General features: G+C 34.3%; 1 protein-coding gene across 1 annotated transcript; it reads right to left on the bottom strand.

The window, feature by feature from the left end:
- Window positions 1-22,501: 22,501 nt before the first annotated feature.
- On the bottom strand, window positions 22,502-33,641 carry LOC129315176 (DNA mismatch repair protein MSH2-like). Its single transcript, XM_054958736.1, has 13 exons — window positions 33,447-33,641; window positions 33,278-33,327; window positions 31,003-31,035; window positions 28,251-29,324; window positions 27,271-27,825; window positions 27,064-27,201; window positions 26,895-26,984; window positions 26,734-26,805; window positions 26,410-26,520; window positions 25,984-26,110; window positions 24,668-24,867; window positions 23,983-24,135; window positions 22,502-22,906 (listed from the first exon to the last, which is right to left on the bottom strand). Exons 1-13 carry the CDS (start codon window positions 33,493-33,495, stop codon window positions 22,703-22,705), a joined length of 2,856 nt encoding a protein of 951 aa, XP_054814711.1. The 5' UTR covers window positions 33,496-33,641; the 3' UTR covers window positions 22,502-22,702.
- Window positions 33,642-60,948: the final 27,307 nt, after the last annotated feature.

Here is a 60,948-nt window from a genome sequence, read left to right as displayed (position 1 = left end):
CAGCACTAGTGTTGTGGTTAACTTCTCTTTCAGCTTTCAAAATGCCACTTCACATCGATGATCCCATATGTAAGGCTGATCTTTATGTGCTAGCTTAGTCAAAGAAGAAGCTATATGGGAAAATCCCCAGATAAATCGTCAATAATACCTAACTAATCCCAAAAAACTATGTATCTCTGTGACTGAACTAGGACGTTTCTACTTCAACACTGCATCAACCTTATGCGAATCTATAGAAATTCCATCCACTGACACCACGTGTCCTAAAAATCACACTTCTCTCAACCAGAACTCACACTTACTGAGCTTGGCATACAACTTCTTATCTCTCAAAATTTAAAGCACCATTCTCAAAATGCTTCGCATACTACTCCTGATTCTTGGAATAAATCAGGATGTCATCTATAAAGACCACTACAAACTGATCTAACTACTGCCTAAATATGTGGTTCATATAGTCTATGAACAATGCTAGCGCATTGGTCAAACCAAATAGCATAACGAAGAACTCATAATGCCCATATCGAGTTCTAAATGTTATCTTGGGTACATCCACTGCACTAACTCTCAACTAATGATACCCTAACCTCAAGTCAATCTTAGAAAAGATTGAGGCACTAGCCAATTGATCTAAAAGATCATCTATCCTTAGCAAATGATACTTGTTCTTCATAGTTACTTTGTTCAATTGTCGATAGTCTATATAAAGTTATAGACTACCATCCTTCTTTCCCACAAACAACACTGGCGATCCCCAAGGTGATATGCTTAGTATGACAAACCCTTTGTCTGGTAAGTTTTCAATATGTTTCTTTAACTCAGCTAATTCCATTAACAACATTCTACATAGGGCCTTTGATATTAGTTCAATTCTAGGAACCAAATCAATTGAGAACTCAAGTTTCCTTTCAAGAGGTAATCCAATCATTTCATCAAAAAATACCTCTGAGAATTTACTTACAACCCTAATTTTCTTGATTCTACCATTATACACCATACTAGTTGTAAAGAATACCACATAGGCATCACAACCTTGTTGGATCAACCTCTCAGCACTTACTACCGATAGGAACTTAGGTTGTTCTGAAGATTCTACTTCTACATATAACACCGATAGTAAACCACCTTTTTGGCACAATTAAGTGTAGCATTATTCACTGCTAGCCAATCTATGCCAATGATTACATCTATTCCTTTCATAGGAATACAAATTAGATTGATCTTGAAAATTCTATCCTCAAATCAAATCTCCACGTCTTGACGAGCTTTACTTATAATACTAGACGATCTAAAAGGCATTGTCACTTTAATAAGCACAATCAACTCTTGCAACGACAATTTTAATCTATCCACACACTCCTCAGACGCAAAATAATGTGTGGCACCTAAATCAAATAGTGCTTCTACTTGGTGACTACAAACAAAAATCATACCTCTAATCAGGTTCGGAGACGCTTTAGCCTCTTCTTGTGAGACTATAAACACTCAGCTAGCAATTGTCGATCTCTGCTCAGTCCCCTCAACTCTGCCTTCTAGGCATTGCCTTACTATATGCCTTGAATTGCCATACTTGTAACAAGCCTAACATCTTTTCGGATGAGATCTACTGCATATGCTACACTGAGGTGTCCTTCCAATACTTAAAATCAAAGCTGGACCATTTGATGCTTGCCTTAAAGATTGTGAAGGCCTAATTCTCACACCCCCACCTCTCTACATTGACCCTTTACGTATAGGTCAGAAGTGTAACCCTTTACTAAAACATTTCCTTCTAGAAGAACTAGAACTGCTTGCATTAAACTCAAGCCTCCTAGAAATTCCACCAGTTAGACCCAAAGGAGATGAAAACCTCCCCACTGATTATGGAATTAATTAGTGATTTAATGTGGGATTAAAGTTCTAGATAGTGAGATGTTAATTTGACTAATTGAGGTGTTATTTGAATAGATATGAGTAGAAGAGTGGAATCCCATAGCAGAGCATGTGAGCATAGTGAGGATTTCCCTCACTATGCTGAATTTTAATAAGTAAGGTCATAGCAGCTTGTGAAAATCAAAAAGGAAATAATAAGGAAGAGGGTCTAGTGTGGTGAAGAGAAGGGGCTATGCTAAGGCATTGGTTTTTGAGAGTAAGAGCGACATTTTTGACCTATTACTTATCAAATAAGTCTTGTACTACCTTAACCTCTGCTTCTACCCTATTTTCTCTTAGTTTTAACTAGTGAGAAATTGAATGTGGAAGTTTTAAGGAGTCAATTTCTTACCCTATAGTAATAGAAAGGTTCTTTAGAACTAAACTAGTACCTTATAATTGGTTTGAGTCGAAACGATAAAGCTTTAAAGCTATAGGCATGATTTGTGTAACCTTTGCTTATATTCACTCAATATAGGAGAAGATTATGAAGTTACCACTTAAACACACAATCACAAATCAAAGGATTTATTTAAAAAGCTTTGGCCAAAGACTTATTTTTTAGAATCATCCAAAATCATACTATATCAGAGAATACACAACGGAAGCAAACCACACATTTGTCTAATGCATAGTGGATGTAACTTATGAGCGTTCTTATCTCAATTGCATGCACTTTCATCATAAAATCAAGTTGGGAATTAGTCCATGTACCGTGACGTGCAGTATGTACACATGGCATGTGGATAGAGCCACACTCTTAACCTGTTCTTTATCATACACAGTGACATGTGTCACCATGCACTGTGATGTGCCTATCTAAATTTTTGTTGTCATTTTGACAGCAAAAATGATTAACTTCCAACGTACGCCATTTTCACATACGACGTTCGATCGGAGTGATTCAAGTGCCCACATGTAGCTTATCTCATAAGTTAACTAATGAGATAGGTTTAGACATAATCTAATAGTCTGATCAAAATTTGAACACTAGGTACAAAAAGTCACTTTTTCTGAAAAATTTGCGCACCCAAGTGCTCAAATCGATCCCTTTCTCTTATTAGACCATAAAAGGCCTTAAATTAAGTTAAAAAGGACATAATACATTTGATTGACTATAATTTATCTCAATCACACACATATATTAAAATTTAACCCTTCTATAGGCAATTTTTCACTTTCATAAATTTACACAATTTACCTACACTTGGCACAATATAAGCCATTTGGGTAATTTATGAAATGATTGAACTGCTTTATGTGTTAAGAGATTTGATTTAGCTGAATTAATGTTTATGTGAATTGTTGGGAATTGAATGATCAGTAATATATTATGTAGATTGAGCACCTATGTCATTTCTTATGGGAATCTATGCCCTTAGGAACTTAGTGTAGTTGGTAACTCTTAGTAGTAAGGTTAAAGGTAACTGGAGTAATCCTTTTACTTCTTTATTTGTGAAATTGTTTACAAGTATTTTTATATAATTATGTACATTGGGTTAAGAACTGATAGAGTAATAGCATTATGAAAGAGTATACAAGTGGGTCTGAGTATTGATTGAAATGAATTTAAGGTCGCATGTGCATTGACATGCATTGCATCCACAAGTATACCCTAGATTATGGTAGGGGGATGTGGCTCTACCGTAAGGAGGTCCAAGAAGTCTTGATGATTCAAAGTGTAGAGCTTGACTCCACCACGATAGACCTAGGAGAAGAATCTTAATGATCTAAAGCATAAAGCTTGACTTTGCCATAACGAACCTAAAATATGGAATGATCTATGAGGTTACCTTAAACTAGGGTAGGTAGTCGTGATCCTACTCTGTATAAGGCTAGAAAGTCCTAATAATCCAGAACATAGAGTTTAACTTTACCATGACAGACCTAAGAGACTACTCATGTGTAAAGAGGATTACCTGGTTTAAGCAATCGTATGGTGGGCCCTATTCCATATGACTAGAAGTCTTGGTCCAATTGTAGAGATGACTATGCTAGGTAGAACCAGGAAGGCATTGTATGAGCATAACAAGATTGATGAGAATGAATTCCTATATATGTATATGATATTGCTTTTACTGATACACATGCTACTTTATCACTTGTTTATGATTTTGCTTACTAATTAATAATTAGGATTACCTCTAAGTTACTCAAACATATGTCTCACTCTGTTACTTTTGAATACAATTGAAGAAAGTGCGAGAAGCCTAGGAAAGGAATCTAGGAAGGAGTAGCCTCACTTGGTAGTGGTATGACTACCATTTGCTTAAACGAATGTATAGTGAGTTGTGATAGTGGAATTCCTAACTAGGATGCATAAATGACTATGTGTTAAATTGTGATGAGAAACTTGCTCGTACATATGTATATGATGTGCATCTCACTAATGGTGCCCAAGTAAAGGGTATGTGGGTAGGCCTAGATGCTATTCAAGAAAGTCTGTATTGTTATGTAACTTGTTCTGCTTGTATATATTTGAAATGATGTGATGGTTATGTATTGATTATGAATTGTATTGTTATATGAGAACTTGACACAAATGGTGAGGCAAAGCCCCATTTGGAAGAGTCAAGTATGTTATAATTTCCAGCCATATGGTGAGGTGAAGCCCCATATGTAAGAGTCGGAGTGTTGAAAGTGGAACAAGTCTAGTTATATATGTGTGTGTGTGAATATGTGTTGTATGTGTATTCCTCATATAAGTCCATAATTGTGTAATGTGGCATTAAAAGGCTAAAATGGGGAATTGATGTGATATTTGTAGTATGAGGTGTCAATCAGGTGTATGTGGTCTTCTTAGACTTAGTTTAAGGCCCTAAGTGATATAACGGGATAAGGAATGAGAATTGAGCACTTAGGGTGCAAGTTTTTGAAAGAAAAGTGGCTTTTTGAACCCTGGGTGTCTAATTTTAGATCAAACTGTTAGATTAAGTCCAAACTTATTCCATTAACTAGTATATATTGTAAGCTTTGTGTGAGTACTTGAATCACTCTAATAAAACATCAGATGTGGAAATAGCGTGTGCCAGAAGTTCATCTTTCAAGCTATGCGACATGGTGCATGATGTTCTCGCCACAACATATGTCACTGGCAGAAACAGAGTTTCAATTAAATAGCATGTGATATAATTAATCCCTAGTAACGGTGCTAAAATTTTGATAGGAATTAGTCACTTTCCTTCAAAATTAAACTAAAACTAACCTTAATGCAATATAGGGCCAACCCAAGGTCATCTCCCAAGGAATGATTTTAGTCTAATTAAAAGTTATCCAGTGAAATAAATCACCCAAAGTTTGAAGTTGATTAACTAATTGCTAACCTAATTATCTAGTAAATTAAACTAGCAAACAAAACCTAACTATGAATGAAATGGCTTCCCAATTCAAGTAGGAACCCTAGGGTGTTGTTAATAGAAGATTCCTATCCTTTAATTAATTATGGAAACTCACTTAACTCTTCTTTCTTTGCTAAAAAAATATTTACTTAAGTCAACTATCTCAAGTATCCTAGCTTTACTAATTCAATTCCCTAAGTGCTATTACAAGCCCCTTAGGTAACCTCACTAGCTTAGCTCTAGAATTAACCAAGTGTTTAGTTAAAATTTATTTCTAATTTCTACTACTTAAAGCTATACCTAAGCTCAAAACTATAAAAACTCAAGCAACTCATCAAGTATTCACCACACAATTACATGATAGGCTAATACAAGACATTTACCCATTGAAATCACATATTACCATGCTAATTTGTAGAGTGGATGAAATTCTAGCAGCCCTTAGGTTATGAAATTCAACTCAACAATTTTGTTTCAACATTATAAATTATAAACAACCATAAAACTAAAGTCAAATTGAACTACAATCAATAATAGCCATAGTATTCTAATAAAATTGAAACAAGATGAAGAAATAGTTGAGCTTAACCAAGTAAAGACTTTAAAAATCCTCTTCCATTAACTCTCCCCTAGGATTTCATGGAGAACCTAGCTAGAAAATATCAAAAACTCCTTACTCCTCCAAGAACACCAAGAGGCTAAGACATGCTCCATGATCTTGATGAATTAAGCTTCAAATCTCCTTCTAGTTGTAAGGGGTAGGGTTGGCCATAAGAGGAGAAGAGAATGGTGAAAGAATTGAGTAGATTTGATGGTGAAAAGTGGAAGAAAAGGTGGGTGGACATGGCTGTATGTGTAGAGAGAACGAAGAGAAAAATGAAGAACAAGATGGACAAGAGAAAGAAAATATGGAAGATGAGTAAATGGGTGAATGAATCTCCTTTTGGACTCAAAATGGAATGCTCCTAGTGGTTCCCTTCAGCTGAATACTCAATTAAAAATGGGAAAAAAATAAAAAGAAAATGGGAGCCTTGCACCCTCCTATTAGTTTGTAAATGATTCCAATATGTACCTAATTTTTAATATATCGTCCACATCATTTAAGCTGATTTAATCCCTCAAAATAATCATAATTCACGTGCATTTGATCAGCAATTGACCTCAAGGAGTGTTGACCTCAATTGCCCAATTGATGCATAAGTCATATGCCACCATATCACATAAATCACATAATTCAATTAAATGGCATGTGATATAATAAAATCTAATTAATGTCCACAATTAAATTCATAATTTAAAATGGAGAATTTATTAAATTAACTAAGTTCTAGGTTACATAAAATTATATAAGAATTTTCACACAAAAGCAAACCAAAAACTAGATCAAACTAACACACTTTAGAAAGTGTTGACTTTTTATTTAATTACTGTCAAATTAAAATAAATTTTAAAAATATAATTTCACCACTCATCAACTGAACCTAAAATTCACTCTATCAATTTTTCTTGTACATTTTCTCAAAATTTTATTTTTTGGACCAAAATGCCCCTAGTGCAATAAACCTATAAACTTAGGCAAAATTCTAAATGTAATGTAATGTGTGCACTTTGAGGTGATAAATCATTAATAAAAAGGTCATAATTGACATAAAAGTGGGTAACAAATGTGTTCTATCATATACCACATGCCGCAGGGCATGTGGCACATATCACAATGCATGGCCCTTTTTCTGGGTTAAAAAGCTGTGTCTTATGGAGTTGTTTGACTGCATTTACACTTTCACTAGCCTTCTTATTTGAATATATGTCTTAAAAATTTAGGATTCTATGATTTGAAAACAAATAGAAGGGCTATTACTCTGATATTACTATGTTGGTAATTGTTGATTTTGTGATTAAGGATGGTAAAGCCCGGTTTGAGCTAGGACATTATAGTTTAGTATCAGTCTTCTTTGGTTTTGATTTTTTTGTGCGTTGCATCGCATTAGTTAGTAACTTTTATACATTTATTACTCTTTTCTAGCCTTTAACACTTGTTTACTAACTTTTCTACCTTTACTCTAAAGGTGGGGAGAAAGGTACGTGGATCTATAATTATTTAATAGTATCCATGAGAGGATGTGGTAGAATTCCATGATGCACAAGGCTTAGAATGCCCAAGATGTGCAAGATCTAGAGGTGCCATCAGAATAACCTCAGGTAATGACCCTATTATGGCACGTATGTTAGAAGTAATGCTGGACATTCAGAGGAGTCTAGCTAACCATGATGCCCTAAACCATAATAGGGACCATAAGGATCTGAGTCTAGAGCAAGAGGTAAGGCTTGAGGCTGAAGAGAGAATAGAACCCGAGATATAACTGAGTAGGCCAGCGACCTTCCATGCTTCAAGGAGTAAGCAAGTGACCAATAGGGAAGATCAAGAGATTCCTATGGACCGAGTATGGAGGACTTTTTCATGGTTGAATTTGCTAACCTTTAATGGTAGTATGAGAGAGGGAGATGTGAAGAACTGGATTAAGAGGATGGGGATCATTTTTGAGGTTACTCGGTGGTCCTCTGAGCAAACAATAGTGTTGGCCATAGTGTAGCTAATTGATGATGCCAAACATTAGTAGCGTTTAATAAGACCCTCTAGTGGTAGTCAACTCAGTTAGGAGTAATTTAGAGAGAGATTCTTAGATTACTGCTTCTTGCGGTGTTTAGAGATGAAACAGAAGCAGAGTTTTATGCTTTTCAGCAAGGAGATGTGGACAAGGATTCATTTATGAGGAAGTTCAACCAGCTTTCCAAGTTTGTAACTTACCTACATGAGAAAGATGACAGAAAATGAAGAGCTAAGAGGTTGATTAAGAAAATGCATCATGAGTATAGAAGGCAGATTACCTTACTAGGGGAGATATAAGGAAACTTGTAACTGGCTTTGTATAGTTACAAGACAGGGTCGAGAGGCAAATGTTGAGAAGAGAAGATACAATTATAGAAGGTTTTCTACTCCATTAGGCCCAACTAAATGAATACTTAAATGAGGTAGTTCTAGTACCAGTGGTTCTGGATCTTCAAGCAGAAGAAGTTTCGGTATAGGATCAGAGTCTCAAGGGATAATAGGCTAAGGTAGGAGGTTTAGTGGGGCTAAAGATTTTAGAGCTTCACAATAGTCAATTCAGACTATTACTACCCCTACATCTCGTGTAAGCATTACACACTTACCTATGTGTGCGATTTGTAGGCAAAACCATCTTGGAAGGTCTTGGGCATGCTACATTTATGGTGGCATGGGCCATTTTGTGAAGGATTGCACTAAGAATCGAGGTGCAATTTTTGAGTAGCAACCGACTATGCCAGGTCGAGTGTACACTGTTTCCTAAGAGGAGGCTCAGACAACACTAAATATGATCATAAGTACAATCTTTATTAGCTAGCAAAGAGTTTAGGCTCTATTTAACTCGAGAGCTACTCATTCATTTATGTCGCATGATTGTGTAGAGAAGTTAATTTTTTCTATGCATGAGTTACCTTATGTTGTTAAGGTGTCTACAAGTTATAGACTTTTAGATAAGACTAATAAAGTGTGTAGAAGGATTAAGTGGTGCTTTGAGGGAAAAACTTCAGTAATAGATCTGATCCTGATTCCTATGCAAGGATTAGATGTGACCATTAGAATGGACTAGTTGGTAGGGAATAATGCTACATTGGATTGTGCCAAAAAGATGATGTTGCTACCAGTTCATATGACACCTACTGTGATTTCTATAGTAACTACCAATCAACCAAGACTATTGTTAGTTATGCAAGCTAAAATGTTAGTTTATAAAGGCTGTCAGGCCTATGCAGTTTTCTTTATAGTGAAAGGTGATAGAAATGGTAATGTTGGTGAGATTCAAGTTATGAATGAGTTTCCAGAAGTGTTTGAAGATGAAGTATCGAGTTTTACACCAAAACGAGAAGTAGAATTCTCTATCTATTTAGCACTTGGTACCAAACCAATATTGAAAGCTCCATTTAGAATGGCTCCTTTAAAATTAGTAGAGCTTAAGAAACAACTCAAAGAGTTGCTAGAGAAGGGCTTTATAACTAGTGTGTCACCATGAGGTTCGTCAGTCCTATTTGTGAAGAAGGATGGTAGCCTATGATTGTGTATCAATTATAGGCAACTAAACAAGATGACAGTAAAGAACAAATACCTACTCCCAAGAATAAATGACTTACTGGATCAACTAGTGGGAGCTTCAGTATTTTTTAAGATCGATTTATGATCTTGGTATCATCAATTGAGGATGAATACTGAAGATGTACCTAATGGTCACTTTGAGTTCTTGGTGATGTTGTTCGGGTTAATGAATGCGCTTGCGATTTTCATGGACTACATGAATCGTATATTCCATCCCTTCCTAAATCAGTTTATTGTCATTTTCCTAGATGACATATTGATATACTCTAAGGATGAGAAAGAGCATATGAGACATCTGAGGACCATGCTAAGGATTCTAAGAGATAACCATTTGTATGCTAAGATGAGCAAATGTGAATTTTGGCTATGGGAGCTAAGATTTCTTGGACACGTGGTGTCAGCTGAGGGGACTTCAATAGATCCTTACAAAGTAGCTGTAGTATTGCAATAGGAACGGCTGAGTTCAGTAACTGAAGTGTGAAGTTTTCTAGGCTTGGTAGGCTATTACTAAAGATTCATCAGGGATTTTTGCATATTGCTATTCCTTTGACTCATTTAACAAGGAAGGATCAGCCTTTCATTTAGGATGATCGATATGAATCTGCTTTTGTAAAGCTTAAGGAAAAATTAACTTTAGCATTGGTGTTGATTATTTCCTATCCACAGTTGCCCTATGAGGTTTACACAGATGCTTCTTTAAAAGGTCTGAGGTGTGTGTTGATGCAACAAGAATGAGTTGTGGCTTACATGTTTTGGCAGTTATGACCTCATGAGGAGAGTTATCCAACACATGACTTAGGATTAGTAGCCGTGGGTTTTGTTTTCAAGATTTGGTAACATTATCTCTATGGAGTAGAGTTTAATATGTCCAGTGATCATAAGAGTTTAAAATATATTTTGGATTAGAAGAGCTTAATATAAGGTAAAGGCGATGGATGGAATTCTTGAAAGATTACAATTTTAAGTTTAAGTACCATTTAGGGAAAGCCAATGTCATGGCTGATGCTGTAAGTCGAAAGTCATTACATGTGGCTAGATTGATGGTTCAAGAACACCAATTGTTATTGTCTTTGCTAGAAGTACAACTTAAGGCATCAGAATATACTTTGAATGCAATTCATTCAACCATAATTTCTAGTAAGTTTTGGAAAAAAATATGAGAAGCTCAGTTAAAGGACAAGTTCTTGTTAAGGGTACAAGAGGATACAAAAAAGGGTCATACTACCTTGTTTTAGTTTGTGATGACGGGTTCATCCTATATAAAGATCAAATCTATATACCTGCGGATGAGGAGATTAGAAGAAGACTATTGGAAAAAGCTCACTAGAGCAAATATACAATGCATCCTAGTGTAACCAAGATGTACCATGACATAAAGAAGCATTAGTGGTGGCAACATATGAATCAAGATGTTACCAAGTTTGTGAGCCAATGTCTTACATTTTAGAAAGTAAAGATTGAGCATCAGAGATCGGCTAGGACACTACAACCTCTAGAAATTCCCTAATGGAAATGGGACTGCATTTCAATGGACTTCATGTCTAATCTACCAAGAACTCGGGTAGGATATGACTCTGTGTGGGTTATTATAGATTGATTGATAAAGCCAATGCACTTTTTGCCAATTAAGATCACTTACGATATAGAAAAGTATGCAGAAGTATATGTGAGAGAAGTGGTAAGATTGCATGGTATACCCAAGGATATAGTGTCAGATAGAGATCCCTAGTTTACTTCAAGGTTCTTGAGAGCACTGCAGAGAGCAATAGGTATTGAGTTGAAGTTTAATACCTCTTATCATCCACAAACTGATAGATTGACTAAGTACACAATACACACTATGGAGGATTTGTTATGATCATGTGCCCTTAAGTGGAAAGGCAGCTAAGACAACCACTTGCCTTTGGCTGAGCTCGCTTATACAATAGCTTTTACTTAAGTATTCAAATGGCACTATACGAGGCATTGTACAAGAAAAAGTGCATATCATCCTTATATTGGGTTGAATTGAGTGAAAGAAGTATGATTGGTCCTGATATTGTGGATCAAACTACTAAGAAGATCAAGGTTATCTAGTAAAAACTTCTTACTACCCAAAGCCATCAGAAGAGTTATGCTGATAAGCAGCATTAACCATTAGAGTTTGAAGTGGGCGATCATGTGTTTCTCTGAGTTTCTCCTTTAACTGGTATTGGTAGGTCTATAAGGGCCAAGAAACTAACACCTCGTTATATAGGACCATACCAAATTCTAAGTAGAGTAGGACCTATAGCGTATAAGATTGCTTTACCTTCACCTTTATCTAGAATACATGATGTGTTTCATATGTCACAATTGAAAAAGTATTACTGGATCCATCACATATGATTGAGTCAGAAGAAATAAAGCTTCAAAAGAATCTCACCTATCAGAAAAAACTAGATCAGATAATGGATGTCAAAGAAAAGTAGTTGCATAAGAAGACTGTCTGATTGGTTAAGGTGTTTTAGCAAGAAATGGCTCCTGGCAATGAGATATGGTAGACAAAGGAGAATATGAGGAAGTAGTACTCTTGCTTGTTCCCATGAGGTGAGTTTGTGCTTGTGTTTAAATTTTGGAGACAAAATTCCTTTAAAGGAAGGATACTTGTAACATCTTAAATTTCAATCCCAGGAACTAGTTGCTATTAAGGGTAAATTAGTAATTATTAGATTGATTGTGGTTTGGGTGTTGAGTTGATGTTTTTTATTGTTTAAATGTTATATTGATAAGATTGAAGGGTCTAAGACAATTCAGGGTATAATGTGCGAGAACAAGTGAGATTGAACTCACTATGCCATATGCCACGATGGAAGATGCATACGCCGCAACACATTGTCCTAGGATCACTTAAAGCTGACATGGTTAGCACGTGAAATTAGAAAAGGAAGAGTAGAAAAATGCATCTGGAGGGGTGGAGAAGTTCAACTCTATTAGGGCAAGTGATATCTAAAGCTTAGGAGTCTGCTTCGATTAGTAATGTGCTGGGTAAGTATCGCACAATCCTAGGCTTCATTTCTACCCCATTTTTATTGAATTTCATTAGTTGAGAAATTGAAAGAAGTTTTGAGTTGTTATAATCTAAAAGAAAGGTCTAAAATGGGCTATCAAATACATAACTAAGGTTTTGTGACTAGTATGAAGTTGAATAGTTAAAATTTGAGGATTTAGGCTCATTTAGCCTAAGAAAGTTAGGTTAAATGGTGAAATTAGACAAATAAGTGAGTTATGAGGTTGTTATAGTCATTTGAATAGCCTATAGTGCTAATAACTATAAATAGTAGACTTGTGAATTCAAAAGGGTTAGATTGAACTGTTTTATGTGTTAAGGAATTTGGTTTAGCTAAATCACTGCTTATGTAAATTGTTAGGAATTGAATGAAGGGCATTGTGTTATGTAAATTGAGTACTTGTGGCATTGCTTATGAGAATCTACGCCCCTAAGAGCTTAGTGTGATTGGTAACCCTTAGTAGTAATGATTAAAGATAGCTAGAGTAACCCTTTTACTTTTGTATTTGTGAAATTATTTACAAGTATTTTTATATAATTACATGCATTGTGTTATAAACTGATAAAGTAGCAGTATTATGAAAGAATATACATACCGGTGTATGAGTATTGATTGAAATGAATTTGAGGTGGTATATGCATTGAAATGTATCGCATCTGTGAGTATATCTTGGATTAAGGTAGGGAGACGGGCTCTACCGTGAGGAGATTCAAGAAGTACTAATGATATAGAGCATAGAGCATGACTCTGCCATAATGGACCTAGGAGAAGAATCTTGATGATCCAAAGCGTCGAGCTTGACTCCACCACGATGGACCTAGGATATGGAATGATCCACGAGGTCACCCTAGGCTAGGGTAAGGGGTCATAGTCCTACTCTGTATAAGATTAGAAAGTCCTGATAATCCAGAGTATAGAGTTTAACTCCACTATGACAGACCTAAGAGACCACCTATATGCAAACAGGATTACCTAATTTGAGTAGTAGTATGGTGGGCCTTATTCCATGTGACTTGAAATCCTGGTCCAAGCGTAAAGATTACTCCACTAGGTGGAACCAAAAATGCATTGCATGAGCATAATGAGATTGATGAGAATAAATTCATGTATATGCATATGATATTGCTTTTACTGATACACATGCTACTTTATTGTTTATTTATAATTTTGCTTACTAACCAATAATTGAGATTACCTCTGAATTACTCAAACATATGTCTCACTTTGTTACTTTTAAACACAATTGAAGAAAGTGTGAGAAGGCTTGGAAAGGAATCTAGGAAGGAGTAGCCTTACTTGGTAGTGGTATGACTACCATTTGCTTAAACGAATGTATAGTGAGTTGTGATAGTGGAATTCCTAACTAGGATGCATAAATGACTATGTGTTAAATTGTGATGAGAAACTTGCTTGTACATATGTATATGATGTGCATCTCACTAATGGTGCCCAAGTAAAGGGTACGTCAGTAGGCCTAGATGCTATTCAAGAAAGTCTGTATTGTTATGTAACTTGTTCCGCTTGTATATATTTGAAATGATGTGATGGTTATGTATTGATTATGAATTGTATTGTTATATAAGAACTTGACACAAATGGTGAGGTGAAGCCCCATTTGACAGAGTTGAGTATGTTGTGATTTCCAGCCATATGGTAAGGCGAAGCCCCATATGTAAGAGTCGAAGGGTTGAAAGTGAAACTAGTCATATATATGTGAATATGTGTTGTATGTGTTTTTCTCATATAAGTCCACAATTGTGTAATGTGGCATTAAGAGGCCAAAATGGATAATTGATGTGATATTTATAGTATGAGGTGTCAATCAAATGTATATGATTTTTAAGGCTTGGTTCAAGGCCTGAAGTGGTCTAATGGGATAAGGAATGAAAATTAAGCGCTTAAGGTACAAGTTTTTAAAGGAAAAGTGGCTTTTTGCTCCCTTAGTGTCCAATTTTAGATCAGATCATCAGATCAAGTCCAAACTTATTCTATTAGCTAGTATATATTGTAAGTTTCATGTGAGTACTTGAATCACTCTAATCAAACATCGGATGTGGAAATGGCACACAATGAAAGTTCATTTTTCAAGCTGTCATAGCAAAAATTTCTGTCATATACACGCCGGCGCATGATGTGCTTGCCGCGGCACATGTCATAGATATAAACAAAGTTTGTTGCTCTGTACCACATGCCGCAATGCATGTGATACATGCCATAGTGCATGGCCCTTTTTCAAGGTTGAGAAGTATTGTCTTATTGAGTCATTTGACTGCATTTATACTTCCACTAGCCCTCTTATTTGAATATATGTCTTAAGAAGTTGAGATCCCATGATTTGAAAACAAATAAAAGGGCTATTGCTCTGATATTGCTATGTTGGTAATTGTTGATTGTGTGATTGGGGATGGTAAAGCCCGGTTTAAGCTAGGACTTTACAAGCTGCCAACTTGACAATTAAAAGTTAATTAAATTAATAGTCAACACTAATGACAAGGCAACACTACACTCTTTTTAAAAGTTTTGGGGCAACATTGTTCCAAAAAAAGTTCAAAATATTAGGCGCCTCTTGTAAAAAAGTTCTGATACATTATGGCCTTTAACCCTTCTTTATTCTATCAAATTTTTCATGTGAAATGTCTTTGTGAGAAATCAGGTTTCCAATGAGCTCAAAAATACACTACATCTTGAATTTGGAGGGATATTTTAAAATCAGGCAATATGGATAATTCGTATTGGAATTTAGGGAATGAAAAATAATTTTTTTTATTTAGCTGACATTGGTGGCCTTTGTAGTAATCAGGTATTGTCCCTTCCTTTTAGAAGATTTCAAACCTTATATTGCGGGCCACCTAATAGATTGAATTTCCATCTTTTTTTTTTACCTTATTTTCTCCTTCTACTACCCAATCTATCCTCTCCATCCCTACTCCATTTCATAATTATCCTAACAATTTGATTTGGAAAAGTAAATCTATGGGAAACTATTCTGTTAGAGATTGGCAACTTATTTGGAATAGCATTTTGCATCCTAGAATCAAAATTTTTAATTTCTTTGGAAAATTGTTTGGAACATGTTTCTCACTTCATAATTACTCAAGAGACATAATCTTAATATAATTGAGATTTTCCCTTTTTGTCATGTTGATTCTTAATCTCTCTCCCGTCATTTTCCTGTCCTTTTACTAGAGCATGTTGGTTTGGTAGTACTCTAAGTCTCAAAGTTGATTCTCACTCGGACTAGGATTTAAATTGCTAGTTGTATTCATGATTGGAATGTCTTTCTAATTCCTCTATTAACCATAGCATATCTCTGGTTTCATCTTATTATCTCTTAGATACACTTTGGTTTTCTTCGAAATCAAATCTATTTTGTAGGCAAGTCTTTTCAACCTACAGAAGCCATCTTGCTTGTAACAAGAAGAACCAATGGTTTTTTGATGGCCTCTAGCATTATCTTACACTATTCATATTGTAGAGTATGTATCACCAAAGTTTTGAACCAGTAGTGTTACTATTAACATTGTTTTCTAAATAAAACCATGTCTGGTCGGTGGAGTTCAGGCGAGTACAGAGACAAGTCATCATGAATTTCATATTAGAGAGCCTCACAAGTTGAGTGAAATTTAAAAGTGTGAGGGGCTTTTCCACCCAATAGACTAATTTTTTAGAATGAGCTCTCCCTTTGAGATTGTCTTCATGACAATGATATTTTTATTGAAAGTTTGGTGTCACGAAAAGGGTCATCCATGGAAGGTTTTGACTAGCAAAAGGTGAAGGAAAGTGCCATAAAGTAGAGATGCCAAAGATGTTAGCTCTCGACATGGTAATATTATCATGAGTCCCACATTAAAGTGTCTTATAAGTTGAGTGAAATTTATAAGTGTAAAAAGTTCTCCTATCTAAATAAGCTAATCATTTGGAATGAGCTTTCTATTTAAACTTGTACTCACCACACAAGGTAGCTTTTGATCAGTTCAAATTTGCATAAGCTGAAATGCTTCGTTGGTTCATGAATGGGATTATCGATCAAAAGCACAAATTAGGAAGCTACAACTTCAGCTACAGGCCTTCCTCTAGGTCCTGGTCTGATCAAGCTATATAGTTATGTATATAGTGAGTTCAAGATCGCATTTGCAGACTCTGCAATATGAAATTGGTTTTTTTCTTTTTCGTTTTAGTACTGTTGTGTTTGTGACTTAATATTAATTATCTTTTTAACGGAAGTAAAAAAAGAAACATCACATGCTGTGTAGCTGTCACGGGCCCACTATTCATTCTATAATGCCCCCTCCATTTGATTTTCCCTTCGGTGTCTTTCTTCTCCTCCAACAGCGTTGAACAGTGGCGTCCGAACAGAGTGTGCGTGCTAGGGTGGGTGGTTTCAAGGTATAAGCTCTGCTGTAAGATATTTTGGATGTAGTTTGAAAATTTCTAAGGTTAAATAAGTCTCTTAAATATTTTTCTCTGCATATTTTTAATCTTTCTTTTTCAGAATTTTTAACAGTGGAAAAATTGGTGTTTTTATAATTTCGAATTTAGAGAAGTCCTAATTGATTAATTTGAGTTTAAATGTGTTAATGGAATTAGATTAACTGTTTAATTGGTTTATATTTAATTAAATGTTTGATATGGAGGATTTGAGGTTAAGGTTTATAATAAATTGAAGGTTCGGGGTGATTTATGACATTCTAACTAGTTAAATTTGAATTTAATGCTTGGGTTATATATATATATATATATATATATTTATAGGTTCAAATTGAGATTTAATACATTTAAAATTTATTGTTTGGACATGAATTGAAATTTGGGAATTCTATAGGAACTTTAAGTAGTAGAAATTGGTAGTTTTCATTTTGGAGTTAATTATTACTTGAAACTTTAATAATTAGTTATGGGTAACTTAGAGATACCTTTTAGAAGTGGATTGTGTGGTTGAATAACAAATTTAGATGGTTTTCCTAATTATTGATGAATTATTGTGAATTTGACGTATTTTCAATATTGATAATTTGGTCATTGTTTGGCTAAGAAATTATTTCAGTTAAAAACTTTAAGTAATAAAATCTTATATTTAAATCTTCATGCAATTGGATTTAAATTGATTTACCATTTAGTACTCGAGATTCTTTAATTTTTCTTAAAAAAAAGGACTTTTTGGCAAAATTGTGATATTAAAATTTGCAAGCCTTTTAATAGTTTTTGGGAGTAATATGAGAATGAATAAAAGCTTGCTTGGAATTATAAGATTCATTTGGTATGTTTGAATTAAAATTCTGAAAAAATGATTGAAAAATTTGATAAGGACTCTCAAAGGTACCATGTTAAGTGTTGGACATTGATTAAAGAAATTAAGAATTTTGTATATTTCAAAGTTTTTATTGTTAATAGAAGATTTAATTGAATTGTTTGAATTAGAGAATAATCTGAAAGGGGGAGTTTTTGAAGCCAATAAATATTATTAATTTAAGTAACTAAGTATTACATATATAATATATTATATATAATTTTTTTGGCCATATAAATCATATAGAATTAGATGCCATTGAATCTTATGATTGACCAGAATATATATATATATATATATATAGAAAAGTTTTGTTGGCATACACCTGACAATTTTTAAAATGATGTGTAATTTTAAATGATTTAATTTAAAAAGCTAATGAAAAAATAGGCTAATATATACTTCCCCCGTTTAAAAATGTAAAGCATTTTTAACTGAATTTCACTCTCCAATAAAATAGTTACTTACTTTCAAACTACCCCTATCTTTTCATATTTATCCCTATTAAACATCCTATAATAAATATAAAACCACTATCAATAGAGGCACTTTTGAAAAAAAAAAAACAATGATTACATCTCAACAGACTAAAAATGCCTTACATTTTTAACATCCAACTCTTTAAAAAATACCTTACATTTTTGAACGGAGGAAGTATGTATAAATATTATGCATCATTCGTTTTTTTTATCAATAAAAAATTAATACTACCTCCATTCATAATTATAAAACATTTTGGGAAGAATCGATATCTCAAAATATTTGGTACTTTGACAAAAAGACTACATTAATGATATTTTTCTTAATATTATGGTTTCTATTATATTTTGTCTCCTTAATATTCTTTCATAGAAAGAGTATTAAATGAAAGATACCTTAAGAAGTTTATATATTTGTTTTGAAAAAAAATAAAATTGTAAAATATATTTAATGAATTTTATTAGTATATGTAATTTTGTTTAAAATTTTTTTATGAATTAAGATAGAGGAAGTATTAATCAATAAAAATATTTTAACAAAATAAATTATATGTAATAGGTATATATTTTATAAGAGGCATATATATATATATATATATATACACAAGTGTAAGGAGGGGGTTATTGTTTTAACTGTCTTTTACACCCATCCTCACCACTAATGTGGTCTTGGCTCTGAATTAGAATTGAGTTTAGAATGTAAAATTAGGAATTCAGCTAGAGATCATGAAATCTAGATGGAATTAAGAATTTTATATAGTAAATTCCATTTAATTGAATTATTATTAATACGAATGTTACTTGCAATCAAGGTGTTGATAGTTCATGACTTGCTCTAGCTTACATAAGCTATTGTGTCAGGTGACCTGGGTTAATTTGTTATGAAGGCTTATTTGGACTGCTTGCATGTTTTAATTATGTTATATATATTATTGGAAGAAATTTATGATGTTTTGGGAAATGATAATTTGTTATATATGAAATTCCAGAATGAAGTGGATATATGATATATCAAACCATCTTGTATGTAGATAAACTTTTGTAGGTTGAAATGATCCCAATATCAGGAAATTTCGTAAGTTAAAATGATGTCAATTGTTGTATGTTGAAATGATGTCAGTACCATGAAAATTTGTATGCTAAAATTTTGCATGCCTCATTTCCTGCATTTGATTTGCATATTGTCATCGCTCACTCACTTTGAATATATATTCTTTTCAATTACTTCATTTGGAATTTTATTAGCTAAGTTCATTCATACACTTTTCTGCACAATGGGATGAGTGCTAATAGATATAGCTGAAGGCTTAGGATTTTGTTCATAATATTGTGGATCCACAACTTTGTTTGGATATGAATGAACTATGTTATTATAAAATTTGAATTTATAGATTATGGTTTTGGAATAGTGGATGAGCTCGTGTTTTGATGACATTCTTGGTCTCGATTGTAAATACCCTAAGAGGTGGGTAAATTGGACTAATTAAAAATTTAAATAAATTACAATAATAACAAATGAGATGAAGGAATGAAATCATCAATCACGAGAGTTAAATGAACAAAGCTTAACACAAGTAATTTATCTTAGTTTGACTCCTATCACTTGACTCTATGTCCAATTCTCGGGAACCTCTTAAAATTTTTAGCTATATTATCAAGATTAATTTGGACTCTTGGTTGCCTCAGTATATAAACAGACTTCTTAATAAATCTGAAACTCTCTCCCTTACAAAGGTAATAATGAATTCCTTTAAGCTCCCTGAGCTTAAGTTCCTTTGTTTTGAAGATGTAAAACAGGGATAAACAGAATAGGTTTAAGAATGAGCTACTACTTCTTTTAAACTCTCTTTTAGAGTAGATATATAATCAATGAAACTCTTTATTAATAAATGATATACAGAAGATAGGTGAACTTTGATGCTTAAATAAATGCATAATGTTCTTGTTGTTCCTTTCCTTCTTTAGGTTTCATAAATGAGTCTATTTATAGTTAAAAATTATAAATGATCTGTTAGACTCATAATTTTTTTTTTTGAGGTTGCTTGTGATTTGTTTCCTTCTTGCTTTGTGTTTCCTTAGATATTCGAGCTTCTCTAAGGTTCTCTAATGGGTTAAGCAATGAAACAATTTACGGTAGAGACTTTCTCTTTTGTACAATAACAGCTGAAAACATTAAATGCTTATGACAAAAGTAGTTGAAGCTTATACGTTTTGGTATAACAGAAAATAAGCTCGGTGACTAAAACAAATATGAGCAACCAGAATAATTTCAAGAAAATAATTGTGTTTAAATATCATTTGGTAAAGATATAAAGTGAATACAATTGATTTTGGATGAAAAGAAGGATTAAAAGATGAGTTCAGATGAGCTTTGGAAGTGATATGAAAAATAAAGCAAAAAGATTCATAGTAGTGCCGGTGTTACAGTAATGAGCAGATACAAATAGAAGGTCATAGCACAGGTGTTGTTCTTATAGTATCAGTGTAATCCAATGCGTAAAAGATGAAGATTCTTTGATATTTGTAGAAGAATTAGAATATTTCTGAAAAAATTATCTAGCACCATTGTTAAAAGGAAATAACACTGATGTAATACATCAATCAAATCTCTTCATAGGATAGAAGAAAAGATAGTAACGGTTTTAAGGTGTTAGAATAGGTCTTGCACAAACTTAAACAAAACTTAGTACAGGTGCTAATCAAGTAACACAGGTATTGTCTTAATTCAACCAAAGATAAATGAAGAATAAAACTGATGTTGAATAGATAGTACTAGTGCAAGGAAAAATATTCAAATAAGAGAGACTTAATTGCACAAGTTTAAAGAAGTAACACTAGTGTTAAAATAAGTAGGACCGGTGTTATATGAAACACGAATCAATAGAACAATGAGAATAACAAGGGTAGCATAGGTGTTACAACTTCCAGTACTAGTGTCATCAACACTTGAAAACACTTTTGAACAAGACAACTTCAAGGACAAAAATTATAGTTAAGTCAAATACTTAACTAACAAAATGACATACCTTCTATTACATATAAACTCTCACTTAGTCAAATTAATGTAAAGCCAATTAACTTGGTTTTAGTTAAGAAAACCTGAAACGCATATAACTTCTCTTTATTTTATAATCATCAAAACCAGAGTTCAACATTGATTATGCCCGAGCTCATTTGCGTGTTTTAAAAAATGTGCTTGTAAGTAGACCTTCACATAAGTTTGCTACCATAGTTAGCTTGTATAATATTTAATATCAATCAAACTCTTTCTGCTACGGTAATTCTATTAATTAGTTTATTTTTTTCCTACCATAATAGGGTATTTATTGTTTCTAAAATTACTTCACAAAAGTTTTATTCTAGTTATCATAGTAGGATTTTTTTTAGAATTCAAGAGGTTATGGGCTTGTTTGGTTTCTTTTTTCATTTTTTTTTGTTCTTTAAAGTTATTTTGTAATACAATTTTTAAAACAAAAAAAAAAGAAAATTAATTTGATTATGTTAATTAAAATTAGTTTTAGAATTAAAAAATAAAATGATAATGATAATTGCAAGCAGTTAATAGCAATGATTTATAATAAAAATTGATTAAGCTAACTAAATTTTTCGATAATCAAATGTCATGTGTTTTGAAAATAAGAAAAATAAAATGAAAATAATTTTAAGATATTTCCATTTTTTGCTTTTGAAAACAATTTTAAAAATAATTAAATCCAAAACACTTATCTAAACTGATCTTTTAAAATTAGGGCTATTTGATTTTTATTCTCACTTTATATTTTTAAAAACTATTTTATAATACAACTTTTAAAATAAAATAAAATGAAAATCCATTTATTTATATCTATAAAAAACAGTTTTAGAATTAAAAACTTGGATTGATAACAACAATTATAGGCAATTAATAGTGGCAATTAATAATAACAATTGATTAAGATAACTAATTTTTAATAATTAAATATAGTATATTTTTAAAAACAAGAAAACAAAATGAAAACATTTTTAAGATATTTCCATTTTTTAAAAATAATTAAATCCAAAACACTTATCTAAATAGATCTTTTAATATCTTTTTGTTTATGAAAACATAAAACAGTATTTGAAAACAGAAATTGAAGTCTTTTTAATTTGCTTCTTTTCTACCCTGATTAGTGTTTTATAAATAAGTTTAATTCTTTTATCATGGTAATTCTTAATTATATGTTTTAAGGCTTCTGTTACCGTGATAATGTGTCATGTATCCAGATTAATTAGGGAGTGTTACACAGCCACTAAACACGGGATGAGACATGCAAAGTTCGTTTGCAAATACCAAAGTGCCAATGATTTCATCGAGGAACATGGTGACAATTACCAAAAAACAGTAACTACTTTTAAAAATCATCCTTACTGGAATGCATCAGGCTCACCAACAAATCATGTTCTGCAACAAGCTCTACAAAATTCACATCATTAATTGGCCTGCCAGAAATTTCCATTGTTCAAACCTACTGCAAGACTTGCTGCAGCCAGCAACAGTTTTTTGCATCCTTCACTAAAGCATCCTTTAACTTCCTTATTTCTCGAAAAGCTTGCATTTTATCCATAGTTCCCAATGGCAAAGCAGCGAAAGCTTCAAGAAATTGCCTAGCCCTTGCTGCTCCTTTAGCGACTTCATCAAGTTCAAACTCTATCTTCCGCTTAGAACCCACCTGCAAATTATATCTACAAAATTAAAACCATGCAATCTATTTTTTTTTCTTTTGGGCAACAAATAATGCATCCTTCAAATAACAAATTGTAGACGATACACTTTTGCAGAGAAAATTGCATAATTTGGTAAATGTTGAATATATCAAATAATAGAGAAATGACAGATTGAAATGCCCCTGAACATACTAGTCGGACAATTTCCAAAATCTAAACCAGATGATATTGAACATTGAAATGGTCAAAAGAACTTGAAAAGAAAAACAATTCAGCAAGAAGCAAGGCACACGAGACAGTTGCATCCTTCAAAATTTGAATACAAGGAGCTGTGTCGAGTCTGTGAAAAGTATAGTGAAATAACCAGAGACATCTCCCATTCAATATATAAAGTATGGATTCAATCATCCATGGAATTCCTCCAGTGACGAATAAATTAGGAATGCTTTAAACATTTTCATAATTAGCAAGCTAGTATACTGAATAAGTTTACCCAAATCCTGTCACCACTATCACCAGAATCCAAAGAAACAATTAAAACTCCTTATATACTAAGAAGCTAAGAAGCATGTGATGGAGACTTAGGTAGCATGGAATGCTAAACCCCATATTAAGTTATATAGGATGTTTAATAAGGGTATTGAAATAGGTTTGTTCTCTCCCTCAATAACAAGCATGTGAAGGAATGTTCCCTATCCTATTTGAGCACCCATCATTTGGTATTAAAGCTCTTCATACAGAATATTCTGAATGTCCAAGAGTACAATTGCCTGGACATGCTCTCGCCGAGAAGGACCAATTGATGGAAATTTAGGTAGTATGAGATGCTTATGTCCCAAAATGAGAAATATATGATGCTCAATTTAAGAGGGTTGGTTCTCCCATCTTAACAGTTAGCTTTTGGGAGAGGGTTCTTTATCCCTCTTGAGTACTTATCAGCATGTTACTTGATTTAAAAAAGGAAAAACTTTGCAAAACATGGATGGGATTAGAATGGAACTAGGCCACTAACACGTCACTTGCGGGTCTGCAATGTTGATACCTTACCATATGAACCACATAAAAACATTATAAACTATACCTCCTGGTTAGCATCAACTAAGTTTATTGCAGACGGAGAAAAATATTCCAATTCTGCTGCTTTTTCTCGAGCCATAGCAATGACACTTTCTGGGAAATTTGCAAACTCGGCAACATGAATACCAAAACTTCGATCACAAGCTCCTGGTTCAACCTGGAAAAGGGAAACACATGATATAGCATGAACTGGCTTCATGCAAGTGCAAATTGCTTTTAACAAGGGCACTAAATTATAGACAGTGGGAGTTCAAACTTCCAAAGATGATATAAAATCTTGTCAAATGATGACCAGCTAACGTGTCAAGTGCTTTGAATGGATGCAATACATAATCAATGAACGTCTTTTAAGTGTAATTCAACTTGTGAAACTCTTTTAGGTTCATATGATTGGGTTGTCAAATTGGAATAGACTTCTAATATTGCAAAAATAGAGAAAAATAATAGTAATGTTGCTCTACACAAATTATAAAGGAAAGGATGGAGAATCACTTAGTCTGCTAATGATTTTGATGGAACCTGTTGGAGACCAACAGGCCCCCATTTGGGCCCATATTTAGGTCCATAAGTCCAATTATGCTTATCTACATGTCAACTTTGGGATGATAATCCAGTTCAAGAAAGAACACTACACAAACAATACAATAAAGGTACATGGGACACGTATAGAATTTTAGGAAAGAATTTACCTTGTGTAGCATAGTCAGTTTGCGGGTTGATGAGTCAACAATGGCAGAAACATGGTAGTTTGCCACACCAACAATTTTCCTCTTTGGATCATCATTGACTTTTTCATAGGCTAAAGCAGTCAGTTCATGAAAGTGGGTTGCAAACAAAGTAGGTGCCTTGATCAGATCAACAATGTGCTCACAAATGGACCAGGCCAAACCTACATGCCACCAAAAGTTTGATGTAATGCACTAACCAATGGTATGCATATCTCGGTGTAAGCAGCAACATAGGAGTCATTCTTAAAAAAAAAAAAAAAATTGTAAGAATTGATGTTTCAAAGGAGTCCTCCTATTATTCATATTTTTACTAGAAAACACAAGCATACCATACACGTAAATAGAAATGAGAAGGCTGAAGGATAAGTTTTGGGTTGCTTTTAGACGCTATTTGGCAGTTTACAAGTGTTATGCAGTTAAATATTTATATTTACTCATTTTCAGTTATAGGCATCAGCAGTAGTGTTGTATAGGGTTAAAAGTGCAGCTTTTCCCCTCAACTATTCGTTCAAGAACGTCTGGAATCTTAATCTTACATGTGATGTAATTTTCCCCTCCAACATTTAAAAATGGTGCCCTAACATTTAAAAAGTTAACTTTGACCATTCCATGAGCAAAAAAATTTAAAAAAAAGGACATAAAATTGCAAATAAATACCCTATAAGAAAATTGATATCAATTAAATTCCTAAAACAATGGTTGGCCAAAATACGATTTTGGCCTTTTACGCGAGTAAAAAATAACACTTGTATCTTACTATTTATATGTAATTTAGGGGACTTAATTAATATTAATTTTCTTATAGGGTACTTATGTGTAATTTTATGGGTCCTTTTTCATAATTTTTAAGATCCTTTTCTGCAATTTTTAAATCAATTAATAGTCAAAGTTAACCTTATTAATGGCAAGGTGCTCAATGCACCATTTTCAAATGTTCAAAGGGAAAATTGCACCACATGGTAGTTTAGGATATCATAAGCTCAAGTGAATAGTTGAGAGACAAAAGTGCCCTTTAACCTTTTCATAAATTTTAGTTCCTAATCTAGAAGGAAGATATCAGATTTGAACCTTGTTATATTTAGAGATCCTCCTACTGTTTATTCGATGAGAATGCACATAGATTCTAGTACTTGCTCTCTGATAAACTCTTCCTACCCATGAACTCTTCTGAACACAGATCTTAACAAATCTGTTCTTTCCATCATATTCTGGCAATAACAACTCAGATTTAAGAAACGGTAACAATACATTAAGAGAGTTCCAAGAAAGAAACAAACCAAATCCATCACAAGTTGATGTTCCACGTCCCAACTCATCAATGATTATGAAGGACTTGTGTGTGGAGGCTCTTAATATTAATGAAGTTTCAAGCATTTCTTGCATAAATGTAGAGACTCCTCGAAGCTGGCCAGAAAGCGACAAGCACTCAGAATATGACAGTAAGGGTATGATTCTATTCTCATAGAAAAAGTGTACTTTCACGATGTAGACAATAAACTTAAGATTGCAATTTCGCATCGCTAAACCTCTAAAAGGATATAGAATGATACTAGAAGCAAAAACAACAATATGGCAGTCAGCATTACCACAGTAATCACTAAAATTTGACCAGTTTCAGGAATGATACTTTTTTCTGTCAATTGACAAATTAAATTTGAAGTTTTATTATCCAGAAGTTTAGGATTATATGGCATATGACTCACTTGGCAGTCACCAGCACCAACACGAGCAAAGATGCAATCACGGACAGATATGCTGGCCTTGTCACAAGGAACAAAAGAACCAACTTGTGCCATCAAAATATTCACACCCACCTACATATGATTAAATTTAATGTTAACTAATGCTTTTGACCTCAGGTAGCATAGGTGTAAGCATCTGAACTCTGAACTGTATCCATGGACTGAGGAACCAAATATACAGAGACATGCTAGACACCACAGTTGATAGTCAAATCAACACAAGTGCAGGTTGTCAATAAGATAGCCATTAACTTCCCAGCTAAAGTGGTAAGAAGAGATAAGCACCTGTCGGATAAATGTTGATTTCCCACCCATGTTAGGCCCTGTTATTATTTGAAACCAACTTTTTCCTCTGATCTGATTTGTGACCAAAATAAAAATCAATGAAGTGGTTCAATATAAAATGAAGAACTTGGTCTTGTTCCAAAGATTTCATGAACACTTACAAGCTTGCAATCATTTGGTATAAAATTCACACAGTCTTGAGCCTCAACACAAGGGTGTCTACTGCCCTCTAAGATAATATCTCCTTTGTCCTATTCCAGACATGACAATGGTAGAGAAAACAAAAGATAAAAGGGGAAAGAAGTTAAAGAATAGTGCAAAAATTGTGACAGTCGCAGATAACCATAAATAAGTACCGATGAATGTGATCTCAGGCCTTGTGTAAGGAGTATGACAACTAGAAGCCAAATCAGCAAAGCTTAGTAAGACATCCAATTCAGAAAGCAATCCAGCCAAGGATGCAAACAACTGCAGAATGAAAATTCTTCAATCAAGTGCAGAACAAAGCAGAAATGAATGAAACATAAATAAAGATACCTCGGAGAAAGTTGCTACAGTTCGAACTACAGTATTGACAAGCTCTTTTTGACAGTTCTTGTACTTCTCAAGTATCTTCTGATACCGATCCCCTAGGCTTTTAAGCTTTGAGTTAACAAACTTCACTCCATCTTTCCTGGACTCCAATACAATAAACTTAGTGCTGAGCTTATTCCTTACTTTTGGCTCTTCCTTCTTTGTGATTCTGAATACGTGTCCAAATTGTGTGGTTTTATCTAACTTTAATGCCTTATCTATGGGTAGATCAAGATCTTTTGCAGTTTCTTGGTGCAAGTTGTGTATTGAACTCTCTAGGGATTCTTGTTTTTTCTTCAGCTTAGTTAATGTGGAATTATAACGTGAAGCAATCATGTATTCCCCATTCTCCAGTTGATCAAGGTCAACAGCAGCTTCTACGAGACCAATGAATTTGTTTAGCATATCATCATCAGTCCACAACTCAAGAGGTTTGAAAAACCGCTCCTTCATTATTGAGGAAAACTGTCCATCATATATTTCCAGTGCACTTTTGATGTGAGGTAGCATTATACAAGACTGCACAGTAGGAATTACAATGTTACCATATAATTAAGCTAATATGGACAAAGAACAATCATCCACAATATCAATTATTGAGAAGGAATTTTGCAAGCTGAGCTCCTAGGCTCTAGAGAGCATACCACTGCAAATACATATATGAAGTAAACAAACTTCTTAATGATTAAGCTGTATTGGAATAATGGTAATACCAAATGACTTCTCAATTCTCACCTTTAAAAAATGAAGACCCCAAAATGGTAGGTTGATGGTTTTAGATCGCAACATTTGCAATCAGCCAAAACCTCAATAGTTAAATATAGAGACTGGGCTCATGAATTTTAGAAATTTTTGAAGTAGACCACAAAAATCAAAATTCAGAATCATGATAGCATTAGGTAAATTTTTTTTTTAATAGGAACCACAAAAGGAAAAAATTTTACCTGATAAAGTTTTACAACATGTTGCAGACCAGCACTTTGCTTTTGCAGATTTCGCACCAGTCGCTCAACATCTGATATTCTTTTCAGATGTTGCCTCAGATCTTGACGAAGAACAGCATCCTCTACAAATGCTTGCACTACATCCAGCCTAGAATTAATTTCTTTTACATCTAATAGGGGTTGTTTAAGCCACATGTGCAACAACCGTTTCCCCATTCCAGCAGTGCAGGTTCTATTCATGAGACCAAACAAACTGAAATTTTTGTTTGCATCGGTTTTACTTTCCAGGACATTAAGAGCCTTCATGGCAGCAGAATCTAACCTCATGTAGCTGTCAAGATTGTAACTTTGAAGAGTATAATTTCCATAATTGCTTTCATCTACAAGTAACTCTGTATAAGAGAGTAATGCACCCAAAGCACCAGGTGCAAATTCAAATGCAGAAACTAAATCACGAATTGGTTCAATTGAACCTTTAACAAGCCTGCCAAGGTCATGCACCAGATCCCTGGTTTTATACTTGGATTTCTTTCTCTCTGTTAACATCACACCACACTTGGTCAGTGCATCATACAACATCCTATTTTCATTAGATTTGCCACTCTCCATCAGCAGAAGACATTCCTTGCAGCCAAGAGCAATCAATGCTGACTCCACATTTGTAAAGTGATGATCATCAAGAAATTCAGCCATCCCAAATACTCTCTTAGTTAGATCAACAAATCCCAACCCAACAGTGCATTCATTTTCTTGAAAGTTGGGCGATAGTGCAACAACAACAGGGGAATCTTGCATTTCACTGTTAGCAAACAGAATTTCTTCAAAACTGCTTATATTACCAGGTGTTCCGCTTTTGATGAGTCTCCAGTTAGAGCCACTTCCTTCATAGAGCTCAAGAGTATGGTCTGTTCTCTCCAGAAGGAGATCTCGGGCAATTGTTTCAAACATGTTCCTACTGACACTGACACTGGATAGTGCATCAGATCTGCTACCCAGTTGCCTTAATGCAGTAGTAGTATGGTAATAGGTCTTAGCAATAAAAGTTGCATTCTCACCATGAGCAGTATAGTAGTCCTGAAAATTTTGAAACAGATATCTAATGCACTGATGATCATCATAAAAGATGCAGATGACCAAGGAAAACAAAAATGAAGTATCCCATAAATATAGCATAAACATGACTATAGTCACAATGAATCTTGATAAATTGCATATTTCATGTATTTTTCTACGCATCTTATGGATTTTGATTAATTTTTGGTCCATTTGGATTTGGAACTGAAACTGGATTTTAGAATTTTATTGCATAAGCTGGGCAATTGAATATTTTCGTCCATGGTGACAATTTAATTTCATGGGCCATAGATTTTATTTCACTTTGATTTAGGAAATTTTAAAAAAGGAAGCAAGAGGTGTGGCATAACATGCAAAGGAGACCAATTGATAAATCAAGAGTGAAGATTAAAAGCTAAGATTAAGTGAAGATCTAAGGGAGAAAAATAATTATTAAAATATGAAGAGGTGGTGCCATTTTAAGTGAACCAACGGCCAAGATTAAACCATTTTCCACACAGGATTCAATGGTGGAGGTTAGGAAATTGATAGTTCCAAAGTGCATGGTGATGTCTTCAGAGTCAAGACAAGTGACAATTCTTTTTGAGCCTGCTTCAACTTTTAATCTTAGAATTTTTAACAACAACAAATGTAACATATAGAAATTATATTTGAAGACTTAGATTTAGGAATTGATTTGGATTGCTATTAGGTACTTACATAGGAGTTTGGGATCCACATATATGGCATAAGGAATTGTGTCCACCTGTGGATGAAGCTTGAGGTGTAAGATAATTGAAGTCAAAGGTGTGTCCAAGGTTTAGTGACTTCACATTGTTAGTTGGTTGTCATCAATTCAGTTGTAGTTTTATTTTCTAGCTGTTCTCTTTTAGTTCATAAAATTCCAGCACTTAAAATCCTGTTTCTAACCTCATTTAGCTGCATTTAGGTCTAATTCAACCCCACACATCAATCATTGCATTTGCACTAACTCATCGGTCATCACCCAAGCCAGTTTGTGTATTTCTTATATTTCTAGTGGTTTAGATTTCCCAGTGTTTGCATTTAGTTAGGCACTCATTCCTATAGATTACACCCCTATTTTAGGTCACATTTAGTGTTAATTAGAGTCACCTAATTCATAGTTCACTTGTCAAATCACTAGCTCTGTGAGACACGACCTAGGTTGTAGTACAATGCAAATTTATAAACCTAATTTATTTTGATAACTACTCGACACTAGGGTCAAAGCCTTATTGGTAATTTACAAGAATAGAATTTCAGGAACTATTTAAAACTTAAAAGACTGATGCAGCAGTTAAAAGCTTGTTCATCAGATCAATCCAATAATTCTTTTTTAATGAATGGGCTTTTTTCAGATGAATAACCATCATACATTGAATCTAAAAATGCCAACTCAGATTCTCAAAAGCTTCACATTTTGAATAATAGTGAATAAAACTTAAAATGATATTGGGTCTATCATTCTCAAAGAAATTAAGAGGGGAAGGGGATGGAAGATATCTCATTAAATACTATTAGTCAAAAACAAGGTAGCCCACAAAAGAAAGACACTGAAGCTTCTGCAACCACAAGCTACCCCACAACAATGTCAGACATGCATGACATTTACCAAAAAAATCACTATTAAGCATTTACAACCTCATATGGCAAATATGAATGAATTACATGAACTCACCTGGCGATCAAATAATCGAACCGCCCTGGGGTCCTGTAACAAATATATAAATAAACATAACAAATGGAAAAAGTGTATTACCATTGCAATATGTGCCAAAATCAACTGATTAATGTAAGAAGAGAATTAAAAAACAAAAATTGTTTGCCAACGTGTAGGCTCACACCACTAACATTTTGGTTGATATTTATTGAAGAAGGTCAACTTTGGCCTTACCCTCTTGGGCCCATGATTGCTGTCAATTAGTGTCATTACCATTTCTTCCTACTTTAATTCTCTATTTTAATTAGTTTTTATATTACTCTTTGTTAGACTTTTATTACTCAGTATTATCTAGAGTGTTTATAGAGATTTACCCTAGATCTCCTTGAGGTGGATAGAGCTTTGGAGACTTCTATATATACTACATCCTTCTTTGAATAAAACAAGACAGCTGAGAGCAAAATACCTCAGCCATTTCTGCATGATATTAGAGCAGATGAGATCCAGTGAGAGTGAGCGAGTGTTTGTGAGTGAGAGACTGCAGCAAAATTACTATCTTAGAATAGAGTTCCATGTGTCAATCACAGTTATAGAGAGGGGCCTAATCTTGTCGTTCACAGCCCCACATTGACTGGTAGGATGAGGTATTTTTGCCGATCACAACAATTATAATACTAATTTCAAGTCAACTTGCTGTATTTCCCAGGATTTGAGGTTGGGGCAGATGATTGGCACATGTGACAGAGAGCGAGACTTATATTGCTTTCAAAGATAAGATTCAGCAGTGAAGAAAGCATGTATTACCAGATCTGTTCCTAGACATAAGTCTATAGGTTTTGTGCCTGATTAGGTTAATTAAATAAGGTTGTTACATTTACATTTTGGTCATCCTAGTCCTGAGTACTTCAAAAAATTGTATCCTCGTTTCATGAACAAAGATCTTTCCTTCTTTAATTGTTGTGTTTGCTCTTTACCCAAACACATTTGTTATTCCTATCGTTTTAATCCACAGTGATGTTTGGGGTCCTTCAAAGACAAAAAAATAAATGAAGCACAATGGTTTGTTGCCTTTATAGATGACCATCCACAGAGAATTTTATATATGCTAAAGGAAAAATATGAAGTGCCTATCATTTTCTAGATATAAGATGATTTGATTGAAACTCAATTCCGAACAAAATTCCAGATTCTTAGAACTGACGATGCAAAAGAATACTTCAGCGTTAGCTTTGAAAATTTATCTATGTTCCTATGGGATACACCACCAAAGTTCTTGTTCTTATACTCCACAACATGGAGTTCTTGGAAAAACTGCCGTATCAGACATGAAAAAATCTTTTACTTGCCTCAAATGTTCTGAATTATTTTTGGGGGGAAGTTGTACTTAAAAACTTATCTTATTAACTGGTCACCCTCCAAAATTCTCAATTTCAAAACACCTCTCTAAGTTCTGCTTGAAACCTATTCTACCTCTTAGACTTTGGGCACACTAATTAGCAAGCTAGGGATGATGGATATTTATACCACGGTTTGAGGGGGTGTTGAAGAACATCTGTTTTGGGCCTCAACTTCATGGGCCCATGATTGATGTCAATTAGGGTTATTATTGTTTCTACCTACTTTAATTCTCTATTTTATTTAGTTTTTATATTACTCTTTGTTAGACTCTTTGTGATTCAGTATTATCTAGAGTAATTATAGAGTTTTACCTTAGATCTCCTTGAGGCAGCATAGAGTTATTATAGAGTTTTACCCAAGATCTCCTCGAGGCAGCATAAAGGACTCCTATATGTTATCTATCCTTCTTCGAATAAAACAAAATAACTGAGAACAAAATACCTCAGCCGTTTCAGTGGTATTGTTTGAGGAAATGAAGAAATAATTAAACTCAACAATGCTCATACACCCCGCAACATATGGAAGAAGTTCGCAAAAGTACATTAGGTCCTCATTATGTTTAATCATCGTTATTTTTTTCCTTGTAAATAGCTTCATCCCTATCCCTATAACAAAACACAAACAGTCTACTCATAGTAATGTTCCTCCTTAAGAGAAAAGGCACAATAGTACAATACTGAGGATATAGAAAATATGCCGAAGTTGTCAAAGAAACGACTTGAAAAGAGAGCTACAAAAATTCTGTCAAACGTAAGCTTTTTGGGTCCGTATTCAGATCTCAAAGTGAATATAGAATTTCCCATCAATGCTGAAGCCACCTTCAGCAGCCATCTGGTGGAGCCATACCCATTTTGAGAGAGATGACTAGAACAAAGAAGGAAATGAAAGTACTTACATGAGGTAGCGTTTTGAAAAAATGTAGAAAGCCCTGGGCTTGCTTAGCATCTAGAAACAATTATAAACCAGGAAAAAAAATCAATAAAAAAGTTTCATTCAACAGCTGCACGCAAAGAAAACAAAGAAGACAACTGAGCAGAATTTTCTCTCCGCTGCTTTCATATTACCTAATTTGAGCTTAGGGAGCTTGTTCTGTTCCTCAAGATTTTCATCCATAGCAGAGATTAGGGTTTCAGCCGGGAAGCACGACACGGGTTAACCTTCGTGTTAATAACTATGCATGAGCAATGCATACGATGATTTGATGGGCATGCCCATGTAAGGCCTGTGGCGGGAAAAACTGGCGGGATTTTGAGGGTTCGCGTGTTTCACACGCGCCGACGTCTTAATTAACTTGAGGAACGACAGGGCAGAAAATAAAAATGGTGATGATTTTCTTTTATTATTTTTTATCACAAGTCAAAAATTTTATTCATTACTTGCATAAAATCCAACAAGCATGTAGTTTAATTGATAAAGAATTGTACTAACTTAACCAATAATTTTTAAGTTCGAGTTTTAAATATATATGTATTAAATACTTGCTTGAATTCCATCAGAAAAAAGAAAGTAAAATAAAAGGCTATATATAAATGTCACCTATCTATGTTTAGGTGTGCTACAATCCTATCTTTAGGATGTCTTTCTTAAGATTATATGCTTTAAATTCAAATTTAGAATTAGATTTGAAATCATTTATTATTTTTATATGTATATATTTGTTCGTCACAAATTGTTAGTTGCGTTTGAACAATATAAGTGCCAAGCGTACTAGAAATGTAAAGTTGCAAATATGACAAAATTAAAAGGTCCCTAGGCTCCCTTAATTCAATTCACTTAGATGTCAATATGTAAAGATAATGATACAAAAATAAATTGGAGTTGAGACTACCCATGCGTGTAAATTGTTTATTCTTGATTTCATTAGTTGGTCCCCTTCTATATTTGAATGCATAATATTGTGGTACCTAAAAAATCAAGAACCTATTTGTGAAATATTTGTTATTGCTTGACATGATTGAGTGAGATTTGGGCATGTTAGATAACGATCTCAGATCCTTTTAATGGCTTCGCATGTTCAATCACTCCAAGTCATAAGAGTCAATCCCCTAGCCTCAATACATGCTTAGCATAAAAACCTTATTTAAAAACAGATCGAGCTTTGTTTTTAGTTGAATATTGGCTTGTCATTTCTTATTTTTGTCTCTTTGCTATCTTGGGCTTTCATTTTAGGCCCAAACAATATATAAATAGATTATTTAAATTTGGATTAGGTTCAAAATAATTTATCATATATATATATATATTATTCTAACTAGATTTATCTAATTGAAATTCAAATCAAATAATTTAAAATGGAGTAATTAGATTATTTTATATTTACCTTGAAATAATAAAATTAAATTTTGTTTATACTTTGATAGGTTGATGAGACAAATTATTTATACATATTTATTAGCTTATTAAAACCATTTTATTCACATTAAAAGTCTCCATACACATTCATATCACATTCTTAGTGCAAATTTACTTGAGTGTTAAATTACATGCATTTGGGGTATTTTGTTCATAAAATGCACTTTTTTCACCAAATTAGGGTTAAGGTAAAGATTTATGTCTTTTAATGGGCTAAGACAATTGGTCAAATTAGTTTTTATTAATTCATCCTATGTTGAGAATTGTTAAGAAATGACAACATTTGAAGGTTGCCTCCTTTTAATAGGGTTTTCAATTAATATTTGATTTTAGTTTAAGTATGTGCTTATCTACACTTGTATCTTGTAGGGCTTTTATATTCATTTTCCTTTAGTCAATTTAATACTTGGATGAATTAAATATTTTCTATCTTAGTCTAACTAAATAAATGTCACACTATAATTATTTGATTATTTCATTTAATTGTGACTTAAGTGAATTAATGTGACAAATGAAGATATAATTCAAGGCAATCAAAGAGAGCTTTTAAATGGCAAAAGAGGTGTGACTTGTGCAGACTTGAGGAGGTCCAAATTAAGTTTGGAATCGTGCATTGTATGGGATCAAGTCTACATTAAAATTATCACTAATTTTCCCTCCAAAACACTAAGTAATTTAGCCACTTGAGGAAGTTGACCACAACCATTTTGCAAGTTTTCATCACTTTTCTCTCATTTTCTCTTTGCTAATTTCATGTTCAAGCCTCTCCATTCAGATCTCTTACTCATTTTCCCACATCCAAACATTTTCTCACTTTCTCATCCAATCAATCACCCATGTCTCTATCATTTCTCATCCAAATCATACAAAATCACATTCATTCTACTGCTCTCTCTAATCTCATCCAAACCCTTGCATCAAATTAAGGATTGAAGGCTCCTATCATCATTGCAAAGAGATGAAGTGGTACAGCCACATGGGTTCTTCCTTGGAAGCTTTGAAGATGATGATGATTGGCTAGATTTCTCAAGGGATCCTGGAGGGAAGATGGATGGAGGATGAATCATTGGGCTTCACATGGCTAAAGTTGTAACGAACTGATTTTTATCATAAATTTCACAATATAAAAAAAATAACTACCATAGGGCTTATGGTTGATGAAGCTAAACAATCAATTTGCAACAAGCCCAGGGTTCAACAACAGTTTATAAATATTATCAATCCTACCAAACACATTTTTTATGTATAATATCATTTTTGTGTACAATCCAAAATAAATGAGCTCAACCTAAAAGAAAACCATAGTTTAGATCAACATATTCAAAAGTCATTCAACTTAGACAAAAGGACTAAGCATTTTAGTCAAATAACTTACAATAATTATCCAAAATAAAATTATATAGAGTTCTTAAGTCATAGCAACTATAATTTACAAAATAAATAGAAAACCATATGCCAAGCTTCTCTGATGCCTTCCTTGTAGCTCTACTTGATGCTTTAGTCTAGGGTTATTCCACCATTGGTTTGTAATTCTAGTTAGAATTCATCTTAATGTAATGACAGATACTTGTTTTATTGACTATATTCTTTTGAAATACTTGGTTCAATTCATCCATCATTAGACTAATGCACAATCTTGTGTTTTTTTATTGATGATTCTCTTGCTTTGCTCTTACATAGTCTTGTGGGTACGGTTAAGACATTAGAGAGAGAGAGCTTTTCATAATCTTGGGGTTCACTCCAACCTTGATATGCTAGAGTTTCACAAGGGTTTGTTAACCTAAACACTAGGTCAATCTAAAATCAAACTAGGGAAATAACTTAAGGACATTAGTTGATGACTTAGGGAATTAAGCTAGGTAGATCAAGTTTCTTAAGATAGTCTTCATAAGGAACTACCACATGGTTAAGAGGAGATTTCACACACAAAAGCCATAAACAATGAGAAAGATAATGATTCTTCCTCTATCTAAACTCTAGGGTTTCAAAAGGTAAACATTTCACCCACTCTAGTCATTTTAGTTCATTAGTTAGTAGTTAACTTCTACAAGCTTTTAGGTAATTTGTCCACTTAAATAGCTTCATAATTGACCTCACTAGGGCAATAACCTGGGGTTGACCCTATATTACATTAGGGTTAGAACTATTATCATTTTAATAAATGTGCAATTGGCCTTGTCAAAATTTGGCATCGTTGCTAGGGAATGTGCTGTAACATCTTGGAAGGATTAATCAAGAGTAAGTTAAATTCAATGAGTTTATGTAACATCTTGAATTTCTTAATCTTGTGATTAGTTGCTAGCTGAGGATAAAGTGGTAATTAGTGTGGGATTAGATATTTGGATGATTACTTGGTGAATTAACTTGATGTTGTGTTGTATGAACAGATACGGGTGAAAGGAATGTGTAACCTCCTCTCATATTTCCACACTTGATAAGAGAAGATTATGGTGTTACCTTAATCTCACATCATTCATAATAATCAAACTTCATTTTCAAAAGCTTTGGCCGAAAACTTACTTTATAAAATCAATTAACTCATAATACAATCAAAGAAAACACAGCGGAAGTAAATTATATACACCTCAAATACATAGTGGACATAACCTACCAGCATTCGTATCTTAATTGCATGCAATTCAGCACACAAATAAACTGAATTTTTGGTTTATGCGCCGCGACGAACGGTCCATGCGTCCGCCACAACATGTGGCACAAAGCCACACGCTAGCCCTGTCTGTGCTGTGCGTCGCGACATGTGTCTCCATGCACCGTGGTGTGCCTATCCAAATTTTTGCTGTCATTTTGATAGCATTTCTCAATTTTTGAGACTTGAGTTTGATTGATGCATTCGTTTAAAAATATGGCAAATTATCTTGTTCATTACACAACTCTTTCCTTAATGCCCTTTATGTTTTGTATTTTCATCCTTAGAAGGGGAGAAAATTGTACAAAATATGAGAGGCACTCGTGCGAGAACCACAGTATCTAGACGAGTTGTAAAGGAGGAATGAGAGCTGGAAGTTCAACCGGTTCAATTGTAAAAGGATAGACATTATGAGCTACTATAAGAGCTTAAGGATATGGTGGTTGACATACGATAAACTGTCAGGGATCATGACACAATCCTAAGGGCTAGAGAGAAAAAAGAGAGAGTTGAAGCTCAGAATATCCTAGTGCAGGAAGCACATAGTAGACCTCGATCGTCTCGGTTTGGGCAGTGGACCAGAGATTCTTGGCACTAATCCATCTATTGATCGTGCTTGGAAGATGTTTGTTTGGTTCAATCTGCCGACATTTGACAGAAGTATGAGGGAAGGTGAAGCAAAATTATGGATAGAATGAATGGAAAGCATCTTTGAGGTGGTGATCTGTACCTCGGAGCAGAAAGTTATCTTAGCCACGGTGCAGTTGGTTAGTGTTGCTAAGAGGTGGTAGGAATCTATGAGACCAACTAGTGGTATTCGTTTGAGCTGGGATGAATTCAAGAGAATATTCTTTGATCAACATTTTCCAATCTCATTCAGAACTGAGAAGGAAGAGGAATTTCATGCTTTCAGGCAAGAAGACCTAGATGAGGAAGACTTTATAAGAAGATTCAATAACTTATCAGCTTATTCCACATATCTTCAACATAGTAATGACTCGAGGTGGAAAGTTAAGATATTACTTGAAAAGATGAGTCTTGAGTATCGATAACAGATAGCATTGCTTGATGTGATGACATATGAGGAGAAGTGCCATAAGCTGAGGGTAGCAGTGAGGCATGGTAGAAAAGCAGATGCTGAAAGGAGACGAGATAGTATGGGAAGATTTCATCTCATATGGGTCCGACTGGTAGAATCTCAAAGAGGACTGGGTTCAGTACGAGCAGTTCCAATTCTTCTAGAAGAAGAATGTAACACTTGTCCCGAGTGTTATCCAAAAATCACACAATTTAAATAAACTAAGTTTGGTTAAGGAATTAATCCTAAAACCAACTTAGGAAATAAACCATTTAAATCACTAAGCAAATATACAATTGCAAATTAAACATTTAAAGCCTTTAAAAATTTTTTATAGGTTCTACCTATAGCACGCGGAAGCAAGCTAGACGAAAGTGAAATAAAAAGATGCTATCATGACAGCATTAAATTGCTGTCATGACAGCCCTCCTGGGCCAACTTCCAGAAATCACCGTTTCGTCATTCGACCTCCGATCAAGAAATTTTAAAGTTCACACGTCACATTCAAAGGGTACTATAAGCATACCAAATTTCAAAAAGATCCAACGGTCAGATTTAAAATTAGACATGTTAAAAATTTGATTATTTTTGCTGTCATGACAGCTAAAAAGCTGTCATGACAGCACTTCCGGACCAACTTCCGGAGTGCACCATTTCATCATCTGACCTCCGATCGGAGTGATTTCAAAGCCCACATGTCACTTTTAAAGAATACTATTAGCATACTAAATTTTGAAAAGATCCAACAGACGGATTGAATTTTGTGCAGGTTAGAAAATCAATACTGTAGCTGTCATGACAGCAATTTAATGCTGTCATGACAGCACCTCCAGACCAAATTTCGGAGTGCATCGTTTCTCCGTCTGATATCTGATCGACATGATTCCAAAGCCCACACGAAGCTTATAAAAGGTTTTACTTATGACCCAAATTTTAAAGAAATTCAACGGTCGGATTAAGATTTGGACACCCGGATGCAAAAGTGCAGCTTTTTGGTAAAAAAAACCATTTTCAAAATTGTCCAAATCTCATCCTAATGGTCACAAACCTGTGGGAACACTTTGGACACGTCAAATAAGACTAAAAACACCTGAAAGAACATTCAAATGATGGAAAACCCTCATACATTAAAATTTGACCACCCGGGTGCCATTTCTCAAAATGGACCCTAAACCCCCAAAATGCACAAATCATACAAGAGTGGTCACAAATCAATCTAAATACCATGTATTTATATAAATACATGTGCTAAACATTTTCACTTGGCTCAGAGCTCCTTGTGGGGCCCACGCACCCACTCTCTCTATCCAAGCTGTATGTTTGCCCATAGCACACCATTTGCAATGCAACCACTTTGCATTTGCTTATAAAATCACATATATATCAAAATAAAGATCTGCTTGTAATAGAAACTTGGTCTACTAAGTAAATCCATCAAAACTACACACCATAACGAAGTTTCCTAGCCACAAGTCTGCAAACAGACAAAAATTCATACACAAGCACACAATCCACACATATTCACACATACATACATAATCATATCCTACTGGCACCCTAATCCTAAATACATTACAATATATTTGCTCAAAAGAAAAGGGTTGCAGTTCTTTACAAATCACAAGCAAACCCCTAGCTCTGCTTTTTTCCCCGTCCACCACTGGATCCTTCACCTGGACCTGGAAATATTGAAAAGAAAGGGATGAGACAACCACAGTCTCAGTAACAGAGAAATCTACATTGATTATTACAAAGTAAGCCATAATCAAATAAATGAATAATAAATTCAATATAGTATATAATTTAGCCATTTAAAATGTATGAATGCATGACCTATGCCGGTATGGCCTTTTATGACCAACAGAATACCCCCTGGCACTCTTTAACTCATAGGTAAACCTTATACCTACTTGTACCTCCACAGGCACAAAACATAATTTAAGGCATGATCTAATCCACCGAACCGCCTATGCCCCTTCGACGTGAATCCTGAGCAGTCAAAGCTAACTCCCTCCCAGAGCCAGCCCGACTTACTCTCCATGTGAGGGCTACCTTGGCCTAGGCACTCAACCTCACACTTCATATGTCGGATTCCCTCCCTCACTGAGAGGTGTTGAACACTCAATACACTAACCACTTTAGTGCACTGAGCCCACAATATGTAAGACAACACTGAGTACTGATAGTGTGCCATAGAATATAAAAAATCCACACCTTCTCATTGGTGAACTCCCACCGAGATCATGCCTTTTACTCTTGTCTACCTTTCCTGAGTATTGACCATTCAACACTCTAAAGTAGTATAATATTTATAAATCTCATTTCCATAAAAACATTGTTATTAAACAATTAGAAAACATATTTACACTATAATCAAAGTAGTACCCTATAACCCCTTATAAAGCACATTTAATCTTTTAAAACATGTAATGCATGATAACTAGTAATATTTATTCAAAAATAGCTAAAACAAAGTAATAAGAAATATAAATTCCCCTGTTACCTCAACCCTTTGGTACCAAAAGGGTTCCCCTTGTACAAAATAGGGCTCGGCTTGTTCCTTACTTCTCAATAAGTTCCACCAACAATTTTCTACAACATATAAGTGATCCATATCACTTATCATGACAAATAGCATTAATGAAGACTATAACTCATACCACACAACTTAGGTCAATGAGTCATAATCCACCCTAATGGTCTATATATTAAACCAACCATTCACATAGTATCACTTAACCACCAAAACCATTTATTAGCCATCACTAGGCAAATTTTCAATTTATATAATTTTTTAATCAATTAAAAACCTTTACTTAGTGCCACCAACTTTCACCATTAGCCCTTATAATGAAAACCAAACCTTAATTTAAATCTTATTGGGCTCAAATAGCAAAATTATAACTAAATTAATAGGCTTAAACCATTGAGGAGCAAAAACCAATTTCTCAAGGTTTATTTTGTGCCCAAAACACCTCTTTTCATCCAATTATTCACTCAAAACATTAGATCACTATATAGAAACTCAAAACATGCTCCCTAGGATCTAAAGAAACAAAAGCTTACAAGAATAAAGCCTTTGGGATCAAAATCCAAAAATCTCCTCTTCCAAAAATTGAAGAAAATCAAGAGAAAGAGAAGAGGATTGAAGTAGGGAGTTTGCCTATCGTGTAGCCGAGCTCGCAACGGTCGTAAAGACTCCTAGATCCAAGCCTAACTCCCTCTCTTTCTCCTTTCTTCTTCCTCTCTCTCTCTCTCACTCTCCCGTTTGTGCGTTTCCTTCCCTTGTTCATTTTCTGCATTTTCTGCATCTGTTTGCTCTTTAAAATGCTAGTCAAAAAGTTTGGGGAAAATTACAAGAAAGGGCCCAACATTTTTTATTATTGCACAAAAGCCCGGGTCAACTTTGGTAATTTTTTCCATAGTTAAAAAATCAAATAAAACCAAACTTTTGCTTAGTAAAATTCAAACTCTGGGCCTCTATTAAATTATTTTAAATTTTAATTTAATTATAGATATTTTATTTGCACAAAATTCAATCCGTCCGTTGGATCTTTTCAAAATTTAGTATGCTAATAGTATTCTTTAAAAGTGACATGTGGGCTTTGGAATCACTCTGATCGGAGGTCAGATGATGAAATGGTACACTCCGGAAGTTGGTCCGGAAGTGCTGTCATGATAGCTTTTAGCTGTCATGACAGCAAAAATAATCAAATTTTTAACATGTCTAATTTTAAATCCGACCATTGGATCTTTTTGAAATTTAGTATGCTTATAGTACCCTTTGAATGTGACGTGTGAGCTTTAAAATTTCTTCGATCGGAGGTCGAATGACGAAACGGTGATTTCTGGAAGTTGGCCCAGGAGGGCTGTCATGACAGCAATTTAATGCTGTCATGATAGCATCTTTTTATTTCACTTTCGTCTAGCTTGCTTCCGCGTGCTATAGGTAGAACCTATAAAAAATTTTTAAAGGCTTTAAATGTTTAATTTGCAATTGTGTATTTGCTTAGTGATTTAAATGGTTTGTTTCTTAAGTTAGTTTTAGGATTAATTCCTTAACCAAACTTAGTTTATTTGAATTGTGTGATTTTTGGATAACACTCGGGGTAAGTGTTACAAAGAAGTTTCAGTCAAGTATTGCAGTCTTGACCTGTGCATAGGGGGTCAATGCAGAAAGGTGGAGTTGTAAGAATTGGGCCTCCACAGTCTTCAAGGCAAGCGTCAAATGTTCCAAGTCTGACTTTGAGTACTAGAAGGATACCCTAATGCAACATATGCGGCAAATCTCATCCGGGAAGATGTTAGGCTTACTACAAGTGTGGTAAGTCGGGTCATATAGCGAGGTAATGCCTAAAGGGTAGAGTTGAGGGGACTAAGCAGAGATCGATGGTTCCTGGCTAATTATTCGCGGTTACACAAGAAGAGGCCAAAGCATCTCCGAATCTGATCAGAGGTATGATTTCTGTTAATAGTTACAAAGTAGAAGCATTGTTTGATTCTGGTGCCACCCATTCGTTTGTGTCTAAGGCATGTGTGGATAGGTTGAAATTGTCTTTACATGAATTGCCTGTGCTCATTAAAGTGACAACACCTTCTGGATCGTCTAGTATTACAAGTCAACCTTGTCAAAATGTGGAGATTCAATTTGAGGATAGAGTTTCCAAGATCGATCTTATTTGTATTCCCATAAAAGGAATAAATGTGATAATTGGCATGAATTGGCTACCAGTAAATAATGCTATGTTTGATTGTGCCAAAAAAGTAGTTTCATTACCAGTGTTATGTGTAGCTGTGGAATCTTTAGAGAAACCTAAGTTTCTATTGGTAGTGATCACTGAGAAGTTGATCTGGCAAGGTTATGATGCCTATATAGTATTTTTTTGCAGCCAACACAGTATATGATGTTGGAATTGAGAAGATTGGGATAATAAGTGAGTTTTCAGAGGTATTTTCAAAAGAGATGACTGGATTACCTCCTAAAAGGGAAGTTGAGTACTCAATTGATTTGGTTCCTGGAACCGAACCAATATTAAAGGCTCCTTATAGAATGTTGCTATCTGAATTGGCTGAGCTAAAGAAGCAGATTGAAGATTTGTTAAAGAAGGGATTTATCAGACTAAGTGTATCACCTTGGGGATCACTGGTATTATTTGTGAGAAAGAAGGATGGCAGTTTGCGATTGTGCATTAATTATCGGCAACTGAACAAAGTGATTGTAAAGAACAAGTATCCTCTGTCAAGGATAGATGATCTTTTAGATCAATTGGCTAGTGCCTCAGTCTTTTCTAAGATTGATTTGAGATTGAGGTATCATCAGTTGAGAGTTAGTGCAATAGATATACCCAAGACAGCTTTCAGAACTAGGTATGGCCATTATGAATTCTTAGTTTTGTCTTTTAGTTTGACCAATGCGCCAGCAGTGTTCATGGACTATATAAACTGAATCTTTAAGCTGTACTTGGATCAGTTTGTAGTGGTCTTTATAGACGACATCCTGATCTATTCTGAGAATTAAGAGCAACATACAAGGCATTTGAGAATAGTGCTACAAATTTTAAAAGGCAAAAAGTTGTTTGCCAAGCTTAGTAAGTGTGAGTTTTGGTTGAGAAAAGTAAGATTTTTGGGACACGTGGTGTCAGCAGATGGAATTTCAGTAGATCCGCATAAGGTTGATACAGTGTTGAAATGGGAACGTCTTAGTTCAATTACAGAGATACGTCATTTTTTGGGATTAGTTGGGTATTATTAATGATTTATCTAAGAATTTTCCCAGATAGCTTCTTCTTTGACTAAACTAACTCGAAAAGATTAGCCTTATATATGGGATGACCTGTGTGAAGTGGCATTTTGGAAGTTGAAAGAGAAATTAACCACATCACCCGTGTTGATTAACCCTAATCTAAGGTTTCCTTGCGAGGTATATACTGATGCATCATTAAAAGGTCTTAGTTGTGTCTTGATGCAGGACAGTCAAGTAGTAACCTATGCTTCACGACAATTGAGACCACATGAGGAGAATTATCCTGCTCATGATTTAGAGCTTACAACAATGGTGTTTGCTCTAAAGATTTGGCATCATTACTTGTATGGTGCAGTGTTCACAGTCTTTAACGACCATAAGAGTTTGAAATACTTGGTGGATGAAAAGGAACTGAATATGAGGCAAAGAAGATGGATGGAGCTTCTTAAGGATTATAATTTTAAATTGAAATACCATCTGAGTAAAACAAATGTGGTTGCTGATGCTTTGAGTCAGAAGAATTTGCACGTGGCAAGTCTTATGGTTGAGGAATATAGATTGATGGAGTCATTTATTGAGTCGTAGTAGGATGTGCCATTGAAGGCATTGGTTTGTGCCTATTCCACAGAGATTAGCAATAATTTCTAGAAGGAATTTAGAATGGCACAACAAGAAGATGAAAGTCTTTTAAAGATTAGAGAAGAGATTAAAGTAAATTAAGCTATTAAGTTTAGATTCAATGATGATGGTTTTGTGGTTTATCAGGATAGGATTTGTGTGCCTGATGATGTAGATTTGAGAAAAGTTATCTTGAATGAGGCTCACTGTAGTAAACACACGATCTAGCTGGGAGCTATAAAGATGTACCAGGATGTGAAATGGTATTGGTGGTGGCCTTGCATGAAGAAAGATGTAACGGAGTTCGTGACTTGGTGTTTGACCTGTCAAAAGATTAAGATAGAGCACTAAAGACTAGCAGGAATGTTACAACCATTGGATATTCCTACGTGGAAATGGGAGAGCATTTCTATGGATTTTATAACTGGATTACCAAGAACTCAATTTGGACATGATGCCATTTGGGTTATAGTCGATAGGCTTACTAAATCGGCTCATTTCTTAGCAATTTAGATTAGTGATTCTCTGGAAAAGTTGGCAGAGATTTATATCCGACAAGTGGTAAGGTTACATGGTGTGCCGAAGAGTATAATTTCTGATAGAGATCCAAGATTTAATTCTAAGTTTTGGGGAGCTTTACAGTGTACCATAGGAATTGAGTTAAGATTCAGTACAGCATATCATCCACAAATAGATGGGCAGACAAAATGAACCATACAAACTTTAGAGGATATGTTGAGAACCTGTGTATTAGAGTTGAAAGGTAGCTGGGATAGCCATCTTTCTTTGGCTGAATTTGCTTACAATAACAGTTATCACTCTAGTATACAAATGGCACTGTATGAGGCATTATATGGGAGAAAATACAGATTGCCTCTTTGCTAGATAGAGTTGAGCGAAAGGAGTATGTTAGGATCGAATATTGTGGATCAGATAACTCAAAAGATTAAGTTGGTTAGGTAAAAGCTGTTAACGGCACAGAGTAATCAAAAGAATTACGCAGATAGGTGTAAAAGGCCGTTAGAGTTCCTAATAGGAAACCATGTATTTCTGAGGGTTACACCAGTAACTAGAATCGGGAGATCAATAAGAGCTAAGAAGTTGACTCCTAGATTCATTGGTCTTTTCAAGATTCTGGAGAGAATTGGACTACCTACAAGATTGCTTTGCCACCACAGTTATTGAGTATGCATGAGGTGTTTCACGTGTCGTAGCTCAAGAAATATCAACCTAATTCGTCACACGTGATAGAACCAGAGGAGATTGAACTCCAAGAGAATTTAACCTATAAGGCTGAGTGAGAGTGAATCATAGATGTGAAAGAGAAATAATTAAGGAACAAGACTATACAATTAGTTAAAGTTTTCAGGCGAGACATGGCTCCTAGTAATGCTACCAAGGAGACAAAGGATAAAATGAAGCAGCAGTACCCTGACTTGTTTCTATAAGTATATATTTATGTCTTTTATGAATTTTGAGGGCAAAATTCTTAAAAGGAGGGGAGCACTATAACATCTCGAATTTCTTAATCCTAAGTTAGAGGTTAATCAAGAATGAAGTGAAAATTAAAGTAGGATTAGAGATTGGGATGATTAATTGATATTTTGACTAGTTTTTGTGTTGTGTGAATAGATATGGGTGCTAGAAGTGCGTTTCGGGTCGAAGCAAGTGCGCCTGGTGAGAATAAATCTTACTGTGCCATGCACTGCGGCTTGTATTGCGTGCGCCGCGGTGCATGGACCAAAATTTCACTTCATAAGTCATGAAATTTTAAAAATTTAATATGAGAGCATTTAAGAAACACATGAGACAGAGAGAGAAAAGGGCTAAGAAGCTAGGTTAAGTCATTTAGGAGCGGTGGAAGGTGATTCGGATCGATAACTGGCCAGGTAAGCTACATATAACTCTTACCTTCCATTCTACACAAATTTCTCTTAAAATGAGTTATAGGAAAATTGAATTGGTGGAATTTGAGGGGTTTGATCTTGCCAATAGTAATGAAAAGGTTCTCAAAAGTTAAATTAGAGCTTTGTAATTGGTTTAGAGCTGAACAGTAGAGCTTTAAACCCAGAGGCTTAATTTTAGCCTTTAGAGAGAGAAAGTTAGGGTAAAAATCTGATCCAAGTGAAATAACACTGATTGAGGTGATGTAAAGTAGTAATTGGGTAGTCATGGACTTAAAATGGATAAATGGAAAAGAGTTTATAGATGAATATAGCCCTAAACAATAAAAAATGAGTTTTTGATTAAAATAGATCAAATGACTAAAAGGTGCCAAATGTGTTCAGATTGGTATATTGGACACGTGATTAGAGAAAGAAAGCTTGAAATAAGCTTGTATGATAGTGAAATCCACATGCAACCTTTCTAGTGACAAAAGGGTTGAGGTAATCGGATATCTTCCTTTGTTTCACTGTTTATTGTAACTATATGTTAGTATGCTATATAATGCATGAAATGGTTTCAAATTAAGCATGTTTTATAGCATTGAGTAATTGTTATGTGTGAAATGGATTTTGATTGAAATAAGCATGGAAATCTGTTTTGTAATGAAAAGTATTATATGTTATGTATGAGAAATTGTTAAATGATAAAAGGGAACCTTAAATGGTTCGAGAAAGCATGATCTGAGTGGTGGGAGTTCACCTGAGAGTAATCAGAGATGATAAAGACCATATGGCAGGGTTTCCTTAGTACCCTGTTAGGGTGCGATATTAAAAATAATTCTCCTCAGTACCTTGAAAGGTGCAGTGTTGGAGAAGATCTCCTGAGTGTCTATTAAGGTACTATGTTGGAGATGAGAGATTTCTTAGTATCTTTGTGATACAGGTTGGAGTCAACGATGCCCTATTGTGTGTATTAGGGAAAATCATAGTCCATATTATGCATTAGAACATCTTTAGCCGGATGATTCTACCACTGCAGGTGAGCTCAAGACTAATGAGAGTGTACATTAGTCTGAGATAAGCCTATGGTTTTATGTCGGGGTGATTTGGAGGTTTAGTTAGTAGAGATCATGCTAGTATATTATGTGATATGATGAAATATCTCAAGACATCACGGAATCCTTTGCAATAGATGAGAAGTTGAAAATGAAATGAGATATGCAATATAAATACTACTTTATGAGGTTTTAAATGATATATTATGTTTACTTTTATATTGTTGCATGTGATAGTCAATAGGAGTGAGTTATTCTGTTACTGAGATTTTAATCTCAACCCCGTGGTTACATGTTTATAGGATTGGGAAGTGATCGGGCTAAGGGGAGAGAGGTTGGACTGGCTTGAGTTGTGAAACCATGTACTCTAGGTTTGTGTAATGAACTGAATTAAAATATTGTATATAATAGTGTATATGAGTTGCCATAGGATTGTATGCATGTATTGAACTAAGTTTTGGTGAAATCAAGCTCAATTACGTGTATATGTGTGGTTTGAGACAAAGGGGCTTTGATTTGAGTGTGTTTGTGTTGAATTGGTTGCATGTGTTGGTGAATCTTAAGCCAAAGGCCAAAATTATGATGAAATGAGTAATTTGGGGGCTAAGATTGTATTATAAATATGACTGCATATGTTTGTACATGATTGAGTTGAGAAGTAGCCAAGTGAGCTATGTTATGCCAAGAAATGGCATAGTTTGTGGAATTAGTAAATTGTGAAAATTGGTTGTAGAGGGGTCAAATTTTGATATATGTGTATGATTGTGACTAGTTATGGTTAATCAGGTATATTAGATCCTTTTGAATTTGGTTCAAGGCGTAGTGTGGTCTAATAAGAGTAAGGGATCGATTTGAGCACTTGGGTGCACAAATTTTCAGAAAAAGTGACTTTTTGCATACAAACGAAGCCTTAATCAGTGTTATAGCCCACGGTTTCAGTCTGAAAAAATAAAGAGAATATACGGTTGGTTGATCATTACCTAAATAAATATATGACGTGTCACACGTGTTATAAGTGGTAGCAAGTCGCATGAGTATGGGTCATGTTATATATTTGAGAATATGGTGGCAATGCACCTAGTTATGAGAGTTAAAGATGTTATTTAATGACAAACGACAAGATATGTTATATGGCAGCATATTTTACATACTTGATTTCCTTGTGTATATATTTGGTTTATAATTGATATATAACTGCATAGGATAGATTTAACCTTGGTTATTGAGTGGCTAGACTCACCCCATTTATTTAACATTTTTCAGGCTCTAGCTCTGGTGTTGAGAAGGAGAAGGCAAAAGAGGTGGGGAATTAGCATATTCCTACTGTATGCCTCTAGTTTAGATTTAATTGTGTAATAGTATATGATTTACCAATTCTAGGATGCATGCCATCACACTTGCACTATTTTGTCGTTGGAAATGTTAGATTTGTATTTTAGACTTTAGTCTTTGTGTATGTTGATATATATATATGTGTGTGTGTGTGTGTGTGTGTGTTTATAAGGCTAAAATACTAGTGCAAGTGTAGAAATAATGATTTGAACATGTTTTGAATGATTTGGGCAAGATACAATGACAAATTACCTCCCCCTTTGTTTTTGGTGAAATGGGGTTAAGGAGTGAATTTTTGTTATATTGATGTTTCAGTGCTTCTGACATATTGTACTGGTAGTCTTAGGTCCATTGAATATGGTCCAGGTGTTAGGAAAAGCTTTTGGCACATGTTGAGGGTTTTGGACACCCATTTGGTGTTAAAGTTGTGAAAAGTGGTTGAAATATGTTTGGGTGTCTAGCTTCCTAGTGTGACTTATTTTGGAAGTGAAACCCATGCTATTAGCTAGTTTATGTAAAAAGTTCTCTATAGACACCTAGATAACATCATTGAGACGTCGGATGGAGAATTAGGGCGACTCAAAAGTTCCCCTAATTCTGTTGTCAAATGAGAGCAGAATTAGTGGAAATTTCATGCAACATGCCACGACGCAGTGTGCATGAGCCGCGACGCATTGCCCTATATCACAGCACATGTTTTGTTTTTCAATCGTTTTCGATTTCTTCACTCCTCTAAGGTATCCCATGCTTTCGTGACTTATTTTACTCTGATACAAAAGGTTTTGATCGATTCAAACTCATTTTTATTTAAAAAACTTGGGATCCCTTATTTTTAAATTAAATCTTGGTAATTGTCCTTTCAAGTTAAGTCTCAGATTACCAGGAGTTATATTGGTTAATTATGATTAGTGGAGTGAGAATGTTTCAGAAATCATGCTTAAATGAAAAAAGACCGAGTGAGGTGATGTAAAGTAGTAATCGAGTAGTAATGGACCTAGAATGGATAAATGGAAAAGAGTTTACGGATGAATATAGCCATAAGTAATAAATATGAGTTTTTGGTCAACATGGACCAAATGACTAAAATGTGCCAAATGTGTTTAGATTGGCATATTAGATGTGTGAGTAGAGAACGAAAGCTTGTGATAAGCTGTTGTGATAGTTGAAATCCATGGGTAACCTTTTTAGTGACAGAAGGGTTGAGGTAACCGAATAACTACCTTTCTTTGACTGTTTATTGTAACTGTGTATGAGTATGCTTGTCAGGTAAGTTGTTTATTATTTTAGATTAAGCATCTCATACCTGACCATATGTGTGCTAGAACATCTTTGGCCGGGTGATTCTACCATTGCAGGTGACCTCAAGGCTAATGAGAGTGTACATTAGTCTAAGGCTAGCCTTTAGTTTCATGTCGGAGTGATTTGGAGATTTAGTTGGTAGTGATCATGCTATGAGATGCTATGTGAAAGTGGTGAAAAGTGGGAAATGAATATGTGTTATATGAAAGTGAATGGAAATGAGATATGTGATATAAATGTTATTTTAAAGATATTTTAAATGGTATACTATGCTTTAATTCCATATTGTTGAATGTAATAGTCAATAGGAGTGAGTTATTCTGTTACTAAGATTTTTATCTCACCCCCGTGGTTACATGTTTATAGGACTGGGCAGTGATCAAAGCAAGGGAAGAGAGTCTAGGCCGACTTGAGTTGTTAAAAGCTATGTGAACTCAGATTTATGTAATGAAATGAACTAAGAAACTTGTGTATATATGTGTATATGAGTTGCCATAGGGTTATATGCATAACTTGAGTAGTTATTTTGTGGAATCTTAGCCCAATTGTATGTATATGTGATAAAATGAATCAAGGGGCTATGATTTGATTGTGAATGTGTTGAAGTTATTAATTGTTGGTGAATTTTAAGCCTATGTGAGAAATTATAATGAACTGAGTAATTTGGGACTAAGATTATAATGTGAATATGAATATGTAAGTTTACATAGAGAGGAATGCCAAGTGGCCTATGTTGTGCTAATTGTAGGCAAATTTTGTAAATATGTGAAAAATAGAAAATTGGTCATGTAAGGGTCAAATTTCAATATATATGTGTGATTGAGATAAATTATAGTCAATCAGGTGTATTATGGACTTGATTCAAGGCCTTATGTGATCTAATGAGAGAAAGGGATTAATTTGAGTGCTTGGGTATGCAAATTTTTCAAAAAAAATGACTTTTTGCACTGAGTGTTCAAATTTTAATCGGACCATTAGATCGTCCAAACCAGTCGCATTAGCTAGCTTATGAGATAAGCTACTTGTGGGTGCTTGAATCACTTGGATTAGACGCCGTATGTGAAAACGGCGCATACTGAAAGTTCATCATTTTTATTGTCAAAATGATAGTAGAAATTCAGATAGGCGTACTGTGGTGCATAGTGACACATGCCATGGTACATGATACAAAACAAGCTAAGTGTGTGGCTCTATCCCATATGACGTGATGCACGTACTACATGCCACGGCACATGGACCAATTCTGAACTTAATTTTATGATGAAAATGCATGCAATTGAGATGAGAATGCTCATGGGTTACATCTACTATGCATTAGAAACATGTGTGGTTTGCTTCCGTTGTGTATTCTCTAATATAGTATAATTTTGGATGATTTTACAAAATAAGTCTTTGGCCAAAGCTTTTCAAATAAATCCTTTGATTTGTGATTGTGTGTTTAAGTGGTAACTCTGTAATCTTCTCCTATATTGAGTGAATATAGGCAGAGGTTATAGTTTAAGTTGTGAATTAATGTGGTGTGTGGCCATAGAGGTCTAATGAGTGTGTTTGGTTGTGATTTCATCCCTAAATTTGGGTTTAAAGCTAAGTTGGGTCACTCGAGCATTAAAAAAGGAAGAGACTCTTAAGGATTGTTTTGTACCACATGCCACAATGTGTATCACATCTACTGCAATGCACTTATGATCATCAACGAAGAGAAGACCTCTTTATGTCATATGCCATAGCATATAGTGCGTGCACTGTGGCACATGGTCAAAAGTTTATAGCAATAATTCTATGTTAGATCATGAAATCAGAAGGAAAGGAAGGAGAAAATGAAGAGCATTAATGATAATATGAGTTAAAGGAACCTAATAGACTCAATAGGTGTGTTCGAAAGTGAGTTTGTGATTTTAGATAAGTTTCAAATGATGAGATAAAGTATTGGAATTTATCCAAATAAGGATATCAATGATTATCCTTGTAATTAAATTTTAGAGTAACTAAATTTGGTACCATTCAAGTTAATTGGAGCTTTGGAAGTTTGTGTTTTGAGGGGTAAACCTTTAACCTCTTAAAGATCTGAAGTAACTGGGGGAAATTTGGTTTATGCTTTTGTGTATTAATTAATTATATGTTAGAAAGAATGATTTGAATCTCATTATTGGTTGTAAACTTATATGTGATATATGTTTTGGCAAGTCTTTGTGATATGTGTGAATTTATGTTAGTTAGATGATGAAAAATGATATGTATGATATACATGTGTTATTAATGCTATTGATTAAGAACATGCATATGTATGAACATGAACAACATGCAATATTGTGTATGGTAAGATAGAGGGAGTATAATGGAGTTGGTTTCTTATTAGTATGATATGATGTAATGATTGTGTAACATCCTGATTTTCTAATCCTGTAATTAGCTATTACTCAATGGTAAATTAGTAATTAGTAAATGAATAGAAGTTTAGATGGTTATTTGATGATTTGACTCCTTGGGATGTTGAATGAGCAGATATGAGTGTGAAACCTCATTTTAGATTGAAGCATGTACACGTGGTGAGGATTTACCTCGTTGTGCCAGTGATGCCTACACTGTGGTGTATGTACCAGAAAATGACTTAAAAAGTTATGGATTAGCTAGTAAGGGTAGAGAGAAAAGAAAGAAAGAATGAAAGGGAGAGGAGAGGAAGACATTTCTCTGCTAGGACATGAGATTTTAAGGCTAAGGAAGAGTTCTTCGACCAATGACTTATCAGGTAAGCTTTGTACAGCCCTTATATCCAATTTTACTATAATTTCTTTTAGTAAGAGTTAAAGAGAAATTGAATCGGAAAAATTTAAGGGTTTGTTTCTTACCTTATAATAATAAAAAGATTCTCGAGAGTTAAATTAAAGCTTTGTAATTGGTTTGAAGCTGAACGATAGAGCTTTTTTAAAGCTTTAAGGTCAAATTTGGCCTTAATTCAAAGAGAAATGGAGTAGAAATTGGGTAAAGGTGAAATAGGATCATTAGAAATGATAAAAAGTGGCAATTAAGGGGTAATAAGCCTAGATTGGTTAAGTGGAAAGAAATAGATGGCTAAATGTAGCTTTAAACAATAATTAAATAGTTTTGGTCAATTGAATCAATTGACTAATTGTGCCAATTATATGTAGATTGATATATCGTGTGTGTAAATTGAGGAAAGAGGTATGTAGCAAGCTTTATGGAAATTGAAAGTCCATGGGTAACCTTTCTTGTGACAAAAAGGTTGAGAAAACCAAATAACTTCCTCTGTTGTACTATTTATTGTAACTGTGTGTAAGTATACTATCTAGTGCATGAAATTGTTTTCAACTAAGCATGTTTGTGTTAGTACATAATTATTGCATGAAAATGAGCTTTGATCCAAACAAACAAGTAAAATCATGTAATAGTATTATATATGTATATATGTGTACGGTGGTGTTTGGGAACCTATGATTGGTTTGGAAAGCATCATCATAGGGGTAGGAGTTCATTCGTGTGGAGTGTAGTGAAAGACCATTTAGCATCATTATCCTTAGTGCCTAACAGGGTGTGGTATTGGAGAATTGCATTTACTTAGTACCTTTTGAGGTGCAGTGTTAGAGATTGTCTCCTTAGTACCTATTGAGGTGTAATGTTGGAAATTGAAACTCTTTAGTATCGAAATGATGTGGTGTTGGAGTCAACGACAGCCCATTATGTGTATTGGGGGAAAACCATCGTCCAAAAGTATGACAGATCACCTTTGGTTGAGTGGTTTTACCACTGAAGGAGATCTCAAGGCTAATAAGAGTGTATATTAGTCTAAGACGAGCCTATGGCTTCAAGTCGGGGTGATTTAGAGGATCGCTTGGTAGTGATCATGCTATATACTAGAAAAGTGGTGAATATAGTAGTGAAAGAGGTAAAATGATATAAATTGATGTAATTTGAAATGAAACATATATATATATATATACACTATGTTTACTTGTATATTATGTTATACTTGCTTATGGTTGCATATGATAGTCAGTAGTAGAGTTATTCTGTTACCAAGATTATTATCTCACCCTGTGGTTATATTTTTATAGGTCAAAGTAGTGATCAAGACAGGGGAAAGAGTCGAGACCAGCATAGTAGTACTGAGACTGTAGAAACTTTAAATATGTGTAATGAATTGAATCTTTAGTGAATAATGTGTAAATAAGTTACCATAGGATTTGCATGCATGTTTTGAATTGTTATAAGTAGTAAATTAGTAAAATTGTAGAGATTTGCAGTGGTTTTGTAAATCTTAGCTCATGTGTAATTATGTGGTGAAATGATAACAAGGGCTAAGATTGAGTGGTGAATGTATTATGAATGTAGAAATATATGTTAAAATTGTGAATTTATGGTGAAATTGGCCAAAATATGGTTTTGTACATAGTAGTAAGAAATTTGTATTTGTGGAAATAGGCTATGAAATGGCCAAATTGTGATGTGTATATACATGTATATGTATATATACTTTATAACTGGGTCAATCAGGTGCATTAGGTCCTTTTGGACTTGGTTCAAGGCTTAAAATGGTTTAATGAGACAATGTGATTGATTTGAGCACTTAGGTGCACTAAGATTTAATAAAAAGTGACTTTTTACACTCAGGTGTCTAAATTTTGATTGAACTATTAGATCGTGTCCAAACTTATCTCATTAAATAGCTTATAAGATAAGCCTCGTGTGGGTACTTGAATCACTCCAATCGAAAGTTGTGTGTAGAAACGGTGCACGTTGAAGGTTCGTCATTTGTGCTGTCAAATGACAACAGCAAAAATGGGCCTGTGTGCCATAGCATTGCACATCATGCCATGGCGCATGGTACAGAGAAGGTCAGGGCATGTGGCTCTATACCATATCCTACGGTGTATGTGTTGCAGGTTGTGGCGCATTGCCTATAACCTGACTTGTTTTCTTTGTGTTAAAGGTATGCAATAATTGATATGAATGTAAATGCTTGTTTTTTGCTATATATTGCTCTAGTTGGGTATGATTGTGATGATTTTGCAAAATAAGTCTTAGGCCCAAGCTTTTCAAATAAAGTTATTGATTATGGTTTGGATTTGTTATGGTGGTGATTAATTTAATCCTTCTCTATATCTAGTGGATATAGGGGAGGGTTATAGATTACCATTGGTTTTGCATACTATGTGTCAAGGTGTGCATGGCATCATCATTTTGACAGGAATTCACTTAGGGAAAGGAGTAGTGTGAAATCCATATGGCATTGGCGACTTATCATTGGAATTAAAAGTCAGCTGGTTGTCGACCGTTGGAATCAAGAAGTAGCTATTGTCCCATAATTTATTAGGGCATGTCCCACTTGTTCTTCGAGGGACTTGAACCTAACTAGTCTCAACTAGTTTATGAGAAGGCTAGATTATAGTTACACACGCCATGGTTATTAGTATCGAGGAAAACTGCAGATCACAACTAAGTAAGATAGCCTTAGCCAGGCAACTCTTCATGAGTATAAGGCTTGGTTAGTCCAAGTTATGGATATAGCCACTTAAGAGCCATCAGTTTCATATAAGGGGTATCATGAGGGTATAAAGTTGGCATTGATCATGCATTTCATATTTTCGACCACATGGTTGTTATTATTGTTGTTTGGCGTGATTTGATAGGGGTACATTGTTGTTATTATTGTGACCCCATATGTGCGTTGTGGTTTATGCATGTTATGAGATGATGTGTATTTATGCCCAGCCACATGGTCATGTTAGTATTGTGGTCTTTTGAAAATCTTATAGAAATTGTGAAAGGATTATTATTACCATTTACATCTATAATTAATTAATATGCAATTGTATAAGCTAAAGTGACCTTGTTTATTGAGGGAATTGTACTCACCCCTCATTCTTCAATATTATAGGAACTAGCTTATCAGATCAGAGTTGGAGAAAAAGACTTGAGGCAAAGGATTTTGAGAAATCCTAACTATAGGCCTCTTGCAGTCTTTTAGTTATGTGTATTTTGATCTATAATTGCCAGCTAGGATATTTTGTTATTTATTTTGACTATTTGCATTAATTGAAATGATTTGAATGCGTATTTTGTGCCCTTAGTTACATGTGACATGGTTGTAAAATTTAAATAGGGCCAAAATAATAATACAAGTAGGGAATTATATAAATGAATGAATATGTTAATTTATGAGAACTGGGCTCCCCCTCATGTTTTTGAAATCAAAGGTTTGAGCGCTGAAAAGGTGATAAATGTGTGATTTATTGGCTATGGTGTGTTGTACAAGTCCATTATAGTCCTTTGAGTATGGTCTAAAAGTTGATGTAAGATTTTAGCACTTATATTGTGAAAGGGACACCCAATTGTGTATTATGAGAAGGGAGTGAATTTGAAAAAGAGTATCCATTTTTGATTGAAAATTGTGAAATCAGTACCATTAACTAGAGCTAGAAAAAAGCTCTCTATAAACACCTGAATCACCTTAATCGAATGTCGGATGGAGAAATAGGATGCGTTAGAAGTTTTCCCCCAGAGTTGTCTTATAACAGCAAAACATTGTTAAATTCATACAATGTGTCAAGGCATATGGCACAGGGACAGATGAGTCGTTGTGTATCATACTGTGTTATGCTAAAAGTGATTTTATTTACACCTAAATGCAAATGTCTTGTTATATCCCTTGCTTCCATAAACATTTTGTACTTTGATTCGTGAATGATCAAGTGTATTAGAGTTTTTTTTAGATTTTAAAAACTTGGGATCCTACTTCTGCAATTTTACAAACTTGGCAATTTTTTTTGGTTAATCCCTTAATTAACTTGATTTTTAGGGTTCAAGCTAAATGACTTGTTTATTTTGGAGATTTTATATATGTTAGATTTAATTTTGAGGTTATTTTAGTGTTTAATTTGTGTTTTGAAGCATTTTTGTTTTTAGAATTAATTGTTATAATTTTTTTTTTTGCATTTTCTAGTGTATTCTATATGTTTTTTTATTATAACTTTGTGTCCTTTGTTGCTAGGATTTATTTGTGAGCATTTCCATCATTTTTATGCATTAGATTTGTTTTTTTTGTTGGGATTAATTTGTTGCTGGAACTTGCTAGACAGTGTGGATTCCCTTGATTATTTTTGGTGTTTTGTACTTGTTTATTGTGTCTTAGGTGTATTGTTTTGTTTGCTTTCATTCTAGTGTTAGTTGAATTGGTTTGTTTCATTTTTGAGTCATTTTACTTGCTGGAATTTTTCTTTATAGCTTTGAAAATTAGGGGAAAAAAAGTGTTTCAACTTGTTTTGTGTTTTAGCTTTGTTTGTTTGCATTTAGGTTTAGCTAGTGTGTTTTTCTTGCTTTATTTGAATGTAGATTGTGCATGACCCATGGGAAACATTCTTTATTTGTGAAGTTAGATCCCAAAATAGAAAATACATTTTCAAAATTAAAGAGATCTCAACCTCAACTTAATTCTCAGTTTGTGTATAAGAGAAGAGAGTAGACTAGGTCATGATAAATTGCATGGGCATAAAGGTCACAGGGTTGGCAATTGGACATGAAAATGAGCATTTGCATGATGATGGTCATATTAACAATGAGTTTGTAAGATTGCATAATATAAGAGAAGAGAGAAGTATTAGGTAATTAGTACAATCTAATTGGCATGATACTCTATATGGCTTGTATTTTCCTCTAACTAATGTTGAGTTTGAATTAAAGCCTTCTTTGATTAATGCATTGCCAAAATTCAATAGATTTGCTAGTGAAGATTGTGATAAATTTTTGCATACTTTCTACTTGGTGTGTGATACTATGAAACCATTGCATGTGAATCTTGATAAAGTTCAAGTTAAAGCATTTGTTTTCTCTCTTAAAGGACTTGCTAAGGAGTGGTACTTTAACCATCCCTTTTATATGAAGGTATCCTCTTAGAGTCTCTATAAATATTGGACTAGATTATAAGGTCTTTTTGTTAAATGCCCACACTATTAAATCTCGAGTGAGAATTTGATCCAATATTTCTATGAGAACTTGATTCCAGAAGACAAAATCAATATTGATGCCACGAATGGTGGATGTTTGATTGATCTCACCTCTTTGAAATCTTGGGAGTTCATAGACAAAATGGCTTCAAGTGGTGCACAATACTTTGCAAGGGAGAGAAGTGTCAATTTAGTCAACATTGATGAATCACACATGGATCTTCTAGCCACTAAGATTGAGAGAATGCTTGCTCCACAAGTTTCACAAGTTAATAATGTAAGTACTTCACAATCTCTTGTACCTTGTTCTTGTAATTTTTGTGACTCAACCATGTTTGGAAAGTGATTGCCTATAAAGTTTGAGCAAGTAAATGCCATATACAATAGGAGGCAAGATTTTGGTAGGAAGCAAGGCCAAAGTGTCTACTCAAACATTTACAACCCACATCAAAGAGACCATCCAAACCTTTCATATAGAAATCCTAATGTGGCACCTTAAGAGCAACAAGTAAGGAACCCTTATTCAACTCAAGGAGGCAGTGGAGACTTCCAATCTCATGGAGGCCATAAAGAGTAATTTAATCAAGGTAGCTCTTCACAAAACTTTCATCAAGTAATGCCTTTCATTCTTCCAATTTATTTCCTCAATCTAATAAAAGACTTGTTCCCATTTATTCTCCTCCTAATTCTTGTGAAGATATGCAATACTTGTCTAAAGAAGTAGGTGAAATGAAAAACACATTTAAACATATGTGTGATTGCATGGATAGAAAATTTGATAATTTTTCTTCACAATTCAATATTAGTGTAACCATGTTAGTTCTTTTAATGCAGAAGCTCCTACTTTGCCTTTTAACACTGTGGCTAATCCAAAGGCCAACTTAAATGTTTTGTAGGGATAATAAAGAGGACTAAATTGAGGAGATAGTTTATAAAGCTTCTATGTTGAAAGAGGAGAAGAGAGTCTCAACCATACCCAAGGAAAGAAAGGAAGAAGAGTCCAAGAAGGATCAAGAGCTTGCAAAGATGATACCATTTCCCCAAGCACAAATTGTATCAATAAGTCAAGGGATAACATGACAAGGAGGTATTTGAGTTCTTTAATAAAATACATGTGAAAGATCCTCCTATGAATGTTGTGAAAAATTTTCCCAAGCATGCTAAATTCCTTAAGGAATGTTGTATATTAAAAGAATATTCAACCTATGCAAGGGTAAAATTTCCTTCATCCATAAGTGCTATCATAAAACCTAAATTGCCTATCAAATGTAAGGAACTCGGATCTTTCACAATTCCTTGTAAAATTGGCAACATACAATTTTCTAATGCATTGATTGATTTAGGGGCTACCATAAATGTTATGCCATTGTCCATTTATAAAGCCTTAGACTTATATTGCATGCATAAGACTTATATGATTTGCCAACTGGTGGATAGGACAATTAGGAGGCCTCATTGTATGGTTGAGGATTTACTTGTTTATGTCAAAGGTTTACTTTTTCATATTGACTTTTACATTTTAGATATGTCTAAAGAGGGAAATGGGGATGATATCTTGATTCTTGATAGATCTTTTATGAGAATTGCATGCATAATGATAGATATGGATAGAGGCACTTTGATTTTAAAGTTTAGTGAGGACCACATTACTTTTAACATCTATGAGACTATGAAATGTCCATTTGAGGGTTTCTCTTTGTTAGGCCTTAGTGCTATAGATGTTATTATTGAGGATCCTTGTGAAAGCTATGCTTTTGATTTGATTTCTTACAATGCTTCTATAGTTGCCATTACCAATGTTGCATGTTCTTGTGTTGATTCATATGTTTGCAAAAAATTTTAGACATTGATGATTTTTTAGAAGATATTGATCAATATTCTCATGCCTTACTTAATGACGATGAAATATCTTCTATTCTTGATCTTATGGGCAAAGAGGAAGGCTCTCTTCTCCTGATGCAAGTACAAATAACATAGAGGCCAAACATATGGATTTTTCTCTACTTAAGCTTGATGTTTGTAAGGTTGCCCTTACCAAGTTGTAATCTCCTTACCTAAAACACCATTAACTCCATAACCCAAGGTAATCAAGGATCTAAACCCAATGAGGATTCCCAATTTTTAAAATTGCACTAATGGGACAAATAAACTTTAATAGTTTACAAATGGGAATCCAAAATTTCAACATTTACAATCCTCCTATATTCTTTCAATGCATTTAAATTAGAGTTTAAAGCATTTGCAGAAGCCTAAGAACTAAAGAAAGAATCAACATTTGAATAAAATCACAAAACTATAAATTATGCAGAAAATGGCGCATCCACCGTGGCTAACTATAGGTGCGACATGGCGTGTTACCTCTGTGTCATCTGTCGTAATGTATTGCATGAGTTTGACAACATTTTGCTGTTTGATAGGATGTGTTACTCAAACCTCAAAATAAAACTAAGTTAACCCTAATATAATATAAGGCCAACCTAGGTCATCTCCCAAGAAATGGTTTTAGTTCAACTAAGGAGGTTATCTAGTGGAATAAATCACTTAATGAATTAGAAGTTTACTTACCTAATCACAATCTAATTACCTAGTTGGCAAGAA

Source organism: Prosopis cineraria, unplaced genomic scaffold (assembly GCF_029017545.1).
Source record: "Prosopis cineraria cultivar Desert tree isolate PC_DT_omini unplaced genomic scaffold, ASM2901754v1 PC7, whole genome shotgun sequence".
Classification (NCBI taxonomy): domain Eukaryota; kingdom Viridiplantae; phylum Streptophyta; class Magnoliopsida; order Fabales; family Fabaceae; genus Prosopis; species Prosopis cineraria.
This window is presented reverse-complemented; position numbering and strand designations above follow the sequence as displayed.

Coding starts and splice junctions, on each gene's coding strand:
- LOC129315176 (XM_054958736.1), bottom strand. CDS start 33,495: ATGGATGAAAATCTTGAGGAACAGAACAAGCTCCCTAAGCTCAAATTA. Junction 29,325..31,002: donor TTCGATTATTTGATCGCCAG/GTGAGTTCATGT, acceptor CAAAATTTTCAG/GACTACTATACTGCTCATGG. Junction 24,868..25,983: donor ATCAACTTGTGATGGATTTG/GTTTGTTTCTTT, acceptor GGTGGCATGTAG/GTTTGGCCTGGTCCATTTGT.